The sequence below is a fragment of the Cervus canadensis genome, chromosome 2 (assembly GCF_019320065.1).
Source record: "Cervus canadensis isolate Bull #8, Minnesota chromosome 2, ASM1932006v1, whole genome shotgun sequence".
NCBI lineage: Eukaryota > Metazoa > Chordata > Mammalia > Artiodactyla > Cervidae > Cervus > Cervus canadensis.
In genome coordinates, this window is record NC_057387.1 from 90191092 (window position 1) to 90263180 (window position 72089).

The following is a 72089-nucleotide window of genomic DNA, read 5'->3' on the forward strand; positions in this document are numbered from 1 at the left end:
ACTTCCAGGACAATGCTGAATAGCAGTGGTAAGAGGGTACATCCTTTCTTTGTTCTGTATCGCAATGGAAAATCTTACCAATCTTGGAATCTCCCCACCCAGTAAATGCTACTGTAGGTTTTTTGTAGTATTCTTTATACTATCAAGAAAGTTCCCCTCTAGTTCTAGTTTGCTGAGAGTATTTATCATGTATGAGTGTTGGGTTTTTTTTTCTTTCGAGTGTTGGATTTTTATCAAATAGTTTTTCTATCTCTATTGATATGATCATGTGATTTTTCTTCTTTAGACTGTTAAGATTGTAATGTAATGGATTACATTAATTTATTTTTATTAATTGGGTCTTCCATCATTCTTTTTTTAAATTTAATTTTATTTTTGGTTGCATCAGGTCTTTGTTGCTGTACACGGGCTTTTTCTAGTTGCCATGAGCAGGGGCTACTCTTCATTGCAATACACCAGCTTCTCAATTGCGGTGGCTTCTCTTTTTGCAGAGCACAGGCTCTAGGCATGCAGGCTTCAGTAGTTGAGGCACTCAGGTTCAGTAGTTGTGACTCATGGGACCTAGAGCTTGGGGCTTCAGTAGGTTTGGTACATCAATAGTTGTGGTTTGTGGGTTCTAGAGCGTGGGCTCTGTAGTTGTGGCACACAGGCTTAATTGCCCTGCAGGCTGCAGAATTTTCCTGGACCAGGAATTGAATCTGTGCCTCCTTCATGGGCAGGCAGATTCTTATCCACTATACCACCAGGGAAGTCCACATTAATTGATTTTCAACTGTTGAATTAGCCTTGCATATGCGATAAATGTCACTTGGTATATAATTTTTCTTTGTACATTGTTATGTTCTATTTACTAGTATTTCTTTTTTTTTTTTAAAGATTCAGAGGAAAGCGCGAATGCAGTCCCCCACTACCACAAATTATGCAGTCGAGTTTCCCACATTTGGGGAAATCGCAGGGGTCAGCACATCCGGAGTGCAATGGATAAGCCTCGCCCTGGGAAAACCACCTTCGTGATCATGGTATCTCCCCTGCCAGGTAAGTATATTTACTAGTATTTCATTGAGGAGTTTTTCTAAATTCATGAGAGCTATTAGTCAGGTTTTTTTTTTTTTGATAATGTCTTTCTCTGGTCTCAGTAATGAGAGTGAGGCTGGCCTCATAGGATGAGTTAGCATCTACTCCTACTGCTCTTCTGAAAAAGACTGAGAGAACTGGCATAATTTCTTTCTTAAACGTTTATAAGAATTCAACAGTAAACCCATCTGAGCCTAGTGCTTTCTGTTTTGGAAGGTTATTAATTATTGATTAAATTTCTTTAATAGATATAGACCTATTCATATTGTCTATTTATTTTTGTCTGAGTTTTGGCAGATTGCTTTTTTCAAGGAATTGGTTCATTTCATCCAGGTTATTAAATATGTGGGCATAGAGTTATTCATATTATTCTTTAATTATCCTGTTAATGTCAGTGAGCTCTGTAGTGATGTCCCTTCTTTCATTTCTTATGTTACTAATTTGTGTCCTCTCTTTTCGTCTTTGTTAACCTGGCTTAGAGGTTTATTGATTTTATTGGTTTTTTTCAAAGAAACAGTTTTGGTTTCCCTGATTTTCTTTATTGACCTCCTGTTTTCAATTTCATTGATTTCTGCTCTTATTTTTATTATTTCTTTTCTTTATTAACTTTGGGTTTAATTTTCTCTTCTTTTTCTAGTTTCCTAATGTGGAAACTTAGGTGACTGATTTTAGATCTTTTTTCTTTCTTAATAGATGCATTCAATGCTGTAAATTTCCTTTGAAATAGTGCTTTTGCTGCATCCCACAAATTTTGATAAGTTTGGTTTTCATTTTCATTTAGTTAAGAATATTGTTTAATTTATCTTGAGATTATTTAGGAGTGTGTTGTTTAATCAAAAAGTTCTTAGGGATTTTCTGTTATTGGTTTCTAGTTTAATTCCACTGTGGTCTGAGAGCAAATATTGTATGATTTCTTTCAAAATTTGTTGAGGTGTTTTCTAGCCCAGAATGTGGTTTATCTTGGTGAATGTTTCACGTGAACTTGAATAGAATGTATATTCTGCTGGTTGTTGGATAAAGTAGTCTATAGATACACAGTATACCCGTTTGATTGATGGTGTTGTTGAGTTCAAATATGTGCTTACAAATTTTCTGCTAGATGCCTTCATTTCTGACAAAGTGCAGCCAAATATTAAAGAGATATTGCAAAAATATAGAAGGTTTTTCTTGGAAATATAGTTATTTTTCAATAAAATATGTTACTTATATTAACATGTAATGGAATTAAAATTGTGATTTAAAGGGATTAAATACATATTTTATATTTCTCAGTTTTATTTTCTAACATGACAGACATGCTAGACATAATTTATATAAACAAAAGCTCAATGAGGTCCTTAATAATTTTAAAAAGCATACAGTGGTCCTAAGATTAAAAGTTTGAAAACTGCTATTCTAAATCTTCCCCACTCAAGTGTGTTCCATGGATTGCACTACCTAACTCACTTGGGAGCTTCTTAAAAATGCCAACTCAAAAAAAAAAAAAAAGGAAAAAAAGAAATGCAAACTTTCAGGCCCCACACAAGACTGAATAAATAAGAATGTACATTTCCATGATCCATTGATGATTTAGATGCCCATTAAAGTTTGAGAAACGCTGGTCTAGGGGTGTTAAAAAAAATCTTCCTGACACTTGAGTTTTATAGAATGATTAGGAGAAGCTGGGGAGGACTGATGACCAAGAACTCAAGCAGAGAGGAGAACATGGATGAAATAATAGTAGAGAGAAATGTTATGACATGCTGGGAAACTGCAAACAGAATATATCTAGACTTTTGATAACATTCTTTTTCAGTTTTTAAAAATTGTGCTAAAATACACGCAACATAAAATTTACCACCTTAACCATTTTTTGTGTGTGTAGTTCAAAGGTTTTAAACACCACAATCCATTCCCATACCTTTTTTTATCCTGTAAAAATGAAACCCTATACCTACTAAACAATAATTCTCCAGTTATTACCATGAACAAGGGTTCCAATTTCTCCACATCCTTGCCAATGTTAGTTGTTGTCTGTTTTTCTGATAGAAGCCATCCTAATGAGTGTGAGGTCAAAACTCATTATAGTTTTTATTTACATTTTCCTAATGGTCAGTGATGCTGAGCATCTTTTCATGTGCTTCTTGGCTATTTGTATATCTTCTTAATAGAAATATCTATTTATGTACTTTGCCTATTTTTGAATCAGGTTGCTTTTTTATTGTTGAGCTTTAAAAGTTCTCTATATACTTTGTATATTAATGCCTTAAAGATAAATAATTTGCCAATACAGTCTCCTATTCTGTTGTTTTCCTTTTTACTCTGTTATAGTGCCTTTTGATGCATACAATTTTAAAATTTTCATGCAGTACGATTTGTCTAATTTTTCTTTTGTCACTTATGTCCTTAGTGTCATAGACAGAAAATCATTTCCAAGTTCAATGTCATGAAGCTTTTGTCCTATTTTCTCCTAAGAGTTTATTGTTTTTGATCTTACATTTAGGCCCTTGATCCATGAGGAATTTTTTTTTATATGATGTTAGCTGAAGGTCTAACTCCATTATTTTGCATATGTATGTCCATTTTCCCCAGAATCATTTGTTGAACAGCTTGTTCTTTCCCCATTGAATGGTCTAGAGACTTTTGTCAAAATTCACTTGACCATATATGTTATAGTTTATTTCCGGGCTCTATATTCTATTCCATTGATCTTTATGTCTGTATTTATGCCAGTACCGCACTATTTTGATTACTGTAACTTTGTAGTAAGTTTTGAAATCAAGAAGTGTGAGTCTTCCAGTTTTGTTCTTTTTCAAAATTGTTTTGACTTCATGGGGTCCCTTGAGATGCCATGTGAATTTTAGTATGCTTTTTCATATTTTTGCAAAAAAAATGTAGTTGCTATTTTGGTAGGGAGCACATTGAATCTGTAAATTGTTTTGGGCAATATTGTCATTTTTTTAACAATATTAAATTTTCCATTCTATAAATATGAGGTGTTTCCATTTATTTATGTCTCATTTAATTTCTTTCAGCAATGTTTTGTAGTTTTCATTGCACTTAACATCCTAAGTTAATTCCTAAGTATTTTATTCTTTTTGATGCTATTGTAAGAGGATTGTTTTTATAATTTCCTTTTCAAATTGCTCATTCTTAGTGTATAGAAATGCAACTGACTTTTGTGTTGCCTTTGTGTCCTGATTTTTTTGCTGAATTAATTAATTAGTGCTAACAGACTTTTTTGTGGAATCTTTAGGATTTTCTACATATAAGATTATACCATCTGCAAATAGAGATATTTTTATTTCATCCTTTCCAATCTGGATGTTTCCATTTCTTTTTCTTCCCTACTTGCTCTGGCTACAACTTCCAGTACTATGTTGAATAGAAGTGGTGAAAGTGGGTCTCCAAACTTACCTTGTTCCTGATCTTAGTGGAAAAATTTTCAGTCTCTTCCATGGCTGTGGCCTCCATCATGCCCTCAGTGGCCCCACATTCCTCCCATGGCCAGGGCCATCATGGCTATGGTGCTCATGAGGGGCTGGCCCTCAATGGTTGTGGCCTCAATAACCAGGAACATCATGAGGTCTGTCCCCCATGTCCAAAGCCTTCATGGGGCCAGTGTCTACCACCAGCATCCATTCCTCCACCAGGGCCTCTGTGGGGGCAATGTCCACTGCCTTCACCCCCATGCCACTGCCAGGGCCTTTGCGGAGATGATGCCCACCATCTCCAACCACACCCCCACCAGGGTCCCCTCCTCCATTTGAGATTCCTCCTTCAGAGCGACCTTTTCTGGCCCCTCAGAATGGAGAAAGAGAGGGTTCATTTCCTCCTTGGCCACCATGGCCTCTATGGTAGGGCCCAGGACCTGAGGCTGATCCCCCCACACCAGGTCACCCTGCATGGTGTCACATGGGCCATCCCAGAAGGGATCACCACCCCCGACCTGGAAGAGGGTGGGGGACACAGCGGACGTGGACCCTGTGGGCTACCAGGACACCCAGGTCCTCCATGGGGACCCGGCATAGGTTTCCCAGGTTCAGGGAGGAAGTGCGGCAATGCCTTGGTCCCCTCAGGGCCTTCCAGTAAGAAACCACTGGCTATTGCACCAGGCCTGAATCCAGGTGGCACCAGCATCTGCTTGATCTTGTCTGAATAGTCTGGTTGCTTTGGCCTTCCTGTGAGGGCCAACTGTTAGGTCTACTCGTGATGGAGGAGAGGCTCTCCTGCACATTGATGCCTCCTGCTCTAGGGTCCTGGGGACTCTTCCCGGCACCTGTGCTTCCAATAAAATTGGCCATAATAGGAGGCAGCTTCAAACTGCCTTCCCCATCAGGTGAACCACAGGCTTCTTAGGCTCCAGGGTCTCATCCATGGAACGGAACAATCCACATCTAGGGTGATGAGTTTGGGGGGAGGGGAATAGGCTCCTAAGGCTCAGGATCAGGCTCATGAGGACTTCCCTTGTTTGGGAAGAGCTCCTGAAAGATCCCCTTCTCCTCCTCAGCCTGGATGTACCTCCTGTTGCTTCCAGGGATAACGAGAGGCAAAAGCAGCACCAGCGGCCTGGTGCGCATCCAGGGCACCTTCTCCTCCGCGGTGCTGTGGCTCAGACGCCAGCCTATCTCAAACATGTGTTCGCTCTGATGGTATCTCTCACTTAGCTGACTTGCCAAAGTCCTTAATCTTATTCACATTTACTCATTCAATTTCATCCAGTTCAAAACAGAAATACTCTCTCAGTTTTGCCCTCCTCTGGCCTCATCACAGCTTTCCTCTTCCTGCCTTTCCGAGTCAGCTGACTAGGACCTCTGGTACTCTCAATTGGCTTTGCATTCAGAGTTCCTGGCTCCAAAGTGGTGGTATCCATGAGCTCTAGGACTTCAGCAGGGGAAACTGGGGGCTCTGGACATTCTGTGTCCATAACCTCAGAAGGAGGTGCAGACTGGCTCTGGGGAAGAAGTTTCAGCTGTGCTTGGTTCTGGGCTTATTTTCCCTTCAAATGGGCTTGACTTGGCAGCTGTGGGTGACAGCACCTTCTTCTTCTTGATTTGGATGCCTGGAACAGAAGATGAATTGAGCACATCCAGAAAGCCCAGGCTTTCCATTGGCTGTGGCAGGATGATCTTCACTTAGATCTCTTTGGTGGCACTGGGTGTTGTGTTGACACTTGAGGGGAACGGGTTTAAGGTTGTGCTTGTCAGAAACCACCACTGCACTGGTATTCTTCTTCACAGTCACCAAAGACGGGGTCTCCCGCTCTAGTCCAGTGGAACTCGGCGTGAGACTGGGCACTGGGGTTATAAGAGACTTAGACTTCTCCCTCTTCTTCCCTGGGGCCTCCTGAGCCTGAGTCTCAGCCTTTACTTCTATCACCGGTTGCTCAGGAGGGGTGGTTTAACTCTTTCTCTCTTCTTTCTGTTTCTTTTATCTTTCTCAGCAGGCTGGGTAGTGTACTGCTCTGGGAGCGGATGACGGTCATCTAGTCGCTGATAAGGACTGAGGCCAATTTCCAGAGCTCTTCATTCTCACTTGACTTGCTCAGTTGCTTCACCTGTTTGGCTGTGTTCCTCTGCTTGAGATGGTCTGCAGTGAGTGGAGATGCTGCAGGGTCAGTAGGATTTGCTCCAAGAGGGGAATGTTGGTTGTTTTTTAATTTTTCAGCGAATTGTTAAGAAACTTGTAACTACCAGCATCAATAAACTTGACCAAAATTTCTGGTGAATGAGTCTGTAGCAGAATGTTCAAATAAGTGCGGTGACTCACCATCTTTCATGCTTCCTTCATCAGACTGAATATCTTTGAAATCTCATCCATACTCTTGAGTTCCCTATCTCAGTTAAGGAAGCTATCCAGCAAACTTAAGTTTAAGGACTCTCTTTGAGGCCTATGGGACCCAAAGCCATGATCAAGGTTTTATCAGGCTCAGGTGGGGAGGAGGTTAAACTTTTGGAGGAAAAAAATAAACAAAACAACCAATCAGAACCCAAAGTTCAATTATTTTTTTGGGGGGGCGCCTCATTGGATCAAAAAGTCTCTTAAAAAAAATAAAGGCCAACTCAGCATGCATCCTCCCCTCCCCAACTCCATTTAGAGAGGGGGCTCATAGAAAAAAAGTTCTGAGTGGATTAAAAAAAGTAAGTGCTGAATGAGTGAATTTGGGTGGGTTTTAGAAGGAAGGGTGGTTAATTATTTTTGAAGTTACGTGGTAATGGTCCCTTAGCCACAGATTTCAAGTACCAGGCAGTGTGGGCTGGTAGGGTGGATGAGATAGGTGGGAAGGGGCAGAAGACACAAGTGGTTGGGCCGGTGGCTGCTGTTTTCCCTTCCCCCTTTCTCTCAGGATCTTTTCAAGGGTTCAGATGTTGCTGTGGCTTGTTTTTTTTTTTCCTCATGGCTGACTTGAGAAAATTTCAAACCCCTAAATAAATCCTAGAATTGAGCCTTCTATTTCTCTCTTCAATTCCATCAGAGAAAAAGAGAGGGAGAATAGGAGTGCCAGCCCTTTAAATCCCCTGGAATTTTGCGGTATGGGTAGAGGGGCTTGCAACAGAGTGGGAGGTACAGCGACCATTGCCTGCCTCTTTATCTGCACTTCTGTCATCAGAAGCAATTCTTCCACTGGAAGTTGCCAGCAAGTCTTCAATAGGTTCCAGAGTTGCAAATAGTCACATGAGGCAGATTCTGCTAGTGCAGTTGTTGCCAGGTAGGGAGATAGAATCCTGGTGCTTTCTACTTTGCTATCTTCCTAGAATTGTCTCTTGCTAACATTTTGCCCTCTGACATGTGAATTGTGGTGATTATAACCTTCAGGAAAAACCAGGAGCTAAAACTGCTAGTAGTCCTCTTTCAGAGTTTTATGCTAAAGGAAACTTTTAATAAAAAATAAATATGTATTTCACTGATAGGCAATCTCAGAAACAATGATCTAAATGTTTGAATTTGGTGTCAGTATTAAGTAATTGTGTATCTACTCCAAGAGGCATTTTCTAAAACGGTCACTCCCTACCACATTGTTCTCTGTTCCTTTGCCTTGCTTTAATTTGCTTTATAGCACCTGACATTTTACTATATATGCATTGTTGGTTGTATGTCTCTTTAACTAGAATTAAATCCACAGGATAAGGTCTTTGGCATATTCGTTACTGAATCCTTGTCATCTAAAATAGAGCCTGGCAAGTTATAAGAACTATGTAAAATTTGTTGGATATATGCATGAATGAAACATGAAATTTGGGGAGTCCAATACTATTCAGTAAAAAGCACAGAAAATAAAATGAAATGTATTCTTTCATTAAAAGAATGACAAAATGACATGCATGAGGACAGAGTTTGGAATTTAGGAACTTGGAGACAATGTCACCCAGGTTATATGGAGAAATGAAAACAGTCATTATGATAGGAGACAGGGTTGTCCGCAACGTTTTCTCTCCCTCTTTCTTTTTATTTCTGGTATTAGTGTTTCAAAACGATTTAGGCACTGAAAAAAAAATAAACTTAAAAAACCCCATCATTTTCCTGAGTCAGATGAAAGTATGGATAGAGCATTATGCTTGCCAAACTTATTTCTGACAAATGGGGCTCTATATTCCATATAGGAAGGAACAGTCTCTGGAGCTTTCAGAGAGAAAAATAAAGACAGAAGGAGGAAGATTTGCTTAGTGTTTGAACAGTAAATCACAGAATGTTATAATTAAAGGATGTGGGGAGAAGGGGACAGAAACTAACTTCCCTGGTCTGTGGCCAGAGGCTGTGTTCTGAATTTAACAACAGAACACCAATAACCAGGCGGGGCCAGAACATAGAGTCACACATTTTGTTCCTGTCACAAAGGTGCCTGAGGCAGGAAACAAATGGCAGCTGAAATTCAGACCCTGCTCTACTCTCCAAGCCACTGAAACCTAGTGTAGGGCTGTATCTACCCAGAGGATGTACTTTTTTCTAATTTTCACATAGGCATTGCAGGGGATGGGTACTGGAATAGGTCTTTGACTTAGCATGTTGGAGTCTGATGCCAAGTAAAATAACCTCTTCGTTGAACCATATCAATCTCTACTCCAGTAAGGATTAAGGTTGGGCTTAATATGTAGTCTTCAGATAATCATATGAAGAGGCATGAATAACATTTATGACACACAATCCATTACCCAGACTTGCACTCTTGCTGGAAAACAGAAGTTTAAATGCTACTGGATGTAAATATAGAACATTAAATAGTCTTATCTTCCTCTAATCCTATTGCTGCGATTTAATGAAGAAATGGGGTGGCAGGGTTGCAAATAGAAACAAAGAAAAGCTTTGGAGTCACAACTCTTAGAATCTATAGGAAAAACATTAGGTTGAAATGAAGTCTCCGATCCCCTTCTCCCTGTACCTTTCTGACTACCTCAGGAAAAAACACTAAAATAATTTCAGGTTTCTGCTACTCACATTATCCACCTCAATCATGTGAACCCCTCATGGTTTCCCAAACATTCCATGTTCTCTCACCCCACCTCTTCTCAGCCCATGCCTAGAAAGTCTTTCACTGTCTTGTCTTCTTAGGGAATTCTCTTTAGCTTTTAAAACTCAGTTCTAATAAAAAGGAATGCATTTGAGTCAGTTCTAATGAGGTGGGTGAACCTGGAACCTATTATACAGAGTGAAGTTAAGTCAGAAAGAGAAAGACAAACACTGTATATTAATGCATATATATGGAATTTAGAAAGATGATACCAACGATCCTACATGGAGGACCGGAAAGGAGACATAGATGTAAAGAACAACTTTTGGACTCAGTAGAAGGCAAGGGTGGGATGATCTGAGAGAATACCATTGAAACATATTCATTACCATATGTAAAACAGATGACTAGTGCAAGTTTAGTGCATAAAGCAGGGCACCCAAAGCCAGTGCTCTGGGATAACCCAGAGGGATAGGGTGGAAAGGGAGGTGGGAGGGGGGTTCAGGATGAGGGGGACACATGCATACCTGTGACTGATTCATGTTGATGTATGGCAACAACCATCGCTATATTGTAAAGTAATTATTCTCCAATTAAAATAAATTAATTAAAAAATAAAATGCTTGGGCAAAATAATGAAAAAGGAAATTCAGTTTAGGCACTCACTCATGTCTGACTCTTCGTAATCCCATGGACTACAGCAAGCCAGGCTTCACTGTCCATCACCAACTCCCGTAGCTTGCTCAAACTCATGTCCCTCAAGTCGGTGATGCCATCCAACTATCTCATCCTCTGTCATCCCCTTCTCCTGCCTCCAATCTTTCCCAGCATCAGGGTCTTTTAAAACGAGTCAGTTCTTTGCAATAGGTGACCAAATTATTGGAGCTTTAGCTTCAGCATCAGTCCTTCCAATGAATATTTAGGACTAATTTCCTTTAGGATGGACAGGTTGGACTCCCTGCAGTCCAAGGGACTCTCAAGAGTCTTCTCCAACACCACAGTTCAAAAGCATCAATTCTTCAGCACTCAGCCTTCTTTATAGTCCAACTCTCACATGCATACATGACTACTGGAAAAACCATAGCTTTGACTAGATGGACCTTTGTCGGTAAAGTAATGTCCTTGCTTTTTAATATGCTGTCTAGTTTGGTCATAGCTTTTCTTCCAAGGAGCAAGCATCTTTTAATTTCAAGGCTGCAATCACCATCTGCAGTGATTTTGGAGCCCCCAAAAATAAAGTCTGTCACTGTTTCCACTGTTTCCCCATCTATTTGCCATGAAGTGATGGGACCAGATGCCATGATCTTCATTTTCTGAATGTTGAGTTTTAAGCCAATTTTTTCACTCTCCTCTTTCACTTTCATCAAGAGGCTCTTTAGTTCTTCATCGCTTTCTGCCAAAAACGTGGTGTCATCTGCAATTCTGAGGTTATTGATATTTCTCCCAGAAATCCTGAGTCCAGCTTGTGCTTCATCCAGTCTGGCATTTCACATGATGTACTCTTCATGGAAGTTAAATAAGCAGAATGACAATACACAGCCTTGACATACTCCTTTCCTGATTTGGAACCAGTCTGTTGTTCCATGTTCAGTTCTAACTGTTACTTCTTGACCTGCATAGATTTCTCAGGAGGCAGGTAATGTGGTCTGGTATTCCCATCTCTTTCAGAATTTTCCACAGTTTGTTGCAATCCACACAGTCAAAGGTTTTAGCATAATCAGTGAAGCGGAAGTAGATGTTTTTCTGGAACTCTCTTGCTTTTTCAATGATCCAACGGATGTTGGCAATTTGATCTCTGGTTCCTCTGCCTTTTCTTTTTTTCATTTATTTTTATTAGTTGGAGGCTAATTACTTTACAATATTGAAGTGGGTTTTGTCATAAAAATATGGAACGCTTCACGAATTTGCGTGTCATCCTTGAGCAGGGGCCATGCTAATCTTCTCTATATCGTTCCATTTTTAGTATATGTGCTGCCGAAGCGAGCACTCCTCTGCCTTTTCTAAAACCAGTTTGAACATATGGAAGTTCACAGTTCATGTATTGTTGAAACCTGGCTTGGAGAATTGTGAGCATTACTTTACAAGCGTGTGAGATGAGTGCAATTTTGCCGTAGTTTGAACATTCTTTGGCATAGCCTTTCTTTGGGATTGGAATAAAAACTGACCTTTTCCAGTCCTGTGGCCACTGCTGAGTTTTCCAAATTTGCTGGCATATGGAGTTCAGCACTTTCACAGCATCACCTTTTGGGATTTTAAATAGCTCAACTGGAATTCCATCACCTCCACTAGCTTTGTTTGTAGTGATGCTTCCTAACGTCCACTTGACTTCACATTTCAGGATGTCTGGCTGTAGGTGAGTGATCACACCATCGTGATTATCTGGGTCATGAAGATCTTTTTTGTACAGTTCTTCTGTGTATTCTTGCCATCTCTTCTTATATCTTCTGCTTCTGTTCGGTCCGTACCAGTTCTGTCCTTTATTGAGCCCATTTTTGCATGAAATGTTCCTTGGTATCTCTGTTGTTTTCCTCTATTTCTTTGCATTGATCACTGAGGAAGGCTTTTTCATCTCTCCTTGCTATTCTTTGGAACTCTGCATTTTAATGGGTATATATTCTTGCCTTGAGAACCCCATGAACAGTATGAAAATGCATAAAGAGAGGACACTGAAAGATGAACTCCCCACGTCAGTTCAGTTCAGTTCAGTCGCTCAGTTGTGTCTGACTCTTTGTGACCCCATGAACTGCAGCACACCAGGCCTCCCTGTCCATGACCAACTGCCAGAATCTACCCAAACCCATGTCCATTGAGTCAGTGATACCATCCAACCATCTCATCCTCTGTTGTCCCCTTCTCCTCCTGCCCTCAATCTTTCCCAGCATCAGGGTCTTTTCAAAATGAGTCAGCTCTTCACATGAGGTGGCCAAAGTATTGGAGTTCCAGCTTTCGCATCAGTCCTTCCAATGAACACCCAGGGACTGATCTCCTTTAGAATGGACTGGTTGGATCTCCTTGCAGTCCAAGGGATTCTCAAGAGTCTTCTCCAACACCACAGTTCAAAAGCATCAATTCTTCGGCGCTCAGCTTTCTTTATAGTCCAACTCTCACATCCATACATGACTAATGGAAAAACGATAGTCTTGACTAGATGGACCTTTATTGACAAAGTAATGTCTCTGCTTCTTAATATGCTGTCTATGTTGGTCATAACTTTCCTTCCAAGGAGTAAGCGTCTTTTAATTTCATTGCTGCAGTCACCATCTGCAGTGGTTTGGGAGCCCAAAAAATAAAGTCAGCCACTGTTTCCACTGTTTCCACATCTGTTTGCCATGAAGTGATGGAACCAGATTCCGTGATCAGTAGGTGCCCAATAAGCTACTGGAGATCAGTGGAGAAATAATTCCAGAAAGAATGAAGAGAGGGAGCCAAAGCAAAAACAACACCCAGCTGTGGATATGATTGGTGATGGAAGTAAAGTCTGATGCTTTAAAGAACAATATTACGTAGGAACCTGCAATGTTAAGTCCATCAATCAAGGTAAACTGGAAGTGGTCAACCAGGAGATGGCAAGAGTGAACACTGACATTTTAGGAATCGATGAAGTAAAATGGGCTGGAATGGGTGAATTTAACTCAGATGACCATTATATCTGCTACTGTGGGCACGAATCCCTTAGAAGAAATGGAGTAGCCATCACAGTCAACAAAAGAGTCCAAAATGCAGTACTTGGATGCAATCTCAAAAACAACAGAATGATCTCTGTTCATTTCCAAGGCAAACCATTCAGTATCACAGTAATCCAAGTCTATGCCCCAACCAATATTGCTGAAGAAGCTGAAGTTGAATGGTTTCTATGAAGACCTACAAGACCTTTTAGAACTAACACCCCAAAAAGATGTCTTTTTCATTATAGGGGACTGTAATGCAAAAATAGGAAGTCAAGAGATACCTGGAGTAACAGGCAAATTTGGCTTTGGAGTACAGAATGAAGCAGGTCATAACTTTCCTTCCAAGGAGTATGCGTCTTTTAATTTCATGGCTGCAATCAACATCTGCAGTGATTTTGGATCCCCTAAAAATAAAGTCAGCCACTGTTTCCACTGTTTCCACATCTATTTGCCATGAAGTGATGGGACCGGATTCCATGATCGTAGGTGCCCAATATGCTGCTGGAGATCAGTGGAGAAATAATTTCAGAAAGAATGAAGAGAGGCTAACAGAGTTTTGCCAAGAGAACACACTGGTCAAAGCAAACACCCTCTTCCAACAACACAAGGGAAGACTCTACGCATCGACATCATCAGATGACCAATACTGAAATCAGATTGATTATATTCTTTGCAGCCAAAGATGGAGAAGCTATCTATACAGTAAGCAAAAACAAGACCGGGAGCTGACTGTGGCTCAGATCATGAACTCCTTATTGCCAAATTCAGTCTTAAATTGAAGAAAGTAGGGAAAACTACTAGATCATTCAGATATGACCTAAGTCAAATCCCTTATGATTATATAGTGAAAGTGACAAATAGATTCAGGGGATTAGATCTGATAGACAGAGTGCCTGAAGAACTATGGATGGAGGTTCGTGACATTGTACAGGAGGCAGAGATCAAGACCATAACCAATAAAAAGAAATGCAAAAGGGCAAAATGGTTGTCTGAGGAGGCTTTAGAAAAAAAGAAGACTTTAAAATAAAACAAAACAAAACTCAGCTCTAAAGTCACTTCTCTAGGAGGCCTGCTGATACTCCCTCTACCCCACTGTAGATATTTCCTCCCTGTTCGGTGTTCCCTCAGCATTTGGCATAACTCTCTAACAGCATCTGGCTTCCCTGGTGGCTGGGATGGGAAATAACCTGCAGGAGACCCAGATTCTTCCCTGGAGAAGAGAATGGCAACCCACTCCAGTATCCTTGCCTGGAGAATTCCATGAACAGAAGAGCTTGGCAGGCTACAGTCCATGAGGTCTCAAAGAGTCGGACAAATGACTGAGCAACTAAAAATTTCATTCTCTAATAGCATCTAGCATTATTTGTTAACATATCTACTGATCTCTTTAGACTATGGGCTGTTCTAGAATACAGTTTATACCTTTTCAATGTTTACATCCTGTCTCAGCATCTAATATGGTATCTAATAGACAGGGACATTTCAGAAATGCTTGCTGAATCATGAATGAATGAATGAATGAATGAGTGCTATGACTCATGCATGCATCCGCAGGCAGAAGATCTGGATTCAACTCTTTGTTTTGCTGTTAACTTTCTTTATGTGGCAGATTAAATATGACCACAAATTCTTTGATGCTCCCTCTATTGAGATGATGTTCATATCCTTTTGCTTTGTATCTGAGCAGACTCTGTAACTGCTTTCAGTCAGTTCAGTTCAGTTCAGTTCAGTCGCTCAGTCATGTCTGACTCTTTGAGACCTCATGGACTGCAGCATGCCAGGCCTCCGTGTCCATCACCAACTCCTGCAGTTTACTCAAACTCATGTCCATTGAGTCGGTGATGCCATCCAGCCATCTCATCCTCTGTCGTCCCCTTCTCCTCCTGCCCCCAATCCCTCCCTGCATCAGGGTCTTTTCCAACGAGTCAACTCTTAGCAAGAGGTGCCCAAAGTACTGGAGTTTCAGCTTCAGCATCAGTCCTTCCAATGAACACCCAGGACTGATCTCCTTTAGCATGGACTGGTTGGATCTCGTTGCAGTCCAAGGGACTCTCAAGAGTCTTCTCCAACACCACCGTTCAAAACCGTCAATTCTTCGGTGCTCAGTTTTCTTTATAGTCCAACTCTCACATCCATACATGACTAATGGAAAAACCATAGCCTTGACTAGACGGACCTTTGTTGGCAAAGTAATGTCTCTGCTTTTTAATATGCTGTCTAGGTTGGTCATAACTTTTCTTTCAAGGAGTAAGCGTCTTTTAATTTCATGGCTGCAGTCACCATCTGCAGTGGTTTGGGAGCCCAAAAAATAAAGTCAGCCACTGTTTCCACTGTTTCCCCATCTATTTGCCATGAAATGATGGGACCGGATGCCATGATCTTAGTTTTCTGAATGTTGAGCTTTAAGCCAACTTTTTCACTCTTTTCTTTCACTTTCATCAAGAGTCTTCGTCTTCGCTTTCTGCCATAAGGCTGGTGTCATCTGCATGTCTGAAGTTGTTGATATTTCTCCTGGCAATCTTGAGTCCAGCTTGTGCTTCCTCCAGCCCAGCATTTCTCATAATGTACTCTTCATGGAAGTTAAATAAGCAGGGTGACAATATACAGCCTTGCCATACTCCTTTCCTGATTTGGAACCAATCTATTGTTGCATGTCCAGTTCTAACTGTTGGTTCCTGATCTTCATACAGATTTCTCAAGAGGCAGGTCAGGTGGTCTGGTATTCCCATCTCTTTCAGAATTTTCCACAGGTTATTGTGATCCACACAGTCAAAGGCTTTGGCATAGTCAATAAAGTAAAAATAGATGTTTTTCTGGAACTCTCTTGCTTTTTCTATGATCCAGCGGATGTTGGCAATTTGATCTCTGGTTCCTCTGCCTTTTCTAAAACCAGCTTGAACACATGGAAGTTCATGGTTCATGTATTGTTGAAACCTGGCTTGGAGAATTTTGAGCATTACTTTACTAGTGTGTGAGATGAGTGCAATTTTGTGGTAGTTTGAGCATTCTTTGGCATTCCCTTTCTCTAGCTAATAAGTAAAATATGGCAGAAATTGACAGTTTCCAAGCCCAGGACTAAAAAACTAGAAACTTCCACTTCCTTTTTCTTGGAAAACTGACTCTTGAATTTCTTGGGTGTCATATAAGATGTTTGACAACCCTTCTGGACATGCTTCGTGAACAGGCTTTGAGACTACATGCAGAAGAGAAGGGCCTGAATGAGCCCAGCCTTCAAGAGAGGGACAAAGAGAAGGCTTTCAAGAGAAGGATAGTCTAGCCTTGATAATGTCTCAGTCATGTAAGTGAAGCTATCTTGGATCCTTCAGATCAGCTCAACTGCCAGCTGAATACCATCAGCTGACTCCAGTTTATTTCATATGGGGCTGAAGAACTGGTCATTCAAGCCTTACCTCAAATATTGACACACAAAATTGAGAAAGAAAATGATTTTTTTTAAAAGTTACTAAGCTTTGGGACAGTTTGTTAGGGAACAACTGGTAACCACAATAGAAGTTGATAACTGGTAATTGGGCACTTCTGTAACCCAAGCCCCAAATATGTGACATTAATTTTGAGACTGGGAAATGGGTAGGGACTTGAAGGACCTTGAGGAGTCTGTTAGTGAAAGCTAGAAAGATCTGAAGGAGGTGTTGGAGATCACTTTCAGAACAGTCAAGAAATTGTTATTGGAAGCCAGAGGAAGGTTTGACAAGAAGGTTACCTATGGTAACGTGGAAAATAGAAAGGTACCTAATGAACTGAGGATCTAGTTGGGGAGTTTCTAAACAGAAAGTCCAAAGTGTCAACTGGCTTCTTGTAGCTATTTATAATTAAATATGAGAAGAGAGAAGTAAACTAAAGAAGAACCCAGGATAGTATTTCCAAACAGCACAAGACTCTCAAAAGTAAAGAATGGCCTCATGGTAAAGATCAAACTAAGGTATTGCCGACAAAATGACATCATCAGGTAAAAACAAGTCAAAGATGCAACTGTAAGATCTTTTGTTAAGACTTCAGAAAGATATGTTTTAATTGAGGTAACATTGGTTTATAACAGCCATGTGTCCAATATTATATTTCAGCTTCTATATACACTACAGCATGCTTATCAAAAGTTTAGTTTCCATTTATCACCATACAGTTGATCCCTTTTACTCATTTCACCCTCCCCACCCCACTTCCTCTCTGGAAACCACTTCTTTGGTCTCTGTACATATATGTTTGTTTTTGTTTAATTTTATTTTTTTATACTCCACATATGAATGAAATCGTTAAGTATTTGTCTTTCTCTAACTTATTTCACTTGGCCTAATACCCTCAAGATTCACCCATGTTATGGCAAATGGCAGGTTTCGTCTTTTTATGGCTGAGTAGTATTTCTATGTGTGTGTTCATCTGTGTGTGTGCAAGTCTGTGTGTATGTATACACATACATACCACATCTTCTTTGCCCATTCATCAGTTGATGGGCACTTAGATTGTTTCCATATCTTAGCTCTTGTATATAATGCTATGGTGAACATAGGGGTATGTATATCTTTTCTAATTACTGTTATCACATTCTTTGGATATATACCCAGAAGTAGACTAGCTGGATCATATTATAGTTCTATTCTTATTTTTTTGAGGGAACTCAATACTGTTTTCCATATGGCAGCACCAATTTACATTCTCACCAACAGTGTAGGTCAGAAAGATTTAAGGCAGTGTCTCATAGATGCTTTCAAAGTTATTCTTAGTGGAAACAAATTTTTTCTGAGGATCTCAATGCTGTGCCTTATGGATACCCTGTGTTAAACAGTAGGGTTTCTAAGAGTCTTAAGGGTGTCATTCCACAGCAGGTTCACAGGGGGACCAAGGTCGAGAAATACTATCTGAAAGATTTGTGTGTGTGTGTTTTGGATAATGGAGTAGAGTATAATTCGATACACAGGAAATCCCCCAAATTTTAAAAGGATTACGTTAGCTTGGCCTGAAACTGACAGAGACAGTATGAAATGAAAAGAGGTCTTTGGACTCCCAGTCTACTATAGGCAGAGAGCAGGCTGAAAAAACTATTCAACTATAAAAATGGGCTATTTCTTGTGGAAAAAGAAGGGTGACTCAGAGGGCAGAACCAAAAGTCACAGAGACTCATTCCCAGGGAGCAGAAGTAGGCCTTAATTAAAGAACTGGCATCAAGTGTTTGGCTAGATTTCAGAATTTCTAAGCACCAGTGACTGCTTTGTACTTCTATTCCTTCTACTGCCGCAACCACCACCCTCTTTTGAACAGAGTGTCTACAGCAGTTACTTTATGCCTGCTCACCATTGTAATCAATAGTTGGGTGTATATGGGGAAGGTAACTTTTCGTTCAGAGATCTTCAATGGAAAAGAACAATGCTAAAGAAACTACACCCTAGGAACTACATCTGAGGATATTCATCCACGCCTGGAACTTATTCAGATGATGAGATCATGGACGTTGACCCTGAGTCTGATGCTATAATAGGCTGAGTTTGGAGGGGCAGGTCCTTTGAGGAGGTGAATGTATTGTGCTGTGGGAAGAATGTAAATAATTTGTGGCCAGAGGGCAGATGGTAACAGATTAAAGATGGCTGTAAATTCTTTGATCCTCCTCCCAGTGACAGATGGGGTCTGTGTGTCCTCCCCTGGAGTTTGGATGGGCTGTATGATTGTTTTGAACAAGAGGATACTGCGGAGGTGACACTGTGCTAGTTTCCAAGCCCAAGTCTTAAGAGGCTGGTAATTCCCACTTCTTGTCTTCTGGGAACATTTTCTCTTTAAGCCCTAAGATTCCATGTACTCTGACTGAAGTGACTTAGCATGTACAAGATGCCTTTATTATTTGGGCTTCCCTGTTGGCTCAGTGGTAAAGAATCTGTCTGCAATGCAGGAGCCGCAGGAGACTCCGTTTCGATCCCTGGATAGGAAGATCCCCTGGAGAAGGGAATGGCAACCTACTCCAGTATTTTTGCCTAGAGAAGCCCCTGGACAGAGGAGACCATTGGGCTACAGTCCACAGGGTCTCAAAGAGTCAAACACAACTGAAGTGACTTAGCATGTACTCTAGCAAAGAGATCACATTGAAACTATCTGAAAGGGAAAGTGAAAGTGAATGTCTGACTCTGTAACCCCATGGAATTCTCCGGGCCAGAATACTGGAGTGGGTAGCCTTTCCCTTCTTCAGGGGAATCTTCCCAACCCAGGGATTGAACCCAGGTCTACCGCAATGCAGGCAAATTCTTTACCAGCTGAACCACCAAACAAGCTCAAGCATACTGGAGTGGGTAGCCTCTCTCTTCTCCAGGGGATCTTCCTGACCCAGGAATCGAACCGGAGTGTTCTGCTTTGCAAGCAGATTCTTTCCAGCTAAGCTACCAGGGAAGCCTTTCTGGAAGGGAAGAGGGGGCCAAATGAAGCCAAGGTTCAAGGCATTGAGTGAAGCCTAAAGAATATCACTGCGTGATCTCACTTGACTCCATGTGGAGAAGAATAAGCAACTATCCTAGCTCTGACTGGATTCCTGACTCACAAAATTATGAGAAATAATAAAATGGTTGTTATCTAAGCTGCTGAACTCTGGGATAATTACTGTTACACGGCAGTAAATAACTGAGATCTCCATGACCTTGAGTCAGTCTCTTCTCTCTAGAACTACTTCTTCAGTTTGGGCAGTGTTGGGTTAGGTTAGGTGAACTCTAAGAGTCTCAATAGCTCTGATTTTCAGTTTGGATGCAGTTGAAGGCAGTTGGACTACACCAAATGGCATTTAGACATCTGTAGAATGACCAGAGGAACACAGAACATATATTGTTAGGTACTCAATAAATATTTCAATGAGTTTTGAAGGATGAAGAATTAGGTAAGCAGAAGGGCAGGGAAGGACACTTCAGGCAGAATGAACAGCATGTACAAAAATGCAAAAACCTGGACAAACCTGAAATGCAAGCATTTTAGAATCATTGAAGTAGCAAGTACAAGGAAGAGTGGAAAGGTGAACAAAGGCCAGAAGGTGGAAAGACTTGTGTGCCTAGCTGAAAGTTTTAGGCTTTGTCTACAGACCCTGGAACCTCTGAAGGAAAATTACCATTGAATCCTCTGTCTGATAAATGATGTTTTTCTTCTTTTTATACACATAGAAACTGAGGTTTTGTCATTTGCCCAAGATCACATTGGGCTTCCCAGGTGGCTCGGTGGGTAAAGGACCCACCTGCAATGCAGGAGACATGAGTTCAATCCCTGGGTCAGGAAGATTCCCCTGGAGAAGAGCATGGAAACCCACCCCTGTATTCTTGCCTGGAGAATCCCATGGACAGAGGAGCCTGGCGGGCTACAGTCCATAGGGTCGGAAAGAGTTGGACACAACTGAAGCGACTGAGCACACACACAAGATCACATTATTAGTAAGGTGGCTGATCCAGGATATGAAACCATATCTAACAGCTTTGAAACAATATTTTAAAAAACTTGAGAAGTTAATATTACTTTATTTTAAAAATCATTTTGAATATATTCTATATGACTGATATTATATAAAATAGAAGAAACATGAAAGTAAATGCCACAGGCAATATGCATTGCTTATGATTAATTTTCCTTAGGGGAAATTGAAGAAATGATCAATTTTCCTTGGATAAATGAATAAAGTTTCTTAGAAAAGAGGACGTTTAATTTTATTAATTATTCATTTATTATTATTTTAGACTGGAGCTAACATTCATTGAGCTCAAACTATGTATCTGCCATTGTTCTAGGTGTTTTACATGTGCTATTGATATCTCACCCTGTGAAGCAGGTACTATTATTTTTCACTTTTATTTCTAAAGCAAAGAGAGCTTAGGTAGCTTGTTCAAGTCACACATTTAGTAATGCTGGGTTAGATCCTGGTGAATCAGACATCGTGCTCTTAACCATAAGTAGAGACATTTGAACTAGGCCTTAAGATAAGAGGATTCCTATGCCAAAGGACATTTAAGAGAGGAAAAACACATGCCAATACTTGATGGCATGAAAGTTCACCATGTTCTAAGAATAGGATTTCAGAGTTTAGGGAAATTTAGAGAAAGAATATTGTGCATGTGTGTGTGTGGTAGGAAGTAGAGGGAGATGATGAAAGAAGAATGATAGAAGAGGGTGCTAGAAATGTAGTTTGTGGCCAGGTAATAGAAGGTCTGGAAGCTAGACAGAAGAGTTTTGACTTGATCTTGTAGGCTATGGGGAGGCATTAAAGTTGCTTTTCTTTCTTGTTCTCTTTTTTAATCAAAGGAATGCCATGGTTAGGTCTGTGTTTCAGAAAGAGTTAATCTGGTGCCAAGGAGAAATGGACTGAATGGAAGAGGCTGGAGGCAAAGAGAAGGGAGTCAGGAATCAGGTACCATGTCTGATATCAACACCTCAACTGGGATGATTATAGTGAGGATGGAGGAAAGGGAACCAAGGAACATGTGGACTAGTGCTTATTCTTATAGCTAATGTCTATTTACCGACAGGCATAATATTTTGAAAGATGATTAAATGCTGCCAGTTTTGCTTGGAGAGGTTTGGATGAAAGCATATTTGGAAAGTCAGAAACTCTGCTTACAATTCAGTGGTCTTCTACACAGGGCAGATCGGACACAGAGACCGTAAGAGGATATATGTACCAAAAAACTTCGAACACTTTAGTGTTTTCCTGGCCTTCCTATTTATGACACTGTGCCACCTATAGCTATGTGCCTTCTTTCTACCTCAAAGACAGGACATCAGCTGGATTTTAAAAGCAGGTACCTTTCTGAGATTTGAAAATGTCCACAGAATGCCTCTAAACTTGACCTGACCCAAATAAAACTGAACAAAATTGAGAAAGTCCAGATTCTACACATCCTATCTTCTAGCCTTAACAGACATGACAAAGGAAATTTGCTGGTACCTCCAACTCTTTTCACATCAATTCCATTTGCCTGAACAGCTCTCCCTTCCCTTTTCCTCCTCTGTGAAGCAGCTCAGATACACCTCTCCCAAGGCAAAGCTAGCAATGCACTCCTTTCTTCTCCCATAATGCCCTCCATATTTCTCTATTATAGCACTTTTCATCTATTTAATAGCTACTTGGTTATTTATCTTTTCCCTCACCTGTGCTCTGAGCTATTTCTTTAAGGGTAAAGCTTTTATTCTGCTTATTTATTTCTCTTCAGTGCCCGGCAAGACACCAAACACATAGGTAAATATTTGTTAAGTAACTTGCAGTCAGCATATAAACACATGATAAAAAAAAAAAAAAAGGAATTTCAACTTATACTGATTCTTTTTGATTTATCAGCTTTAGGCACTTTCTTTCAAATCCTTACTGTGGAAGATGAGTATTCATCTCTTCTATCACCCTAGACACCTATTTTCCTCTCCCTTATATAGTTAATATATAACTTTTGACTAAATCAAAATTCACTTTTTGAATTATTGTTAAGTATTGGCTACTGCTAAGCCAAGTGAAAGTGAATTTGCTCAGTCGTGTCCAACTCTTTGTGACCCCATGGACTGTAGCCTACCAGGCTCCTCCATCCATGGGATTTTCCAGGCAAGAATACTGGGGTGGGTTGCCATTTCCTTCTCCAGGAGATTGTCCCGACTCAGGGATTGAACCCGGGTCTCCCGCATTGTAGGCAGACGCTTTTACCGTCTGAGCCACCAGGGACGTCCTACTGCTAAGCTAAGTGTACTATATTTCCTGTCTTGTACATATTTTTCTTACTGGAGATATTAATAGTTTTTTCATCTGTTTAGTTCTCTGTATCACTAGTTTCTACATTATCAAGTATATCAGATAGTTTATCTGTTCCATTTATTTTCCTGAAGACATAAGTTCTGGAGCCCTTCATTCTCTTTTAATTTTTGTACATGCTAAACTGGTCATCCTATGATCCCCCACTTTTTTATTGGAATATAATTGCTTTATAATGTTGTGTTAGTTTCTGCTATACAACATCATGAATATGATGTACATATATTATCAAGGAAACAAGGGAACCAAGGGAATAATATAATACCAAGGGAACATACTTATAATACCAAGCATTTCATGCAAAGATGAGCACAATAAAGGACAGAAATGGTATGGACCTAACAGAAGCAGAAGATATTAAGAAGTGGCAAGAAAACATAGAAGAACTATACAAAAAAGATCTTCATGACCCAGATAACCATGATGGTGTGATCACTCACCTTCATCCTGGAATGTGAAGTCAAGTGGGCGTTAGGAAGCATCACTACAAACAAAGCTAGTGAAGGTGACAGAATTTCAGCTAAGCTATTTTAAATCCTAAAAGATGATGTTGTTAAAATGCTGTACTCCATATGCCAACAAACTTGGAAAACTCAGTAATGGCCACAGGACTGGAAAAGGTCATTTTTCATTCCAATCCCAAAGAAAGGCAACGCCAGAGAATGTTCAAACTACCACACAATTGCACTCATATCACAAGGCTAGCAAAGTAACGCTCAAAATTCTCCAAGCCAGGCTTCAACAGTACGTGAGCTGTGAACTTCCAGGTGTTCAAGCTGGTTTTAGAAAAGGCAGAGGAACCAGAGATCAAATTGCCAACATCTGTTGGATCATTGAAAAAGCAAAAGAGTTTCAGAAAAACATCTACTTCTGCTTTATTGACTACTTCAAAGCCTTTGGCTGTGTGGATCACAACAAATTGTGGAAAACTCTTAAAGAGATGGGAATACCAGACCACCTTACATGTCTCCTGAGAAATCTGTATGCAGGTCAAGAAGCAACAGTTAGAACTGGACATGGAAAAATAGACTGGTTTCAAATGGGGAAAGGAATACATCAAGGCTATATATTGCCACCCTGCTTATTTAACTTATATGCAGAAACACTGGGCTGAATGAGGCACAAGCTGGAATCAAGATTGCCAGGAGAAATATCAATAACCTCAGATATGCAGATGACACCACCCTTATGGCAGAAAATGAAGAAGAACTAAAGAGCCTCTAGATGAAAGTGAAAGAGGAGAGTGAAAAATTTGGCATAAAACTCAACATTCAGGAAACGAAGATCATGGCATCTGGTCCCATCACTTCATGGCAAATAGATGGGGAAACAATGATAATGGTGGCAGACTTTATTTTTTTGGGTTTCAAAATTACTGCAGATGGTGACTGCAGCCATGAAATTAAAAGACGCTTGCTCCTTGGAAGAAAAGTTACGACCAACCTAGACAGTATATTAAAAAGCAGAGACATTACCTTGCCGACAAAGGTCCATCTAGTCAAAGGTATAGTTTTTCCAGTAGTCATGTATGGATGTGAGAGTTGGACTATAAAGAAGGCTGAGTGTTGAAGAATTGATGCTTTTGAACTGTGGTGCTGGAGAAGACTTTGAGAATCCCTTATACTGCAAGGAGATCCAGCCAGCCCATCCTAAAGGAGATCAGTCCTGAGTGTTCATTGGAAGGACTGATGCTGAAGCTGAAACTCCAGTACTTTGGCCACCTCATGCGAAGAGTTGACTCATTGGAAATGACCCTGATGCTGGGAAAGATTGAAGGCAGGAGGAGAAAGGGACGACAGAAGATGAGATGGTTGGATGGCATCATAGACTCAATGGGCATGAGTTTGAGCAAGCTACGGGAGTTGGTGATAGATAGAGAAGCCTGGCATTCTGCAGTCCATGGGGTTGTGAAGAGTCAGACACGACTGAGCGACTGAACTAACTAACTATATATATATTTGGACTTCCCAGGTGGCACAGTGGTAAAGAATCTGCCTGCCAATGCAGGTGATGCAAAAGATGTGGGTTCGATCCCTGGGTCAGGAAGATCCTCTGGAGAAGGAAATGGCGACCACTCCAGTAATCTTGCCTGGGAAATCCCATGGTCAGAGGAATCCCTGGCAGACTATAGTGCATGGGCTTGAAAAGAGCTGGACACAACTAAGCACAGCATAGCACAGACGTATGTTCTCCTCCCTCTTGAGGCTCTCTCCCACTCCCTCTTCCCACCCCTCTAGGTCATCACAGAGAACTGAGCTCTGCGCTACGCAGTAGCTTCCTTTCAGCTATTTTACATATGGCTTCTCAGATGGCACTAGTGGTAAAGAATTTTCCTGCCAAGGCAGGAGACACAAGTTTGATCTCTGGGTTGGGAAGATCCCCTGGAGTAGTAAATGGCAACCCTCTTCAGTATTCCTGCATGGGAAATTCCTTGGACAGAGGAGCTTGGTGGGCCACAGTCTATGGGGTCACAAAGAAGCAGATATGACTGAGCATGCACGCATGTACCTATGTCAATGTTACTCTCTCAGTTCTATGATTCCTTTTTATAATCATCATGGGGATTCTCTTTGCCTCTCTCCTTTGTTCTGTCTCCTATTTTACCAATCCCATGTTTCTCTCTCTCTTTTTTAACTCCCTCATTTTGGTGGCGTATATCCTGTACTAGCCTCCTGGAAAAGAGGTATGGGAAGTAATTTTTTAAAAAGATTTTGCAAGTCTCAATATGACTTAATTTTACCTTCACAATTGATTGGTAGTTCTCTGGATAAACAATTCTTGGTTGAAAATAATTTTCTCACAGGAGTTTTAAGGCATTGCTATTTCATATTCTAGTTTCTAGTATTTGTTGTTGAGAAATTTAATGTTATTTCAATACTCTCTCAATCCCTTATATGATACCATTATTTTCCCCTGGGAGACTGAGCATACTTATTTTTAATCTCCTAGTGTTCTGAAGTTTCTTAATTATGCCCCTTGACATAGTTTTTGTTTTTTAAATCTACTGTGCTCCACCCTTGATAAGCCTTTATAAACTGGAAATGTGTATTCTTTAGTCTGGAATTTTTTTTTTTTGTATTCTTTCTTTAATAATTTTTCTTTCTTTTGTATTTTTGCATTCTCTTTTTGAAACTCACATTGTTTGGATGTTAGATCTCCTGAATGGTTTTTTTCAGTGTCCTTATCTCTTCTGTTGTCAAACTCTTTTTGTTCTATTTCTTTAATTTCCAAACATTTTGTTGATTCTTTCTGCTATCATGTGTTTAATTTTCATGAGTTCTTCATCTTTTATTATTCCCTTTTTAAAAAAGAAAGCATCCTAGTCTTATTTCATGAATGCAATGTCTGTTTTTATCTAAGTATCAATTCAGTTCAGTTCTGTTCAGTCGCTCAGTCATGTCCGACTCTTTGCGATCCCATGGACTGCAGCACTCCAGGCCTCCCTGTTCATCACCAACTCCTGGAGTTTATTCAAACTCACGTCCATTGAGTCGGTGATGCCATCCAACCATCTCATCCTCTGTCGTCCCCTTCTCATATTAATGATCATTTCAAAATTTTCTTCTGTTTCCTAATTTATTTTCTGTGAGTTTAATTTTGTTTGTTTCTTTTGTCATCTCTCATTGTGGAATCTCTTTTCAAATATTTGGTGAAATCTTGCAGCTCTTCATATTTAACACTAAGTTACTAAAAAGTCAATTGGAAGCTCTGTGTAAATAGATGGAATTTGTTGATTGGTGGCTTCACTGTAGAGTAATAGGGAGGTTACTTGACTGGTTTGCTGGGGATCCCAAAATATCAGTATTTGTAGTTCTTTTCTCTGAAGCTGGTCAGATTCTCCAGTCCCTTCTCTTGGGTAAGAGAGGCAAATGTGACTGCCTGACTATCCAAGTACTCTAAGCTGAACAAGACATGGGGGCCAAAGGTCTCACCCTTCAGTAAGTAGACATTCACTTAACTTTCCTGTTTTCACTTGGCCTTTCTCTCCAGGTACCACTGGACCTAAATCTGTGCTTTGGCCTCTAGGGCTCAATTTTTCTTTTGATCAAATGTCTGGTCTCCTGCCAGGGTATGGAGATACACCAGGTTGTTTTATTCATTTGGGGAAGAGAACTGCAAGTCTAACTTCTCTCTTCACAGACTTTCAATCAATTTCCATACCTCATCCCTGCCTTCGATGGTTCTCTGTGCTTCAAATTACTGAGGCTTTATCAAGAGGCAGTACAATGTGTAGTCAAGGGAATAAACTTTGAACCTAGAAAGCTTGGGCTTGAAATTTGGCTATGTGACCCTGCACAAATTATTTGACCTCATACTTCATTTTCTTCTATTGTAAATGGTAAAAATAATATTATCTACCTCAAAGGATGTTGTGAGAATTAAATGATTTTATACATATATATATATAAAATGCTTAGAACAATGCCTGATATTTAAGAAGATATGTTGTAAGATATTACTATTAATATTATTCATTTCTATAGATTCCCACTGGATTCACCGCTCAGCATATTTCAAATTTCTCAACTCTGCTGCCTTTCTCCACTTTTAAAAACGTGCCCACTGACAACTTCGCTTGCATTTTTTTAAACTATGAGTTGATACCTTTAAAAAAAATCATTTTTTCTCTTTTTATTGATGTTGTGGGAAAGAAGAAGAGATAAAGACAAATATAGATTATAATACACACATATATAAAACATGTGTTACATATATATTACATATATAATATATTACTTATATGTTATTATGTTAGAACTGGCTCTATTAGCCAAACTTGAAAGCATTGAAATTATAATATCGATGCTGATAAGATTATGGTAAAATAGAGAACTCATACATTATTGTTATCAACATAAATCAAGAAAATTCCTTTGGAATACATAAATATATAGTGAGTCATAAAAACACTTTGACCTTTAACTGATTATCTTATGAAATTTTTTAGAGGGAAAAATTTAATAAACAAAAAAGTTATACATTTTAATGAAAAATTAGAAGCAACAAAAATTTCCAACAGTCTCAAGATGTTAAAATTCAGTAGATGTCCAGTTTATTGAGTTGATAATATTATATAGTAATTATTTTCCAACATGAATTATATTAACATTAAACATTACAATATAACACTAACTGCAAAGGAAAGGACACAAACGTATGTTCACTGTGGGTAAGCAATATAAACTTTATATGCTATAAAAGGAATATACAAAAATAAAACCAGTGGTTTTAGCATGGTAGAATTAGGAAGGTTTTGTTTTTCTTTTTAAAAAAATCCTTTTATGTTACCATAAAAATGTTTTTATAATTAAAAAAAAAGAACCCTCAAGCCTAAAGCTGACAAAAATCATAGTGATTGTGTCTACCAGGCCCCTTAGATGAAGATGAAAACTAAACCATTCCGCCAAACATCTGAAAGTTTCAGAACAGCCAGGTCTTTGATGTTGGGTAGACTAAACAACCAGATGTTTGACTGAAGTTTTCCGTTTTCATCTGAAGGCTGACATCATGTAACTATAGCCTGAGCGCATTACTGATGTCAGTCACCATAAAGTTCAATGAGTTGTTAACATGGCCCCATGCAGCTCCCCTGGCCTTCCTCATTTGGTACTCACAAACATCATCTTTAACTTGCTCTTTGCTTTAAGGTGTTATATAACTCTTTGATTATTCTTCATTATCTAAAGAATAAAGGCTTAACCCTTCATAATGTGGCCCCAACAGGCATAACAGCCCCACCTCTCACCATCTGCATCCTTCACAAGGTCTATACATTCTAGATGCTAAAAATATAGTCCCTTATCCTCAAGATACTCATAGTTGTACTATTATTATTGTCATACACTAGACAATATTACTGTTATCACTCATTGAGCTACTTTGTTCCAGAGTGCTAGGGCTTAGTATACAGTATTGAATTTAATCTTCACCATAACTTTCTCTGGCATTATTATTTCCACTTTAGCAGTAGAGAAAGAGAAGCTACAGAAGTTAAATATCTTTTTTCCCCCCAAATTTTATAACCAGCAAGTTACAGAGCCAGGACTCAGTATATTGGATTCCAAAACTATGCTCTTAATTACAACACCACAGATATGTTGACTAACACAGTTACTAAGGTATCATAGTGACTATGTGGTAGCATGGAGAGAATGAGGTTTATTGAATGGCAGTGAGTAAAAGTAGAAATAGGCAAAGGCTCAGTCCAAGTACCAATAATAGAGTGCCTAGTATGTTCTGGACCCTATCCTAAATAATAGGGACACAAAAGAGTCAATATCATCTTTAACAAAGGTGTCAGGCACCCAAAATTAGGTGGACAGTGCAGGTGTTCCAAGAGTGGAGCCCAAAGGAGTGATGGTGTCAGATATGCCCAGGGCTTGGCTGGGGTACAGAGTCATGGGATAAAAGCTTCAGGAAGATGACAAAAGGAATAGAAAGACTCCCAGATACCAAGGGACTTAGAAAGAGTGCCCAGAGAAATCTCTGTCTCCCCACAGGAATATCTGAAGAGTGCAGACGAGGAGAAACTCTATCCATCAGAATCAAGAAAGCATTGAAACATGTGACAGGCACAACTGTTCAAAACAATCACGACGGTTCCTTTATTTTACTCGTTCCTACTGTGTGCCTCTCCTGGGCACCATGGATTTGGATTCAAGTCATACGGTCCCTCCCAGCAGTGGTCACTGGGGCTGGATCATTCTTTCCACAAATAAGTATGGAGAAGCTACCATGTTCGAGGCATTGCTCTAAGGCACTACGGATACAACCTTAAACAAGACAGACATGCTGTCATGGAGCTTACGTTCTATTAGGGAGTGATGGACAAATAAGTATGTGAAATATATAGAGTTTTAGAAGGTGTTAAAAGTCAGGAAGAAAAATAAAGAAAGGAAGGAGGGCAGGAAGAATCAGTGAGATAGCAAGATCAGGAAAGGCCTCTCCGGGAAGGTGACCTTTGAGCAAAGACCTTGCATTTTCACAAAAAGGAGATCATGCTAGATAGAGAAAAGAGCAAGTACAAAGGCTCTGAGGCTGGAGTGTGTTTGGTGTGAGCCAGGAACAACAAAAAGGCTAGTGAAACTGGGGCAGACTAATTACTATAAGAATTCTGACTCTTATTCTGAGAGATATGGGTAGCAGTTGGATGGCTTCTGAACCAAGAAGCGATATGATCTACTTTATGATGTCACATTTTCATTCTGGTTCCTGTGTTGATAAGAGATGGGAGGAGGATAAGGGTGGAGGTTGGGAGGCTGATAGGTGGTATTGTAGGGGAGAAATGATGGTGCCTAGGATCAGGATGATAGCAGCAGAGGCACAAGTGGTCTGATTCTGAATATACTGTATTTTAAAAGTAGAGCTTACAAAGTTTGCTAATGGATCAGATTGAGACGTGGAAGAGTGGAGTCATGGATGACATTTACTTTGGTGAATAAGACTGGGAAGAAGCAGGTTTTAAGGGAAAAGATCTGGAGCTAAGCTTGGACATGCCAAGCCTTATGTGCATTTAAATATTCAGGTGGAGATGATGAATAAGCAACTGGATATATGGATCTGGAGTTCAGGCAAGAGGCTCAGGCTAGAGATAAAAATTTAGGATTCATTGGCATGTAGATGATTATTTGAAGCTACATGAAGTCAGCAACGAAGTGAGTATATACAAGAAAAAGGTCCAAGGACTGAGCTCTGGGCTAAGGTCAGGACATAAGAAACCAGAAAAGAAGCTGAGGAAGAATTATTAAAATTAGAAAGAAAACCAGGAGAGGGTAGATTTTAAGAATCAAATGAAAGCAATGTTTCTAGGAAAATAGAGTGATCAACTCAATTATGTGCTGCTGAGAATTGACTGTTGAACTTAACAAGAGAAATTCTGATGGAATGTCTGGCTCTGATGGGGCAGAGCCAGACTGTAAAAGTTTAAGTGAGATTTAGAGGAAAGGAAGTGGCACAGTGAGATTAGATAAGATATTTGAGGACTTCTACAATAAAATAGCAACAGGGTTGAAGTTGGAAGGGGAGTTTGGGGATTTAATATGAGAGAAATATCAGAATTTATGTGTGTATGCTTATAGGAATGATCTAGTTTAGAGTTTCCCAACTTTGGCACTACTGGCATTTTGGGCTGAATAATTTTTTGTTGTGGAGGGCTGTCTTTTGCATTATAGAATTCTGAACATAATATCCCTGGCAGTCTATCCACTCTATGCATTCCCCAATCTCCCCAGCTGTGATAGCCATAAGGGACTCCAGACATTGCCAAGTGTTACCTGAGAGATGAGGCAGGGGAATGAGCAAAAATAGCCCATGGTTGAGAACCACTGACTTAGTAGGAAAAAATATTGGTGATGCCAGACAGAAAATGGGAGAATTGCTGGAGCAATATCCTTGAGTAAGTGAGAAGGGATTTGGATCTATGGCATAAGAAGAGGAATGGGTCCATTTGTTTAATAGACTGTGAATGCACATTAACAGAGAAAGCAGAGGTTATCGGCACAGATGCAGCTGGATGGCTAGATGTGGTGTTAGGAATCTAAGGAAGTTCTCTTCTAGTCACCTTTGTTTTCTCAATAAAATAAGAAGCAGAGTAGGCAATTAAATTTGGCACATGAAAGGAGATGTTGTGGATTTCCCTGGTGGCCCAGTGGCTAAGACTCCAGGCTCCCAATGCAGAGTGCTTGGGTTCAATCCCTGGTCAGGGAACTAGATCCACATGCTGCAACTGAGTCTACATGCCACAGCTAAGACCCAACACAGCCAAATAAATAAATAATAAATATTTAAAAAAAAAAAAAGAAAAGAAAGGAGATGTTGTAGGTTTTCAGAGATGGAGGCTCACCTAGGAGAATGAAAGGCAAAATAGACTAATGAAATGTATTGTGATTGTTGAGCAGCTTTATGGTTCAGCAGTAAAAATCTATTAAGAGTAAAGTAAGACTAATAGTTAAGTAAAACTCAGCATTCAAAAAACTAAGATCATGGCATCCAGTCCCATCACTTCACAGCAAGTAGATGGGGAAACAATGGAAACAGTGACTGACTTTATTTTCTTGGGCTCCAAAATCACTTAAGATGGTGACTGCAGCCATGAAATTAAAAGACACTTACTCCTTGGAAGAAAAGCTATGACCAAACTAGACAGCATATTAAAAAGCAGAGACATTACTTTGTCAACAAAGGTCCATCTAGTCAAAGGTGTGGCTTTTCCAGTAGTCACATGTGGATGTGAGAGTTGGACCATAAAGAAGGCTGAGCATCGAAGAATTGATGCTTTTGAACTATGGTGTTGGAGAAGACACTTGAGAGTCCCTTGGACTGCAAGGAGATCAAACCAGTCAATCCTAAAGGAAATCAGTCCTGAATATTCATTGGAAGGACTGATGTTGAAGCTGAAGCTCCAATATTTTGGCCACCTGATGCGAAGAACTGACCCATTGGAAAAGACCCTGATGCTGGGAAAGATTGGAGGCGGGAGGAGAAGGGGATGACCGAGGATGAGATAGTTGGATGGCATCACAGACTTGATGGACTTGAGTTTGAGCAAGCTCTGGGAGTTGGTGATGGACAGGGAAGCCTGATGTGTTGCGGTTCGTGGGTCGCAAAGAGTCAGACATGACTAAGCAACTGAACTGAACTGAAAGACTAAGATACAATGTCATGTGTTTTTTTCCAGCCACACACAAAGGTCTTGGTGCACAGAATAAGCTGAGTAGGGTATGGGTAGAGTTGTAACCTTACCCAAAAAGTATCATGAAATGAAGTGGGGCAAGGGTGTTGATAGTATATGCAAGGGAGTGATCATAATCATGGACCATGAAATTTAAGTTGGGTAGGAAGAGAAATGAGATATTAAGTGGGTGACAGATGGTGAAAAGGTGGTAGGAACATTGGTGGAATATGTCAATTGTTAGTGGAATATGAGTGGGGCTGAAAGATTGCCGGAGTTGCAGTATTAAAGAAAGTGAGCTGGAAATACAGTAGGAGAGTAAGATGTTTCAAAGTGAAATTATGGAGGGGTATATTTATTGGTAAGGATATGGTCTAGGATATGACCATGTTGGTAAGTTTTGGGCTGGGGTGGAAAATGGAGTCACAAAGGCAGATGCACAGAGCCATAGAATCTCAGAGTTCAGGGGATGAGGGGGTGACAGCAAGACTTTACTATAGTAATTAACATAAACATTTACCAGTTTCCACCCTGCCTTGGATGATTAACTTAAACTCTGTGATAACATTATTCCCCTTGCCAGTGACTGATGTAGAGGTGGCTGAGAAGGTGAGGGAAAGTCTTCACGGGAGTTTCTGGAATATGTTTTCCTTATTCCAAAGAAATAGAAGTTTCCTCTTCTTTCTCTGGATTATATGATGCCTAAAACTTTTCAGCCATCCTGTTAGCAGCCTGAAGGTGAAGCTAAACACTGAAGATGTCAGAGAGAGGGAAAGAAGATGAGCTCTTTTTTTTTTATTTTATTTTTTTTTTTCATTTATTTTTATTAGTTGGAGGCTAATTACTTTACAATATTGTAGTGGGTTTTGTCATTACATTGATATGAATCAGCCATGGATTTACATGTGTTCCCCATCCCGATCCCCCTCCCTGCTTCCCTCTCCATCCCATCCCTCTGGGTCTTCCCAGTGCCCAGCCCTGAGCACTTGTCTCTCATGCATCCAACCTGGGCTGGTGATCTGTTTCACCCTTGATAGTATACTTTGTTTTTCAATGCTATTCTCTCAGAACATCCCACCCTCGCCTTCTCCCACAGAGTCCAAAAGTCTGTTCTGTACATCTGTGTCTCTTTTCCGTTTTGCATATAGGGTTATCGTTACCCATCTTTTTTAAATTCCTATATATGCGTTAGTATAACTGTATTGGTCTTTATCTCTTCTGGCTTACTTCACTCTGTATAATGGGCTCCAGTTCAATCCATCTCATTAGAACTGATTCAAATGAATTCTTTTTAATGGCTGAGTAATATTCCATGGTGTATATGTACCATAGCTTCTTTATCCATTCGTCTTGCTGATGGGCATCTAGGTTGCTTCCATGTCCTGGCTATTATAAACAGTGCTGCGATGAACATTGGGGTGCACGTGTCTCTTTCAGATCTGGTTTCCTCGGTATGTATGCCCAGAAGTGGGATTGCTGGGTCATATGGCAGTTCTATTTCCAAGTTTTTTTAAGAAATCTCCACACTGTTCTCCATAGTGGCTGTACTAGTTTGCATTCCCACCAACAGTGTAAGAGGGTTCCCTTTTCTCCACACCCTCTCCAGCATTTATTGCTTGTAGATTTTGGATAGCAGCCATCCTGACTGGCGTGTAATGGTACCTCATTGTGGTTTTGATTTGCATTTCTCTGATAATGAGTGATGTTGAGCATCTTTTCATGTGTTTGTTAGCCATCTGTATGTCTTCTTTGGAGAAATGTCTGTGTAGTTCTTTGGCCCATTTTTTGATTGGGTCATTTATTTTTCTGGAATTGAGCTGCAGGAGTTGCTTGTATATTTTGAGATTAATCCTTTGTTGTTGCTTCAATTTGCTATTATTTTCTCCCATTCTGAAGGCTGTCTTTTCACCTTGCTTATAGTTTCCTTTGTTGTGCAAAAGCTTTTAAGTTTAATTAGGTCCTATTTGTTTATTTTTGCTTTTATTTCCAATATTCTGGGAGGTGGGTCATAGAGGATCCTGCTGTGATTTATGTCGGAGAGTGTGAAGATGAGCTCTTGATGATACTGTTGAACCACTATATCAACCAATCCTGGAGCCTGCCCTACCCAAACACTTAACATTTTGATAAATAATAAATTCTCTTATTGCTTAAGTCAGTTTGCATTAGGTTTCTGTTATTTGCAGTCAAAGCATCTGATAACATTATCCTCAAGGAGAACCCTGCCTGTGGGAGAGCCAGATATGGAAACAAATACATCTCAGTATGTCAACTGCTGCCCTGGAGGAAAACCAGGGGACCACGAGAGCCTTGTGTCAGTGCATAACCAGATGGAGAGTCAGAAAAGCCTTTTCAGGGAAGAGTAGTTCTTCAAGGTCTATAAGAGTTTCCTGGGTGAAAAGGGGTATCTGGGGAGAGAGAGCTGAATATGTGATGGAGCAATGGTAAAAGCTCAGGTCTGTTTGTAGTTTTACAGCCAGAAGAAATTTCAGATAAATTCAATAAAAATTCCAGCAATAGTTGATACATATTTGCCAATCAAAAAGGTGACACGTTAGAGGTTCATCAGTTGCCTATCCAGCACCAACCTTCCCCCTTCCCTTCCTTTGTCGTTGTTCAGTCACTAAGTCATGTCCCACTTTTGCAACCTGATGGACTACAGCACACCAGGCTCCTCTGACCTCCACTGTCTTCCGGAGGTTGCTCAAATTCTTATCGATTGAGTCAGTGATGCTATCTAATCTTTAGTTCCTCTTCACTTTCTGCTATTCTCCCTTTATTACCACACTCATATTTTCCTCTGGGCGCTACTCCTTTTCCCTTGTGTCCTTGACTCCAATCCCAGTTCTAGAGGGGCTCTAACCGACAGAAGCCAAGTAATATTAAGCCCCCTGACACAACGATTCACTCTGGTAGATCACGCATAAATCAGTCAAATCTGGCAGTTTCTGGCTACAGAAAGCAGTTCAGTGGGGATTTAGTCAAGTCTGGAACTTTCACTCACTATTAATAGTTTTAAGAAGCAATGCTGTCTTCCTTTGTATGTGAGCAAGAAAGCACATAATCTTTCTGCTAGCTTCTAATCTGCGTCCACTACAGAAGCCAGTGCAAGGATTACAGGCTATGTACATAGCAGGTGGAGATGAAACAGCTGAAGAGCAATTGAGGAAAAGCCCCGACTGAACCACCCTGAACTCTGCCCTATTGCTTGGCTTTCGGTTACATTTGACAATAAATCCTTTCACTAGGTTAAACCAATTTTAATTGGATTTTCTATTTATTGAAACTGTGGATTTCAACTTGAAACACATATATACAGGATCAGTATGTTCATTAATAACTTACATTATAGCTGGTACATGAGTGATTCATGCCAAGATAAAATATTTTGTATTTTTTATTTCTTGGACAGATAGATGAAATATAGACTGTCCAGATCCTCACCAGACATCTGCAGACTCTAATGGCTTGGAATGGGATACGTGGATATAACTCTGGAGAAGAGGAGAGGGGACAGTATTTTATCCTAAAAGTAATGGAAAGTCAAGAGTAAACTAAAGGTAATAATCATGGCTTTGAAGCCTCTTCAAAAAGGAAATTCTTTTTCTTTGCTTGTCATTAAAATTCTCATTGATCTCAAGATCAACCCATTCATTCAATAGCTATTTATTAAGCACTTGTTATGTGCCAGTCGTTATTTGTAGGAACTTCAGATAAAACACTGAACAAAACAGGAAGATAATCCTGCCATCATGGCGCTTATGTCCTTTTCAGGCCAAATGGCATCCTCTCCAAGGTGTCCTTCAGAATTTTCTCAATCATAATTAATAATTCCTTCTGCTTTTATGGCATGTAGTACCACTGGAATTACATGTAAGTTCTACTACAAGGTAGAGGCACTGCTTCAGATGTCAAATATCTCCTTCACTAGACCACGGGAATCTTGGGTTCAGGGTCGATGTTACAATAGGTCTCTGAAGCACAGAGCTGGCTTGGAGCAAGTGCCAGTAGGTGTTTATTAAATGAGTGCATGACTCTGTCTACAGTCCAACAGGGGAAGCCCACATGGTGAATCCCTTACTGCGGTCTCTGCCAGGTATTCATTCAGAGCTGTTGGGAGCCAACCTGTTATGGACTTAGGCGATCTGGAAGTTGTATAGAAATGACACTCCTAATAAGCGATTATTACTGATAAGTGGCAATAATAAAGTTCATTTGTGTGACTATGGGCATAATAGGAAATTGAAGTCTGAATAATTTTATTATGAGATTCAAGTAGCTGTTCAGCTTAATGAGTGTATATGGCTTTTTGATGAAGAAATGGAACAATGCCAGTGAAAATGGTGACTGTGAGTATGAAAATATTTATTTGGTTAAAATGTAAATGACCCAATAATTGGGTCATAAATGCACTCGATTGCTTTATAAGTTACATAATTTAGGGGCAAAGACCTCTGATTTTCCTAAAAGCAAAAAAAAAAAAGAAATACTGTAAAGATCCAAATTGTTTCTTCTGGATGTGGAATGGTTGCTGTTTTATTGCTACGCAGTCAACAGAGGGAGCCCATGTTACAAAACCTAATAATTTCCTTACAGTGTGTTGTATGTTGCTAGAAAGTCAACAGAATAGAGAGAAAAAGAAGAAATAGAATAAAAGAGTTAAGGTATTGGACAATTTGGTTTTAAGTGGTAGTGGGAATCTGGGATCTCACTTATGAAATTGGGTTTGGGGAATGCTGTTAATTACATGTATTTCAAGATAGCCTACATGTAGTGGCTTTTTAAAAAAGCACTTTATTTACTGCCAGAGTGACCCTTTGTTGTTGTTTTTTAGTTGTAATGACTCTTTCATTTATTTATTTTTAATCGTTTTTTTTTTTTTTTGGCACAGCATGAAGAATTTTAGTTTTCCGACCAGGGATTGCACCCATGCCCTCTGCAATGGAAACGTGGTTCTAACCACTGGACTGTTAGGGAATTCCCTAGAGTGATTCTTTACCTTTAAAGTACACAATCACATTACTCTCCTGCTTAAAACCCTCCAATGGCATCTTTATCATTCCTATGACAAATCCAACCTTATGGGGTTGTGAAGATGAAAGAAGATGATAAATAGCACAGTGCCTGGCTCAATAAATTCTCAGTAAATTTTTAGTGTTATTTTTCACTATTGTGTCTTTTATTGTAGTGATCCTTCAGACTAGAATGTTTTCTAAACTGCCTTATTCTTACTTTGGATTTTATCTTGTTAACTCCCTTCTTACCCAATAGGTTCCAGGATCGCAGAAGTCTTGCCTCATTCACAGTCTCAATGCTCTTCTGTTACTTATCACACCATATTGCAGTAATCTGTTCACAAGGATGTCTCCCAGCCACTGGACCACCAGGGAAGTTCCATGAATATATATTTCATTGTGGATAAATTTTCAAACATCTCTACAATGATCATATGATTTTTATAGCCAGCAAACACTGCCTACAAAATACCGGCATTTTTGTTGATGGGGTAGTGGGTATACTTTAAATAATTATTTTTCAGAAAACTGTTACCTTTGCATGAAGTTGTTGCTGAAAATTAGGTAACAGATTACATGTTTCCTCTAGTACAGTGCTTCTCAAACTTTAATGTAGGTCTGGGATGGGCCTGTGATTCTGCATTTTTAAATAAGTTATCTATTTCTAATTGGAGAATATTTCCTTTACAATATTGTGTTGGTTTCTGAATCATCAATCAGCCATAGGTATACACATGTCCCCTCTCTCTTGAACCTCCCTCCCACCTCCCACCCCATTCCACTCCTCTAGGTAGATTTTGCATTTCTAACAAACTTCCAGATGATGTAAGTGCTTCTGGCCTGTGAACAACATTTTGAGTAGTAGCTCTAGTGTACATGAGTTCTTATCTACATTCAACCATAAACTATTATTATTATTATTTTTTACCATCTGTGCCTTTGTTAGTGCTTCCAAAAACGACACACTGGAGTAAATATAGAAGGCTTCTCATAATTCAAGTTTCTGAGAACTGGGGGAATCAATACCTTGGGGACATCTGTGACATTTCTGAAGTACAGTATAGAGGTTGGGAGTTCTAGCCTTAGAGTTAGTCGTCTTTGGTAAACAAGAAGTCAAATGCAACAAAACATATCAGATCAACCAAAATGCCAGAGCACTATGTTGATAGATGTTAGACTACTCAAAATAGATTAACTGCCTCCTCCTCTATGCCCGTCATGGAGTACAGTTGTGTTTGAAGGCCGGAATGAACTTAATTATATAATAATAACAACTAACATTTGCATACTTTCTGTAGGTTTAAAGCACTGATTCTCAAGTTTCAGTGTGTGTGAGACTTATCTGGAGAAGTAGCTGAAATGTAGATTCCTGAACTATACCCTCAGAAATTCTGATTCTTGGCAGTGGAGTTCAAGAATCTGAATTTTAAACAGGTATTCAAATGATTCTAATGTAGATGTCTCTGGACCATATATGTTAAGCAACACTGGTTTCAAACGTAAGAAAAAAAATACTACAACCTTTAGTAATACACTTTATACACTTTATAGCATGATCCAATTCACACACACATTTGTGTGTGTGTTTGTGTATATATATATATATATATGAGTTTCACGTACATATATGTGAATATGTATATATGACAGAGTTTCATAAAATAATACTAACCCTTACTATGTGTTATATAGTGTGATATTTTCTACTTTACTCAATTTCATCACAAAAACATTGCTCATGATCACATTGATTTCACATCATTTATCTCATTTGAGCTTCATATCCATGCTGCAAGGTAAGCACATTTAACTGCATCTTTTTTCACTTGGAAGTTCAGTCTTGGAGAGGATTAATGTTCCCAGTGTTACACATCGAGTATGTGGCAGAGGTAGAATTCAAATTCAGAATGCGTGCCCTTAAATTGCCCTGACCTGCTCTCACCTTCACACTGACATCCTGAAAAAGCCCAGCAACCCTCCAATTTGGGAGTACATTCAGACAACCTCTGGTTTTCCCAATTGAATTCTATCAACTTTGAATACCAATTTGAAATTTCTAAGAGAAAAAGAATTTGACTCAAGTTGGACCAGGTGTGAACTCTGATCTGTTCTGCAGTAGTCAAAAGGATGCTAAGGAAGGGCCACCTAATGGCAGCCATGGCCAGCAAATCCCTATAGCAAGGGCTGAAACTGGCAGAGATTTCAAAGAGACAAAGGGCTCAGCAGGCATGTGGAAATATATTTACATACCTGCATTTTTCCTCCTTTGAGAAGGAGGATTTACTGTCTCCATCTCCAGAAAGGTCCTCACTTTAGCATCATACCAGAAGAAACTAGAACAATATAATCCATGTCTCCGCAGTCTCACAACCTCCTGCCAAATGTCTGCCCTCTTCACCTCCCCAAGTATAGGGCAGGGATAATCCTGAAAGATCTCACCTGAGGCAAAGGAGAATGTCAAAATGAAAAGGGTATCTCCTTCAGTCTTTTGACTGAGGACAGCGATTGACTTTCTGGGTCAATAAAGATCTTAGGAGATTCAAAGGTAGCTGGTTCCTCTCCATGTCTAAGGTTATCGCTGTTGTCCCTGTCATAGCTGGGCCCCAGAAGCAGGTTTTTGCCTAAGGTTCTGAAAACTTGATACTATTGATTACATAATTCAAACTTTGCATTCAAGACAGTATTTTAATCTTTTGAAAAGTTGCAAAATTTATCTCAAAAGTTCTTGAATGAAGAAAAAAAGCATTATCAGACCTCTTAAAAAGTATTCAAAATGGAAAATTAATGTGGCAGTTCTTTACCACATGTTCCTTTCTTCTATTAATGTAGACACACACCTCTTATGAAGACCAGCTATGGAAGTTTGAACTATGCCAAGAAACATAAGACTAAATAAATCAAAAGGTTATAAAAGCATATGGAATTTTTAAATGCCTAAATCCTTTTTGGACAAATCAAAGAGTGCTTTCATCTCAATCCTTTGTTTTCTTCCCACCCCTGAGGAAGATCGACAGTTTCTTTGATTAAAAGAATAGTTTGATTGAAGTGTTTTTTAAAAGAATATTTTTAAGAGTTTACTTTCTGTTATTTTCAATATTGTTAAAAGTTTTAAAATATTTTCTCTCTTTAACATGACAAAATAAAGACTGACCTTTAACTGGTTTTTTAGACTGCTAATATGCTTATTTCTAATTAAACTTGCAAATTTTTTTAGAAATAAAAACAATCTCTAAATCCTAACTCAGTAAGTATTTTCCTTTTCTTCTCATCTTTTCAAGTCTTTATATGCTATAATTTTGTATAACAATAATCATGGTTAATATAAAATGTTGGGTTGTACTTTTTCCCCTTGATGACACAACAATAGTAACAACAGTGGTGCTTTCTTTTGCAGAAGTTTATCTGCTTGTGCTCAATCATTATAATATTACTTCTAAGTGTTTCAGGTATTGCTATCATGTCTCATACTCTTTCATCTGGAAGTATTTTGATTTTTTAAAGGCATTTTGGTTTGTAATATTTAAGATGAGTATTATTTTAACAAATATTCTTTGTTCATCATTATTCATATTGACCTGAGTGAAGATAGCATCTACATCCCGCCAAAGTAATGCCAAGAGTTTTAACCCAATGAGCATCTGAAAAGCAATAATACATTTCTAGTTCCAGCAGATAAACATTTTAAACAGTATTGCTATTACTTTAATAAATAAAAATTGGCATTTCTCTTCAGAAAAGAAATTCCTCAGGAAGTAAATGTTTCACACACAAAAAATCAACAAATTAAATGAAACTCTTTTAGGAAGAAAGAAGGAAACACTTAAATCCTATCTTAATAATAGATGGGGAGACAGAATAATTGTATTTAAAATTAGGCCTAAGCCAAAAACTGAATGTACTCAAAATTACCCTTTAAAATGCTAAGTCATGTACTATCTACATCACTCATATATAATGCTGTAGAATATAACATACAAGACACATATCAAACATGAAGAGTATAATTCCAAGAGAACCTGGAAACTAAATAATTTAAGTACTTCATTGTTTGGAGGACTGCAAATTGGTGAAGATTCCAACTTATTATTCTACCTATGCCTGATTTTATTGGTTCTTCTTTTCATCATCCAGGAAAGAATCCAACTTATTTTCTATGCAACTGCATATGCTACTATTTGATTTTTTTTTTAATTTTTTATTTATTTATTTTTCATTTATTTTTATTAGTTGGAGGCTAATTATTTTACAATATTGTAGTGGTTTTTGCCATACATTGACATGAATCAGCCATGGATTTACATGTGTTCCCCATCCCGATCCCCCCTCCTGCCTCCCTCCCCATCCCATCCCTCTGGGTCTTCCCAGTGCTCCAGCCCTGAGCACTTGTCTCATGCATCCAACCTGGGCTGGTGATCTTTTTCACCCTTGATAATATACATGTTTCGATGCTGTTCTCTCAGAACATCCCACACTCGCCTTCTCCCACAGAGTCCAAAACTCTGTTCTGTACATCTGTGTCTCTTTTTCTATTTTGCATATAGGGTTATTGTTACCATCTTTTTAAATTCCATGTATATGCGTTAGTATACTGTATTGGTCTTTATCTTTCTGGCTTACTTCACTCTGTATAATGGGCTCCAGTTTCATCCATCTCATTAGAACTGGTTCAAATGAATTCTTTTTAATGGCTGAGTAATATTCATGGTGTATATGTACCACAGCTTCCTTATCCATTCATCTGCTGATGGGCATCTAGGTTGCTTCCATGTCCTGGCTATTATAAACAGTGCTGTGATGAACATTGGGGTGCACGTGTCTCTTTCAGATCTGGTTTCCTTGGTGTGTATGCCCAGAAGTGGGATTGCTGGGTCATATGGCAGTTCTATTTCCAGTTTTTTAAGAAATCTCCACACTGTTCTCCATAGTGGCTGTACTAGTTTGCATTCCCACCAACAGTGTAAGAGGGTTCCCTTTTCTCCACACCCTCTCCAGCATTTATTGCTTGTAGACTTTTGGATAGCAGCCATCCTGACTGGCGTGTAATGGTACCTCATTGTGGTTTTGATTTGCATTTCTCTGATGATGAGTGATGTTGAGCATCTTTTCATGTGTTTGTTAGCCATCTGAATGTCTTCTTTTGGAGAAATGTCTGTGTAGTTCTTTGCCCATGTTTTGATTGGGTCATTTATTTTTCTGGAATTGAGCTGCAGGAGTTGCTTGTATATTTTTGAGATTAATCCTTTGTCTGTTGCTTCATTTGCTATTATTTTCTCCCATTCTGAAGGCTGTCTTTTCACCTTGCTTATAGTTTCCTTTGTTGTGCAAAAGCTTTTAAGTTTAATTAGGTCCTATTTGTTTATTTTTGCTTTTATTTCCAATATTCTGGGAGGTGGGTCATAGAGATCCTGCTGTGATTTATGTCAGAGAGTGTTTTGCCTATGTTCTCCTCTAGGAGTTTTATAGTTTCTGGTCTTACATTTAGATCTTTAATCCATTTTGAGTTTATTTTTGTGTATGGTGTTAGAAAGTGTTCTAGTTTCATTCTTTTACAAGTGGTTGACCAGTTTTCCCAGCACCACTTGTTAAAGAGGTTGTCTTTTTTCCATTGTATATCCTTGCCTCCTTTGTCAAAGATAAGGTGCCCGTAGGTGTGTGGATTTTTCTCTGGGCTTTCTGTTTTGTTCCATTGATCTATAAAAAATATGGGACGCTTCACGAATTTGCGTGTCATCCTCGCGCAGGGGCCATGCTAATCTTTTCTGTATCGTTCCAATTTTAGTATATGTGCTGCCGAAGCGAGCAGTACTATTTGATTTCTATGAAAAAAAATATGTTTTATTACAATTCAAAATCTCTTGTCTGATTTAGTAAATTAAAATGCCACTTTCATTGTATTTTTGTTGATTTAGCCTTTGTAGGTATGTGTGTAAGAATAACACCAGCAAAGAGAAAAGCATGTTGGAAAAATTTTAATAAAAATAACATTGCCAAAACTGGAACAAAGACTCTTTTGTGGTTTTGAATGGAAGAGTTAAAAAACAAGAATCTAAGACAATAATTATTATCCCTCTGAACTCAAAAACACTGCAAATGAAACATAAGTCTAAAAATGCAGGAGTTACAAAAATAACCAAGCTTAAGACTCAAAAATACATCCTTAGCAGATTCAACTAAAGGTACAAAATATTTATATTTGATATACCTATCTGAAGAGACACAAACCGGATGGCAAGTTTAGATCTCCTCAGGAATATTAGTTTCCTGGAATTTTCTTTGTAACTTTGTTTTGTTAAAGCATACACTGTCATTTATGACATCCAAATTTAGGAAAATGAAAACTTTATCTTGAATTCTGAAAATTTCAATTTTGACCTTGGGTATTGAGCATTTCAATACCCAAGCAATTCTTTTATAATTTTCATTCCAAAACATCTTTCTCTTCTTAAAAATATTTTATGTCACCTATTGCCTTTAGAACATTAGCTGAGCATTCAAAACTCCCCACAATGTGGCTGCAATTTATTTTTCTAGTCTTATCTCACATCATTCTCTCCCTTACCACACTCTGGCTCAAGCTGCATTAGACTACAATTTCCTCTTCAACCAAACGCCCTGCTCTGCTTGCTGTGTAATGTTGACTATTCTGCCTGTGTTGCTCTTCTCCTACTTCTCTGCCAAGTAAAACATTGGTAATAGATCAAGATTCAGCTCAGATTGCTTCTAGTATAACAGAGCAAGTTCTTAAATAATTTCCCTGCAGTCCATCTTGCATATCACTTCTAAACCAATCTTATTGAAACTATTATTTTATCCTTTTATTGGGCATCTGGACTGATCCTTAGCAACTGAAAAACAACAAATCCTTTTATTATCAGTTACCGACTGGGGCTTCTAGTTCAAAATACTAAATTAAACAATTATGTTATGAAAGTGAAAGTCTCTCAGTTGTGTCTGACTCTTTGCAACCCAATGACTGTAGCTCACCAGGCTCCTCTGTCCAAGAAATTCTCCAGGCAAGAATACTAGCATGGATAGCCATTCCCTCCTCCAGGGGATCGTCCCGACCCAGAGATAGAACCCAGGTCTCCTACATTGCAAGTGAAATTATGTTATAAATGTGGGAAATACAGCATTCCTAAACACTTCAACATGTGACTTTGAAGCATGAGGACATTCTCACAATATAATTATCACACATGAAATTGAACATTGATACAATATTATTATCTTACAGTTTATATTCAAATTTCCCCAACTGTCCTGATAATATTCTTTATAGTGCTGTGTATGTGTTGATGTGTGTGTGTGTGTGCAGGGGGAGATCCAGGATCCAACCAAGTACCACATGTTAGTTGACATGTTTCTTTAGTCTTAATTATTATTATTCTTTTGGCCACACTGCATGACATGTGGGATCTCAGTTTCTTGACCAGGGGTTGAAGCCATGCCCCCTGCATTGGGGGCATGGAGTTTTAACTACTGGACCACCAGGGAAGCGAAGCTCCTAGTCTCATTTAATAAAGAAAAAAAAAAAAGAAAGAAAAATTCCCTAACCTTTCATTAGTCTTTCAAGACATTGGCATTCTTTTTTTTGTTAAATTGGATGATAATTGCCTAACCATATTGTTTTGGTTTCTTCCATACAACAACGTGAATCAGCTATAAGTGATATTGGCATTCTTGAAGAATCCAGGTCAGTTGTATTACAGACTATCCTTTAATTTACATTTATTTTATTGGTTTCTAATGCTTGCAATGCAGGAGACCTGGGTTTGATCCCTGGGTTGGGAAGATTCCCTGTAGGAGGGAATGGCTACCCACTCCAGGATTCTGGCCTTGAGAATTTCATGGACTATGTAGTTCATGGGGTCAGATGGAGTCAGACACAACTGATTCCATGATTACATGCAGATTAATTTGGGGGCTGGAAGTCAGGAATACTACATAGGAATTGCTGTGTCCTTCTCTGCACAAACATATCAGCAGGCAAACAATGGTAACTGGTCCCATTTTGGGTGATACAATTTTGATCACTTTCATCATTTTTAGATTTTTTTCATTGCAAAAGTACTTTTTCTTTTTATACATAATGTGTGGATGATTCTTTGAGACTGTGAATATCATATTCTCAACAATCTTAAACCTAGTATTTAGTATACGTTGACTTGTACAATTGTTAGTTATTGCTAAAGAGGTTGCAAAATGGTGATGTCCTAATTTTATCATTCTTTCTGTATTTACTACTTGCTTTCTGTCATAATCTCCTTTAAAATTTTTAAAAACGTTATCAATATGGACTCATAGATTCTTTTTTATTCAATACATTATAGCTTATTATTATTCATTTTTATTTCAAAATTTCCTACATTTGACCAGTGGGAGCCCCTTCAAGCTGGCTCAGATGTCCTTTTGGCCTGGTCCCATCAATTTATGAGCACTTCCTTACTTTACGCACAAGAAAATGTTCGAGGTTCATTTTGTACTTTTCTTGCCCTAGAATTAGCCATTTCTTCAAGGAACACTGTTTCCCTTGAGTGGGGAATAGTTTTTAGAAACCAAGATCTGAGCATTAACTGTGCTTACTGCCACTGGAATGAGATATCAGTATTAACATATATAGGATGAACATATATAATATGAATATGTTAATACTAGTAACAGGATTAGAGGTATCAGTGGAAATAAATATACAAACACACAATACATATACATATATATGGATACCTGTAACTCCAAACTAGTACCACATTACATGGTTTTTTTAATTCTGTGGTCTTTTTCTGCATGAAGATCAGCTAAGGTCTCTCTAGGGAAGTGATATTTGAGATGAAATCAGAATAATATTTAGAAGCCAGCCATGTGAAACTCTGGAAGCAGATTATTAAAAGCAGAGGGAACAACGCAAGGACCCAAAGCGGAAATATGTGATATGTTTGAGAAGCAGAATGACTCTGGTGGTTGGAACACACCGAGCTACTGAAACGTGGTTTGAAATGAAGTCAGTGAGGTAGGGAGGAGTTGCCTCATAAAAAGCTGGACAGGACATGGTAAGGAGTTAGGAATTAATTTCAGCACAAAAGAAAGGCACTGAAAGTTTTTGAGAAGGGGATCATGATAATCTGATTTATTTTTCCAAATACTACTCGATGTTGTGTAGAGAACGAATTGTTCAAGGCCAAGAAAAAAGAGCAGGCAGATAGTTATAAGACTTGAAGTAACGTAGGCAAGGTAAAATAATGACTTAGAGTAGCAGCAGATGATATAGACAATAATATACTTGTGATATATTTTGGAGGTAGAAGCTAATTGGATTGATTCTGAATTCTCAAATGGTTATTATGCGTCTACTATGTGCTATGCATTATGTCAATTCCTGGGGATAGAAACACTAAAAAGAGACAAGCCCTACTTTTAAGAAGCTCATAATTTAGCAGTAGGGACAGATATACAAATAATTTTTTTAATATGTGGTAACAGATCAATTTTAGTTCTAGAATCTGAAGCCATACAAGTGTACACTTTACAAATGTCATGGGACTGTTGTACACATTCAGTAAAGTAACAACTATACAATACCACTTAGTATCTCAAATCAGGAACATAAGTCTTTAATTCATTCCAGTTTGAGTATATTTTGTATATGGAATCAGATAATTTTTAAAAATTTATTTATTTATTTGGCTGCATTGGGTCTCAGTTGTGGAACATGGGATCTTTCGTTGTGACTTGTGGGCTCTCTGGTTGTGGCATGGACTTAGCGGCCCTGTAGAATGTGGGATCTTAGTTCCTTGACCAGGGATCAAACCTGCATCCCCTGCATTGGAATGCAGATTCTTAACCACTGGACCACCAGGGAAGTGAAGTGAAGTGAGACACTCGGTCATGTCCGACTCTTTGCGACCCCCATGGAACTGTAGCCTGCCAGGCTCCTCTGTTGATGGAATTCTCCAGGCAAGAATACTGGAGTGGGTAGCCATTCCCTTCCCCAGGGGATCTTCCCAATCCAGGGACTGAACCCAGGTCTCCCACATTGCAGGCGGAGCCTTTACCGTCTGAGCCACCAGGGAAGCCCACACCAGGGAAGTCCCTATCAGATGATTTTTGAAGCATCATTAGTGTTTCCTTTCATCTGTCTACATTCAGCCTTATCTTTGCTGACATCTCCATGGTGTGTTACTATAAGTTGTGAGCCAACTGCTGTTCTTCCTGCGTTACCTGAGTTTGATGATCCAAGTCTGATTTATTGCAATTAAAATCACTGAAACTCATTCTTTACTCTGAGAGCCTGTCCTTTAAGCTGACAGATACTTTCAAAACTGCCTCTATCCATGACTGAAAAGAGCAATAGGAAACCCTCACCAGTTCTCAGGAACCGTTATAGCTCAGGACTTCTTCTCCCATCGTAACCAGAATATCTAGCTGGGCTGCTCTGTCATTTATCACATATACACAAAGCAGATGGTTGGTTCACAATCCATTACAAAAAGAGTACTGGGTGGTGAACACCAACATGCCCAAGTCACCCCCACCGACCACCATCAACAACTGGTATTTCTGGCCAGAGCAGTTAGGTCAGTGGGCCAGGACCATGGAGATGCGTACAGTCCAGCCTGGCCACAGGTATCCAGGGGCTGGTGGCAATGCAGAGCCCCTGGGAGTGGCCAGTCCAGCCCAACAGGTAGAAGACAGGGCCAGGAATATCAGGTGCCCGGGTCTCACTCCTCTAGTTCTCTCTGTCGTGTGCTAAGTCGCTTCAGTCATATCTGACTCTTTGCGACCTGCCAGGCTCCCCTGTCCATGGGGAGTCTCCAGGCAAGAATACTGGAGTAGGTTGCCATTTCCTCCTCCACCTCTCTGTAGCACCTGCCCACAATTAATTTTAATATATGTGTGTGTGATGAACAGATGGTAGTAGTAACAGATAGTAATAATAATAACAATTGAATTTAGTACTAGATAATATGTCAGTACAAATGAAGAAGGAATTAACTGTGCCAGATCTCCTGAGAGTCCTTTGGACTGCAAGGAGATCAAACCAGTCAATCTTAAAGGAAATCAGTCCTGAATATTCATTGGAAGGACTGATGCTAAAGCTGAAACTCCAATACTTTGGCCACTTGATGTGAAGAACTGACTCGTTGGAAAAGACCCTGATGCTTGGAAAGATTGAAGGCAGGAGGAGAACGGGATGACAGAGGATGAGAGGCTCGATGGCATCACTGACTCGATAGACATAAATTTGAGCAAACTCTGGGAAACAGTGATGGACAGGGAAGCCTGGCGTGTAGCAGTCCATGGGGTCGCAAAGAGTTGGACACGACTGAGTGGCTGAGCTAAACTGAGATGCAAGGAGTGGTTAAAAAAGTCCTTATAAAGGATTCGGAGAGCTGTCCTTGTTTTTCCCCATTGAGATATAATTGACGTATTACATTGTGTAATATTAAGGTGTAAACATGCTGATGTGATACACTTCTATGTCACAAAAAGAATACCACCATGGCATTAGCTAATAACTGTATCATCTCACATACTAATATTTCTTTTTTATGGTAAGAATGCTGAAGATCTCTCTTAGCAACTTCAAGTATATAATGCAATATTATTCACTATAATCACCATGCTGTACAATAGATATCCCAAACTTATTCTGCTTGTAACTGGAAGTTTTACCCTCTGACCACAGAGAGCTATCTTTTAAAGGCTAAAGGAGTGGGGAGTAAAATAAGAATAGGTACATGAGACAGCCTGATGAATTCCAGGACTGCTTAGGGATGACGGGAACCTAGAGTTTAAGGGCCGGATTAGTGACAGGTGGAAGCAATTGAGGGGCTTTACATGAGGAGAGATGATATTAGATTTGCATTTATAAAATATCACTCTGACTTTATAAGGAAGAAGATAGATTTGAGGAATGCAAAACCAAAGTTAGGTGGGACTTACACTTCTAGCTATGAGGTAGTAATAGGGACTAGACTTATCTTTCCACATAAAGAGAAAACCAGATAAACTAAGTGAAACATGTTTTAGACATTGAACAGGGCTTGAAGGACTGTGAAAACCCTGAGAACTGGGAAATAAAGAAGCCAATCCTTTGATTTCCTCAACTTACCCCCTGGAGGAAGTCTCTACAGTGCAGTGCAGAGCAGGGAAATTCAGATTCTGGTGGTCTGGAGTTGAGGAGATAGATACTGGAGTTTTTGGAGGCGAAGACAGCTATAATTAGGCAGAATGCACAAAGAGAAAACTTGGGAGATCTACTGAGGGTGCCCCCTGTGTCCTTGGGTGAGCATTAAGTTGTGAAAGCAAATGAGGCAAACTACCTGAGGCTGAGGAAGGTCTTAGAAAGCAGTAGGCCAAACAATTTCCACATTCACCCAGGGCTGGGAATATTTTTGTGTGCAAAGCCAGAGTGGGGAGACATCATATTATACAAGGCATCACATGGTGTTCTCAGAATAGGAATGCCTTAGGAGTGGAGCTTTACTTATTAGGCCTAGACTACAGGCTCATCTGGATGCCACCTAACAAATCACTTTTTTTTTTGTCTTTGAGAAAACATCAATATTTTTTTACTTTGGGAATTTACACATGACTTTTTATTATAATTTTATGGTAATTTTCTCTATTTTAAAATACAAAAACAAGCACACCAGATAATACTGTTTTTCCCAAAGAACACAAAGTTGTTATCTTTTTATTTTTTAAATCTTTGGGGTGCTTATGAAGATATTATCATAATATTCAAGAGCATTTGACAGTTTCTTGAAGCCATAGAATTTAATGAAACAACTTTGGGACATGTTTTGTTTCTAGCTGTATTGAATTGAACATATTGTATATAATATATACATCATATGCATGTATTAGATATCATTCAAACATAATTGATTATAATAATATAATTATTGAATACTATTATCAAATATAATTATTGAATATAATTTTACTATTATAATATTGTATATAGTTAAGGTATACATGATGATGTGATGTGTTAACACACTGTGAAATATTTACCACAATTAATTTAATCAACATGTCCTTCACCTTAACAGCTACACTTTTTTGAGTGTGTATGGTGAGAAATCTTAAAATCCACTCTTATAAAATTTCAGCATGTAATACAGAATTATTAACTACAGTCACTATCTGTACACCAGATCTTTAGAGCTTATTCATCTTATGGCTGAAAGTCTGTACCCTTTGACCAACATCTCTCCATTTCCCCAATCCATGGCAAATGCAATTCTACTTTCTTTCTATAAATGTGACATTTTTTTTCTTTAGATTCCATGTATAAGTGATACTACATAGAAACTGGCTTTCTCTACTTGGCTTATTTCACTTAGCATAATGCCCACCAGGGTCATCCATGTTGTGGCAAATGGAAAGATGTTCTTATTTTTTGTGGCTGAATAATATTCCATTATTATGTGTATATGTATATATACACACACACCATATTTTCTTTCTCCACTCATTCATCAATGGGTACTTAGGTTGTTTCTATAGCTTGGTTTAACTAATGCTGCAGTGAACATAGAGGTGAGATATCTCTTCGAGATACTCATTTTCAGATATGTATTCAGAATTGGGTTTGTTGACATGTATAAATTCTATTTTCAATTTTTTGAGGAAACTACATACATAGTGGCTGAAATAATTTACATTCCACAAACGGTGCACAGGGTTCTCTACTCTCCATATCTTCACCAACATTTGTTTTGTATTCTCTCTTTGATAATAGCCATTTTGATGGGAGTATTTCACTGTGGTTTTGACTTGCATTTTCCTGATGATTAGAGATGCTGAGCATCTTTTCATGTACCATTGGCCATTTCTGTGTCTTATTTGGAAAAATGCCTATTCGGATCCTTTGCTAATTTTAAAATTTTGAGTATTTGTGTTTTGCATTGAGATATATGAGCTCCTTATATGTTTTAGATATTAATATCCATTTGGTAGGTGGTTTGCAAAAATTTCCTTCCATTCCACTGGCTGCCTTTTCATTCTGTTAACAGTTTCCTCTGCTGTGCAAAATCCTTTTAAACTGATATAGTCTCACTTGTTTACTTTTACTTTTGTTGCTTGCGCTTTTTGTGTCAAATATAGAATGCCATTGCCAAGACCAACATCAAGCAGTTTTCCCCCTATGTGTTCTTCTAGGAGTTTTTTACATTTTCCAGTCTTACATTAAGTTTTTAATCTTTGTGAGTGACGTAAGATAGAGGTCCAGTTTCATTCTTTTGCGTGTGAATATCCAGTTTTCCTAACACTATTAAAGAGACTAGCCTTTCCCCATTGTGTGTTCTTTGAGCCCTTGTCAAAGATTAGTTGTATTTGCATGATTTATTTGTGGCTTCTCTACTTCATTCCATTGTTCTAAGGGTTTGCTTTTATGCCAGTACCACAGTGTTTGATTATTATAGCTTTGTAAAATAATTTGACATCAGGAAGTGTTACGGCTCCAGCTTTGTTTTTCTAAGATTGCTTTGGCTCTTTAGGATCTTCTGTGGCTCCATATATATTTTTGGATTTTTTCCCCCCCATGTCTGTGAAAAATGCCACTGGAATTTTAATAAAGATTGCATTGGATTTTGTAGATCATTTTATGGAGTATGGATGTTTTATTGATATTCTTTCAATCCATTTGTGTCTTGTTCAGTTTTTTTCATCTGTAGCTTATAGTTTGCAGTGTACAAGTCTTTCACCTCCTTCATTATGTTTATTCCTAAATATTTTATTGCTTTTAATGTGACGGTAAGTAGGACTGCTTTCTTAATGTCTCTTGCAGACAGTTTATTTTTAGCATATCAAAGTGCGAGTGATTTTTCTATGTTTTGTATTTTGCAACTTTACTGAATCTGTTTATTAGTTCTAACAGGTTTTTTTTTTTTTGGTAACTATTAGTTTTAACAATTGTTTTGATTTTTTAGGGTTTTCTATGTACGATATCTTTTTTTTTTTGCCTAATTTGTCTGGCCAGGACTTCTAGTCCTGTGTTAAATAAAAATGGTGAGAGTGGGCATCCTTGTGTTATTCCTGATCAAACAGTAAAAAATTTCAGTTTTTCACCACTGAGTATGATGTAAGCTGTGTACTTGTCATATATGGCCTTTATTATGTTGAGGTACATTCACTCAGTACTCACTTTGATGACAGTTTTTATCATGAATGGATGTTGAATTTTATCAAATGCTTTTTCTGCATCTATTGAGGTGATCATATGACTTTTAGTGTTCATTTTGCTAATATGATATATCATACTTACTGATTTGTGAATACTGAAACATCTTTGCATCCCCAGAATAAATCCCACTTGATTATGATTTATGATTATTCTAATGTATTGTTGAATTTGGTTGGCTAATACTTTGCTGAGGATTTTTGCATCTATGTGCATCAGGGATGTTGGTCTGTAACTTTTTTTTCTTGTAGTATTCTTGTCTGGCTTTGGTATAAGGGTGATGCTGGCCTTGCAGGTGGAGTTTTGAAGTGTTCCATCTACTTAAATTTTTTGGAAGAGTTTGAGAAGGACTGGCATTAATTCTTCTGTAAATGGTTGGTACAATTCACCAGGTACACCATCTAGTCCTGGACTTTTCTATTTTGGAAAGATTTTTGATTACTAATTTTATCTTTTTACCAGTTTTAGGTCTATTCATACTTTCTATTTTTTCATGAGTCAGTTTTTTTAAAAATTAAATAAAATTTTATTTCATTTAAAAATTTTTTATTGAGGTACAAGTTGATTTATAATACTATTATACTAGTTTCAGATGTACAACATAGTGATTCACAATTTTTATCTCTTCAGAGTTGGCAGGTTATCTTTCTAGGAATTTATCTGTTTCTGTTAGGTTGTCCAATTTATTGGCATAAAATTGTTCATAATGATCTCTTATGGTCCTTTGTATTTCTGCAGTATCAGTTGTAATGCCTTCTCTTTCATTTCTGATTTGTTTGAGTCTCTTTTTCCTTAGTCATACTGAAAGCTTGTCAATTTTGTTTGTTTTTTCTTAAAAACAGCTCTTAGTTTCATTGATTTTTTCTTTCTCTCTCTTTTTTTTTTTTTTGGTCTGTACCCTTTTTCTACTCTGATCCTTGTTATTTTCTTTTTTCTGCTAAATTTGACCTTTGTTTGTTGTTCTTTTCTAGTTCCTTGAGGTATAAAATTATATAGCTGGAATAAACTGTATATTCCTGTGATGAGGGATGAATAATTGCAAATGACTTTTCTTTGAATTCACAGATTTTTTTCCTTCTGCTTGATTATGTATATTGTTCATGCTATCACAATTTTTATTTTATTCATTGTAGTTTTAGCTGCAGAATTTTAAAAAATAATTTATTTTGTTTGTTGAACCATTTTCATGTACTGTTTTCCTGATTTCATTGTCTGTCTTCTCTTGCAGCTCACTGTGTCTTTAAAACGACTATTTTGAGGGACCTCCCTGGCGGTCCAGTGGTTAAGACTGTGGTTTCACTGCAGGGGGCACAAGTTTGATCCTTGGCTGGGAATTCAGTTTCCACATGCCATGCAGTGTGGCCAAAAGTAATACTAATAAGAATTTTGAATTCTTTGCTAGGCAATCTGTTGATCTCCATTTCTTTGGGATTGGTTACTAGAAAATTATTGTGTTCCTTTGATGGTGATTCACAATATTTCTTTGATTTTTTTTTTTTTATTATTTCTTAAAATCTTGCATTGCTGTATTCACAGTTGAAGAAGTCATCTCTTCCGTTATTTACTGACTGACTTCAGCAGAGAGTACCTTCATCTGTTAGTACAGCTAAGAAATTCTGAGATTTTTAATTCTATGGATATGCTCAATCTATACTTTGCACTTCCTCTTAAGGAGGAATTCTAAAAATTGTATGCCTTTTCTTAATCCTGCAAAGACAGACTGGACTGGGTGCTGAGAGCCCCCTGCCTCCCTCCCCTTAGCACTACCCTGAAACACTGAAGTTTATGAACCCTTTTCCCAGTCCCACAGAGTTGGGATGACTTTCTGTGCTTGTTTACTAGCCATCTGCAAGGGCTAGCTCTCACTGTCCATAGAAGCTCATGCTGGGAGCCAGCCTGGGGAGGTTGTAGGTATGGCGGAGATGCACAGAGAGTTGAGAGTTCTCATGATCCAGCTAGGGTAAGGCATTCCCAGTGTCTCATGATGGGCCTTTTTGATAGAATCCACAGATCAGCTGGTAGGAAGAACAGTGAAGCTGTTAGTTGTGTCCCTTTGATATAAGCACATCAAAGGGACACAATGGTGTCCCTGTGCTCCCAGCCTCCCCCAGTTGCACAGTCTTGCAGATCACTTCAGTAAACTGAGTTGGATGAGAAAGGAAAGCATCTTGTGGTCAGCATCCTGCACGGCTGGGAGAAGCAGGTACTCATTCACATGCTCTCTTCTTCTCCTGTGGGCAAAATCACAGGCTGTGGGGTTCTCCTCACACCAAGCCCTGCTACCTTGAGGGAGAGGTGATATGGGCAAAGTGAAACTCTTTATCTTGCCATTTTCAAAATATTTATTCTCAGATTTTTCTTTGGTGGTATTTTGGAACTTCTACACTGGATTCCTGGACTTCCACAAAAGTGCCTTCATCTATTCAGTTCAGTTCCAGTTCAGTTCAGTTGCTCAGTCGTGTCCGACTCTTTGCAACCCCATGAATCGCAGCACGCCAGGCCTCCCTGTCCATCACCAACTCCTGGAGTTTACTCAAACTCATATCCATCGAGTCAGTGATGCCATCCAGCCATCTTATCCTCTGTCGTCCCCTTCTCCTCCTGCCCCCAATTCCTCCCAGCATCAGGGTCTTTTCCAATGAGTCAACTCTTCACATTAGGTGGCCAAAGTATTGGAGTTTCAGCTTCAGCATCAGTCCTTCCAATGAACACCCAGGACTGATTTTCTTTAAGATTGACTGGTTTGATCTCCTTGCAGTCCAAGGGACTTGCAAGAATCTTCTCCAACACCACATCTATTGGTGACTGCTAAAATGGATGTGGAACACCAAATCTGCATATAAATGCCCCAGCAATTCGGGGCTCAATATTCTTAAAATTTTATTTTATTTAAAATTTTTCCAGTTTTATTGAGATGTAATTGACAATATTAGTTTAAGGTATACAACACAATGATTTCAGTGCAAAATGGTTGCCACAAGTATAATTAAAGTTCATCACCAAAGTGCTGCAATTTTTTTCTTGTGATGAGAACTTTATTCTCTTAGCAACACTCAAATGTGTAATACAGTATTGTTAACTAAAAACACCATGGTGTATATTATATCCCAGAACTTATCTGTCTTATGAACGGAAATTTGTACCTTTTGACCATCTCCACCCCTTACTCCAAGTCTCTGGCAACCACTCATCTGTCCTCTGTTTCTTTGAGTTTTGTTTTTTGAAATTCCACATATAAGTAAGACTATACAATATTTGTTTTTCTCTGATTTCTCTTAGCATGATGCCCATCAAGTCCATCAATGTCACAAACGGCAAGATGTTCACTACATAGTCCTATACATTATTCCATTGTCTATATATGCCACATTTTCCTTATCCATTCCTCTACTGATGAAACTTGTTTCTGTGTCTTAGATATTGTAATTAATGCTACAATGAACATGAAGATACAAATGCCTCTTTGAGATAGCTTTTCATTTCCTTTGGATATGATCCAGAATTGCTGGACCATATGGTAGTTCTATTTTAAATTCTTTGAGGAATCTCCATACTGTTCTCCATAATGGCTGCACCAATTTACATTCCCTCCAACAGTGCACAAGTGTTCCTTTTTCTCCACATCCTTGCTAACACTTATTATGTTTGTCTTGATAACAACCATTCTAATAGGTGTGATGTAACATCTCATTGTGGTTTTGATTTGAATTTCTCTGATGATTAGTGATGCTGAGCAACTTTCCATGTGCTTGTTGGCCATCTGTATGTCTTTGGGAAAATGTATCTTTGGTCCTCTGCCATGTAACATGAATTGTTACATAGGTGATAATCCAAGGTGTCCAGGGACAAAACAAGAGCTGAAAGAGCCAAGCAGACACTTCAGCTGTTGTCTACCACAGTGCAGATAGATTTAACCTATAAAAGCTAACTTGATTTGAATGAGACAAAAAGCTCTAGCTAGATAAATAGCTTGAATCTCTACAATATAGAGTTGTGGTTCCTCAACTACATCCCAGATTTAAGCTTTTTCTCAGACCCAGAGCCCTTCGGATAAAAGATGGTTTTGAGGAAGGACCCCGCTGCTCTGCTGAAAATTCACACTGTGAATCTTTCTCCTAGGCTTCCCCCAAATAAGTACTACCATTTGCCAGTGTGATGGTGCACTGGGCTAAGGGAAATAACCAAATTTTTAAAATGGAAACAGCAGTTGTGAATTGATACTAATTACTGGAGTTTTAAAATGTCACAGTAGTTCACTAGTCAAATAGGGGTTTACGGAGGTCAGGTCACTAATGTAGTTATGGTTTGGGTCCATCTCAACAGGTCCAGTGAATTCCAAACCCAATCCATGGTTTTCTCTCCAGTTGCAGAAAGCATAATTGGAATAGACATACTTAACAAATGACAAAATCTCCATGTAGGCTCTCTAACCTATGGAATGAGAGTTATTATGGTAGCAAAAACCAAATGCAAGGCACTGTGTTTCTCCCTACCAAAATAAGAAACCAAAAGCAAAACCACATAGAAAGATGAGAAAGATTAATGTTGCTTGAAGGATGCAGGGATGGTGATTCTTATCTTCCTTTAGCTTGCTTCTCTGGCTTGTGCAGAAGACAAATAGCTTCTAGAAGATGAAAGAGGATTGTTCCAAATGATTTATTCAGATAGACCTCTAATTGAAGCTGTTGTTCATGTGTTGCTTCATTGCTGGAAAAAAATCAATACTTTCCCTGTATCTGCTATTCCTCTGACAAATACTCCCCCGCCTTTATTCCTGTTAGTATGAACCACAAGATGCAGTTTTATTTCATTTGGAAGGATCAGCACTATACCCTCACTGTTCCACCCAAGGGTTATATTGTTTTTCTAACTCTCTGTCATAATCTAGTCCAAATTGGTCTTGATCTTCTTTGTTACACATGAATGGACACCACAGGATATTTGTGGTATCATGCTGATTGTCCATGGTGAATAAGAATTAGTAACTATTCTAGATATTTGATAAGATATATGCATATCAGAAGGTGGAAATAAATTCCACAAAATACAAGGGCTTGTTGTCTCAGTAAATTCTAAGCATCCAGTGGTCTGGAGCATGTCCAGATGGAAATGGACAAGATGCTTCAAGTTGGAAAAATAGTTGCTGCATCTGACTTCTCCAAGCACTAAGAGGTACAATGGATACCAGAGGCAACTCTGACTCACTGAGTTAACTTGAAAGAGTTCCAGTTCTGAGTATTGCCCCAAAGAATAGAAGGCTCTGCAACAGGTCCAGGTTACCAAGTTAGTTGTTCTGCCCCTTGGGCCATATGGCCCAGCAGATCTATGCTATTTGAAGCATCTATCAGATAGGAAGCTGTATGGAGATTTCAGCAGGCAAATAAGGTTAATCAGGGTTTACAGGATTCCAAACAAAGCTATGTTATTGCCTGCCAATAAATATTTGCCTTTTAGAAACAACACCTATCTTGCCATTAGACTAGTAGAGACTTAATATGTGACCATGGCCACCAAGCTTGAACTGGTTCACCTTGAACTGGTGAAATGAGCTGCTCACCATGAACTGGATGTTGTCTGGTTCACTAACAGATAAAGTTAGCCATACAGATCTGTGGTAGATCTAAAATGGCATTAAGACATGTAAAACTGAATTTGAGTAGATTCTGAAGGCACAAAGAAATTGTATGAGGAAATGGTTAATATTCTTGGGGCTCTGATTTCTGCTACGTGGTCTTCTCTCAACTTTTGTATCTATGAGATCAAGTGGAGTTCAGTTCAGTTCAGTTCAGTCGCTCAGTTGTGTCCAACTCTTTGCGACCTCATGGATTGCAGCACGCCAGGCCTCCCTGTCCATCACCAACTCCCGGAGTTTACTCAAACTCATGTCCATTGAGTCGGTAATGCCATCCAGCCATCTCATCCTCTGTCATCCCCTTCCCCTCCTGTCTCTAATTCCTCCCAGCATCAGGGTCTTTTCCAATGAGTTAACTCTTCGCACGAGGTGGCCAAAGTATTGGAGTTTCAGCTTCAGCATCAGTCCTTCCAGTGAACACCCAGGACTGTCACCAATTGACTGAGGAGGGAAATGCTTGACCCTGGTTCACAGATACTTCTGCATGATGAGCCAGCATAAGACAAAAATTCAGAGTTGGAGTACCATAGCCCCGCTCATGTATGACTCTGATGGTCAGGAGTGAAAGACAGTCTCAGTAGGCATAACTCTGAGCACTGACCTATTTTTATAGACTGGAAGAACTATACGTTCAGACGTATAGATTTTCACTGACTCATTGGCAGTGGCTAATGATCTGGGGGGATGGCTGGGAACTTGTAAGGAGTACAATTAGAAAATCACCAATAAGGAGTCAAGGAAGATACTTGTAGGTAAATTTCTCTGAATGGGCACAAAATGTGAAGATAATTGGAGGCCCTTGTAAATGCTTCCCAAAGGGCAATATCAGAAGATGCTAATAATCAAGTGGACAAGATGATCTGTTCCATGGATGTCAGTCAGCCTCTTCCAACAGTTACCCTTGTCTTTGCCCAATAGACTCATGGAGAAAATGGCCATGTTGAAAGGGATGAAAGTTACTTATGGGTTTAGGAATATGGACTTCCACTCACTAAGGCTGACATGACTACAGCCACTTCTGAGAGCCCCGCTTGCAAAAAGCTGAGACTAACACTGGTTCCCCATTTCCTGGGAGGAGCATGTATCAGCCATCTAGTAACAAGTTAATTATACCAGACTACTTCTACCATGAGAAAATTATTACCTGTGTTCTCACTTGAATTTCACTTTGGATGTGGATTTGCCTTTCCAGACCACAGAGCTTCTTCCATTACCACTATCCCTGGACTTCAGGGTACCTGATTCACCATCATGGTATCTGAAAAGATTGCTTCTGACCAGAAAACAATTTTACTTAACATCAAATGAGGTGTGTCAGTAGGGTTGTGCTCATGGAATTAACTTTTCTTACCATTTTCCCTTTTACCCAAAGCATGAATCTGATAGAATCGTATGGGGATTGGGGAGGGGACTTTTTGAAGACCCAGTTTTAGTGGCAACACTTTTCATGGCCCAGATAGATGTGTTCCACACCAAGATATAGTGAGATCTCTCTATCTCTTGGCCGGGATTCTCAGGTCCAAGAGAGAAAGGGTGTAAAAAGAGTGGCTCTTCTATTACTCCTGGTAATCCAGTGGCGAATATTTTATTTTGTCTCAGCAATGATCATGTGACAAATTACAAAAACGATGGCAGTGGTTACAGGCATTTCACTCTTACCTTGAAATGAATATATACTAGTTCTTTTTCTTTTCTTCCTCTATATTATTCCCCTAAGAACACATGTGAATGGTGGCTAACCTTATATTTCATTATTTAGATTACAGAATTTCATTGCAGATCTGTCTCGCTAAAAGAGAAACATCACTCAAAAATGGACAAACTGACATGTGGGACTCTATCCTCCACTGGGGAGAGTCTAGGTGCATTGTTTGTTATAGGGAGTATCTTGCATCGTCTGATCTTGGAACATGAGAACACAATTGCTACTTCTTTATGCAGAAGTTTTAAATATTGTTAAAGTGTGTGTGCATGCATGCGAAATTACCTCAGTTGTGTCCGACTCTTTGGGACTCTAGCAAATGAATGCCAAATTGATGAGTGGACTGAGATAGTTTATACTCTCTTAACGCCTTACGCTATATTATGTTTCCCTGCATCCTTTCCCCTGTATACTTCTGGGTTAGAGTTGGCCAAGAAAGTAGTCTGTGCACTGTTCGGAGGGCAGACTTCAAGCAGAAGCCATTATTCCGTGAAGGCCACCATGTTTACATGTGGTATCAGCAGAGAGGACAGCAGGCTCCAAATTGTCCTCACTCTCATCTGCTGTGTTTCCAGTTCATTCCCCCAGTGTACAGCTTTTTTCCCTAACTGTTGACCCTGTTGACAAACAATGGCCCCAGGGTCACCACCAGATGGTTGACAAAATACTGTCAAGGCACTTGCTACTCAGAGGCACATCTTCCTCTAGGCATTCTCACAAGCCTGCCTTCTCCCTTCCCCAGGCTCCCTGTGGCAGCTGGACAAGGTGGCTTCTCAGATTATGTAACTGGTGACTTCTCTGATCCTCCAACTTCTCTCCTAAACCTTCACTTCCGCAGCTTCTTCTACAACTATTTAAGATACAGATCTTAAAAATCTCCTTTCTCATACATGATAGTGGTTCACTTTTCCCTCATCAAAACTTGACTGGTGAAAACAGAAATAGTCCTGATGGACTTTGAGCCTGTTCCATCTGTTCTTGAGACCCAAGAAGAGATGTTCTTGTGGTTTCTGTATTTAGTCGCTTAACCATTATTTGAATTCTATTTACAAATAAAAATATTTTTCCTAAGCTAACCTATGTCGGTTTCCAGGTATTTGTGATTTAAAAATAAACTGTAACCAATACCCTATGGCAATGTTAATAACAGATCTCTTGTATTTCTGCATGCCTGTGAGCAGACACACAGAATGCCAAACTCTTTTCACCAGTGTATATGGAGCAAAACACTCTTAGAATATATTGTGGCTTCCTATGGTACAAAGGGCAGGCATGCTTATTGCTCATTATAAAACACTTGCTTCCATTAATTCAGTGTTCTTTCCTGTTATGCAATCCACTGTGCAGTCATTATTTGGGCCTCTTTTCACTGCCTTGTGGGAACTGGGGCTCAAGAAATGAGGCAAAAATAATGATACTTTGGCTATTGCTCTGAACAATAAACTGTCCTTTGTCACTGACCTAAAACATATGTGGGCTTCCCTGGTGGCTCAGATGGTAAAGAATCTGCCTGTAATGTAGGAGACCTGGGTTCGATCCCTGGGTTGGGAAGATCCCCTGGAGAAGGGAACGGCTACCTACTCCAGTATTCTGGCCTGGAAAATTCCATGGACTGTATAGTCCATAGGGTTGCAAAGAATTGGACACGACTGAGGAACTTTCACTTTAAAAGACATGCTGTAATTTCATATATACTGCTCATTACACTTTTCAAAGAGAACAAGGTATATACCTATGATACAAAGTAACACTTTAATAAACAAGCAAATGAATTAGGTTCTGAAGATATAAACTCAGTTTTTTCTATCACAACAGTGTGATAAGTGCTTTAAATGTATGGTTCTCTTTATTTCTCATTTGTAATGACAAGCATTTGGTTAGGATGCTTTGGTTACAGTAACAGAAACAAAACTCTACTTAATGCAAAAAGGATAATTTATTAAAGAATTATAAGGGTACCTCACCAAAGCTTAAAAAAAAAACAGTTAAAAACAGGCCTCAGTGATTGTGGCTATTAACAGAAATCAAATCTGCTAGCTTAAGCAAAAAGGGGAATTTATAATTAAGATATCAGGGTGCCTTACTAAGCCAAGGGCAGGATGCAAGAAGGGCTGGAATAAGGGAATGGAGCACTGTTAGAAAGCCAGGGATCACATTCTTCTGATCTCTCATCTCTGTTCTTCACTTTACAAATACTTCACTGCTCTCTTACTGCAGATTTGCTGTCCTTTTCTTCCTAAACCACAGAATGGGACATGGCAACCCACAGCTCCCCAATTTATGTCTCCTCTATTCCAGAGACTAGTCAGAACAAGGCTAGAATCTGTTGTCTCTAACCCCAAATTTCTAGGAAAGCTTTAGAATCTTACCAAAATTAGAGATGACTTTCTTCTCTGGGATAGGCAGTAAGGTAAAAGTTGGTAGAAAACCAAGAAATAGAGACGAATTTTTTTTTAACCATTTTTTACAAACCTCTAACTGAAATGGCTTATTTTGATTCAGGAATGGGTGTAGAAAGATATATAGAGATATTTTCACAATCTAATCAACAGATACGATCAGATGCTTCAAAAGAGAGAGGTGTTCTAATCTTTTTAAATATCCTTTCTAGGAGAGAAGTGATGGGCCTGTATAAAGCTACTACCATATTTGAGACAAGTTTTCTTTCATTTATGGTAATAGACATGATTTATCTCTTGGGAAGATATGCACAGGTCCCAGTATGAGTGTTTTAAGCACAAAAAGTAATGATATATTTCATTGTTTTTCCCAAGAGAAAGAAAAATTAGGGCCTAATTACATGAAGAGCATTTATGAGAAAGAAAGAAAAAAAGATTAATTGTGGGGTAGGTGTCAAAAATCCCTCGGAGCCATAAATTGAAATTTGACCAAGGGTTTCTCAGACTAGAGAGAAATTCTGGTTCATCCTAGCTTGAGTCAGGTGCTTATGAACATAACTGCTTATATCTTCATCATAGTGGGGAAAGGGTCAGAGGTTCATTCAGAGAAACAGATACAGGATAGGGCAAAGAAAATTATTTTCTGTATTCTTCAGTGTTCCAGGCTTCCCTAGAGGAACAAAGCTATATTGCTTATGAAAATCATGGCATAATAAGATTTAAATGGTGATTGATGTATTTAAAAATCAGAATAGCTGATGGAAGTATTCTGCCCAGTCTTAACCACACTGAAATAAAACTGAAAATGTCAGAAGTATAAAGAAATGTTGCAAATGTTTTATTTAAAATGTATTTGTGCTGAGGATTTCTTAAAGTATTTCTCCTATGTGTTAAAATACATTTGTATTATTTATTATATCCTTTGATGAGATACAAGGAGTTAAACTTAATGTTTATGATATCACTCTACTTCTTCCTGTAATTTTGTTTCTACAAATAATTGGAAAGGGAAGTACGACCACTCTATAGTAAAGAACAAAAGAAATAATATTAGCATGGACATGTTAAGAGACTCAGAAGCTGGTAATTCAGTTTTAACTTTACATGATTTCAGGGTACACAAAGTTTCAAAAGAAAAAAGTCATTCAGTATTATGTTGAAGGTTTTGTATTTCAACCTCTGTATTTCTTCGCGTAAATATTTCCTTAAGGTTATCATCTTTTTGATCATCACAAAGTGTCATATTTAGTACATTTTCAGTACATTGTTCTAATGGAATGGTTGTCAAGTATGAAAATACTTTTTCCATTAGAGGCTCCTCGAGAAAAGGCATCGGAGGGCTCTTTTTCATTTGAGAATCATCAGAATACCAGTCATCAGCTATTTCTACACTTTGGCTGTAATAAAAATCAGATGGTAATGTTGATAAGCTTAAGGTAACACTGCTGGGATTTGTTGCCGAGCTAGACTCTGAGGGGTCACAAATGACTTTTTTTGTTGCAAGGCAGAAATCATCTTTAGAATAACCATTATTTGCTGTAAAAAAAAAAAAACAAAAAAAACAGATTTACTATGAATATTACATATTCATGAGCCAAATCTTAATATAAGGATAATGTTACTTTCGAAAATTCAAACTCTTTTTAGGGTTTTTAGGAACAGAATAATGCAACAGTGAAAATTCTAAGTTGCTATCAACATCTACACAATGTTAAATATATAATGGGGAATCAGTAATGTTTTCATGATAAACCAGAGTAGAAAATTCTATTCTAAATAAAATCAACCTGTCTTAACAAGAGAAGATTCTAAACAGGCTAGAAAGCTCAGTTCTGGAATGTCCCTTAAAATCAGAAATGGCAGATAGTTTAACTATTTAGGGCTAAATTTTATAAACTTTGGCTCAGGAAACTCAAACAGAGGCTTTGTATCAACTATAGGGGTGGGATGCGAAGGGAGATGGGAGGGAGGTTCAAAAGGGAGGGGATGTATGTATACCTATGGCTGATTCATGTTGAGGTTTGACAGAAAACAAAATTCTGTAAAACAATTATCTTTCAATTAAAAAAAAAGTAAGAGAAAAAAATAATAAATTTAAAAATGTTTCCTTAAGCAGATATATTGGGGCTTCCCTGGCTCAGATGGTAAAGAATCTGCCTGCAATATGGGAGACTCGGGTTTGATCCCTGGGTGGGGAAGATCCCCTGGAGAAGGGAATGGCTATCCACTTCAGTATTCTTGCCTGGAGAATTCCATGGACAGAGGAGCTTGGAAGCCTACAATTCATGGGGTCAAAGCAGCTAAATTACAAAATGTTTGTCCACCATGGGATCAAACTGGCTTTATACCAATTAAAGTAAGAACTAAATCAGCATTCATATATAATGCCTTAGAATTTACACAGCAGTTTGATATACTTCCAAATCTCATTTATCCTTTCAATTATTACTAAAGGTAGTTATCAGCCCTACTTCACAAAAGATATTACTGAGACTGAGACTTAGAGAAATGAGTCACCAAAATCAGATACAAAACGGACTTTGTTCTAGATCTCTGTTACTCTAAATCCCACGCTTCTCCCATTACATTATTTATGCTGTACAGTTGCAAATAAAAATGTTAAGTTTTAGAAAACATCACATTTACAAAATATCCTAAACTATCTTTTATGATATTTTACAAAATTTTGATGTGAATATGTAACATTAATTTTAAAGCTGTTTTAAATACCTTATTACATTCTATATTCAGCATTTCTAAAATTATGTAGGAGAGTAAGGCTTTGAGGTACTAAGTCAATATCTAAAGGGTTACAAAATGCTCATGCCTTTTGACTCTCCATCATGTCTCTATGGCATTGACTCTGATACCTTTGGGTATAAATAAGAGGCAAAAAAAAAAAAAAATTAAAAATTCACATTTTAAGATAGGACACTGCAAATTTTGTTTTCTAAAAAATGCTTATTAATATACTAATAAATAGATATTTCCCTTGAGTTTTCATGATTTTAAAAATATTTAGATATTTAGTATATATTTAAGATAGCCTCTTGATTCTTTAAAATGTGAATTGCTAAAAGTTGATTATGATTTATTCTAATAAACTGTTGAGAAAAAGTACCTTTTATACATGCTGTTTCCTTTTTTCTTTGCTCCTCCTACATAAAAAATATTATTTGTATTTTAAAAATTAATAGTTTTTAAAAATTACTTGATATATACTTATGTGATAATATATGTTAACATCATAATAAAATTTTGATAGAATCATGTTTTTTCCATGATATGAATTTATCTCACCAAACTATATTGACAGGAAAGAAAATGTGTTGAGGTATCATCTGAAAAGAATGTGAATTGGCTCAAGAAGGCAGTCTCCAGGATAGAGAATGAAGGGTGAAATAGAGTTCAACAGGATTATTTCTCTCTACTCTCACTAACATAGAGTTGCTTGGTTAGAACTAGTGATGACAAAAAAAGTAATTACAATTCCTAGACTTACTCATCCTATTAACTAATAACAACAAAAAAGTAAATTCTGGCTGAAAGCTTTCATAAAAATGTGACTATTTTGAAGTCAATAAAACATCTGATCAAAAATGCATTTCAGATATGTTCTGGAAAGTGTAGTGGTGTAGTAATTCTCAAACTGAGGGCATCAGAATCACCCAGTATGTTTATTAAAAATGCAGTTTCTTCAGATCACCAGCCCAGGTGGGATGCATGAGACAAGTGCTCGGGCCTGGTGCACTGGGAAGACCCAGAGGAATCGGGTGGAGAGGGAGGTGGGAGGGGGGATCGGGATGGGGAATACGTGTAAATCTATGGCTGATTCATATCAATGTATGACAAAAAATAAATAAATAAATAAATTTTAAAAAAATGCAGTTTCTTAGACATAATATCAGGCCACTAAAACAGATTATCAGGCAGTAGGGCTTACTAGTATCTATTGTAAACCACTCCATAAGTGATCTGATTCAGTTTTTCCTTAGACTACTAGATAAACGATGAGCTAATGCATAGAGTGTTTGGTATGCAGTGGGTGAAGATAGAGAGACAACACTGTCTCCTGTTACAGGGAACAGTGTTGGTACTCTGTGCTGACCTTCATTGTCCTGTTTGCCAAAAAGGCTTGATTAGGAGATACACACACACACACACACACACATATATATATGGAATATACATTTAGATAGGATAACACATAAGCACATTTTTGGGAATCTACTTTACTTTTTGATCATTTCACTTTTTATTAATACAAATGTCAGTACAGGCTCCTGACTTACCTTGCCTGGATCTAGGATCAAGTCAATATTTCCACATGGGCCTGCAGTTTAATCTAAGAAGTTCTGGAATCAAGTTCTGGACTATTCTATGCTCATGCCTACACACGGGCTTCCCTGGTGGCTCAGTGGTAAAGAACCCATCTGCTAACGCAGGAGATGCGGGTTTGATCCCTGGGTGGAGAAGATCCCCTGGAGAAGGAAATGGCAACCCACTCCAGTGTTCTTGTCTGGAGAGTTCCATGGAGAGAGGAGCCTGGTGGGTTACAGTCCATGGGGTTGCAAAGAGTTGGAGATGACTGAGAGACTGAACAACATATAAATTATATCTGAAACTGCTTTTCAGACTTTCATGTGCCTATGTATCACCTGGGGGAACTTGTTAAAATATAGATTCTAACTCAACAGGTCTGGGGTGTGGTCTGAGATTCTGCGTTTCTAACAGGTTCCCAGGTAGTGCTGACATTCTTGGTATGGGAACCATAGAGTAAGGTCCCCAATGTATTAAAATTCTACCCAAACTAGGGAACGACAAAATAGGCATTCTTATATGCTATATATATAAATATATAAACCACTAGACCATTCAGGTCTGACCTAAATCAAATCCCTTACGATTATACTGTGGAAGTGACAAATAGACTCAAGGGATCAGATCTGACAGAGTGCCTGAAGAACTATGGATGAAGGTTTGTGACACTGTGCAGGAGGCAGGGCTCAAGATCATCCCCCAGAAAAAGAAATGCAAAAAGGCAAATTTGTTGTCTGAGGGGGCCTTACAAATAGCTGAGAAAAGAAGAGAAGCGAAAGGCAAAGGATAAAAAGAAAAGTACACACAGTTGAATGCAGAGTTCCAAAGAATAGCATGGAGAGATAAAAAACAATAGAATGGGAAGGACTAGAGATACCTTTAAAAAAATTAGTGATACCAAGGGAACATTTCATGCAAAGATGGGCTCAATAAAGGATAGAAATGGTGTGGACCTAACAGAAGCAGAAGATATTAAGAAGAGGTGGCAAGAATACATAGAAAAACTGTACAAAAAAGATCTTCATGACCCAGAAAATCACAATGCTGTGATCACTCACCTAGAGCCAGACATCCTGGAATGCGAAGTCAAGTGGGCATTAGGAAGCATCACTATGAACAAAGCTAGTGGAGGTGATAGAATTTCAGTTGAGCTATTTCAAATCCTAAAAGATGATGCTGTGAAAGTGCTGCACTCAATATGCCAGCAAATTTGGAAAACTCAGCAGTGGCCACGGGACTGGAAAAGGTCAGTTTTCATTTCAATACCAAAGAAAGACAGTGCTAAAGAAAGTTTAAACTACAGCACAATTGTACTCATCTCACACTCTAGTAAAGTAATGCTCAAAATTCTCCAAGCCAGGCTTCAACAATACATGAACCATGAACTTCCAGATGTTCAAGCTAGATTTAGAAAAGGCAGAGGAACCAGAGATCAAATTGCCAACATCCACTGGATCACTGAAAAAGCAAGAGAGTTCCAGAAAAACATCTACTTCTTCTTTATTGACTATGCCAAAACCTTTGACTGTGTGGATCACAATAAACTGTGGAAAATTCTGAAAGAGATGGGAATACCAGACCACCTTACCTGTCTCCTGAGAAATCAGTATACAGGTCAAGAAGCAACAGTTAGAACTGGACATGGAACAACAGACTGGTTCCAAATAGGGAAAGGACTACATCAAGGCTGTATATTGTCATCCTGCTTATTTAACTTCTGTGCAGAGTACATCATGCGAAATGCCAGGCTGGATGAAGCACAAGCTGGGATCAAGATTGCCAGGAGAGATATCAATAACCTCACATATGCAGATGACACCACCCTTAAGGCAGAAAGTGAAGAAGAACTAAACAGCCTCTTGATGAAAGTGAAAGAGGAGAGTGAAAAAGTTGGCTTAAAGCTCAACATTCAGAAAAGTAGGATCATGGCATCTGGTCCCATCACTTCATGGCAAATAGATGGGGAATTAGTGGAAACAGTGGTGGACTTTATTTTTTGGGGGTTCCAAAATCACTGCAGCTATGAAATTAAAAGACGCTTGCTCCTTGGAAGAAAAGTTATGACCAACCTAGACAGTATATTAAAAAGCAGAGACATTACTTTGCCAACAAAGGTCTGTCTAGTCAAAGCTATGGTTTTTCCAGTAGTTATGTATAAATGTGAGATTTGGATGATAAGTAAAGCTGAGCACTGAAGAACTGATGCTCTTGAACTGTGGTGTTGGAGAAGACTCTCGAGAGTCCCTTGAACTGCAAGGAGATCCAACCATTCCATCCTAAAGGGAATCAGTCCTGAATAGTCATTGGAAGGACTGATGATGAAGCTGAAACTCCAATACTTTGGCCACCTCATGCGAAGAACTGACTCATTGGAAAAGACCCTGATGCTGGGAAAGATTGAAAGCAGAACGAGAAGGGGACCACAGAGGATGAGATGGTTGGATGGCATCACTGACTCGATGGTCAAGAGTTTAAGCAAGCTCCAGGAGCTGGTGATGCACAGGGTAGCCTGGTGCACTGCTGTCCGTGGGGTTGCAAAGAGTCAGATACGACTGAGCGACTGAACTGACTGATATAAATAGGTACAATTTTTTCTAGAGGGCAATTTAACAAATCCACTTCTAGAAAATTATTATGTCAGGTAAATAATTTTGGATTTATGTTAACACCCAGTTACCAGAATGTTCATCACAACACAGTTTAGCATTTTTAAAGTCTACAATGTAAAATTTTAAGAGTAAGGAAATATTTAAATATATAAGGATATATAGATATTAGTAAAATGAGTATTCTTTCAAAAATGATACTATAGATCAGAAGTAAGTAAAACTCTAAAAATGATCGGGATATATAAAAAAGACAGAGGAATAACCTTGAACAAGTGGCTCACTGGTTAAGTTTAATTTGAGCAACAAATTAATAATAGTGATGGATTATAATCTGCTAAATAAAATAGAAAGCCATGAATCTATACTGATAATAAAGCAGAAATAGATGTTTTTCTAGAATTCTCTTGCTTTTTTGATGATCCAGCAGATGTTGGCAATTTGATCTCTGGTTCCTCTGCCTTTTCTAAAACCAGCTTGAACATCTAGAAGTTCACAGTTTACATATTGTTGAAGCCTGGCTTGGAGAATTTTGAGCGTGTGAGTGAATTTACTAGCATGTGAGATGACTGCAACTGTGTGGTAGTTTGAACATTCTTTGGCATTGCCTTTCTTTGGGATTGAAATGAAAACTGACCTTTTCCAGTCCTGTGGCCACTGCTGAGTTTTCCAAATTTGCTGGCATATTGACTGCAGCACTTTCACAGCATCATATTTTAGGATTTGAAATAGCTCAACTGGAATCCTATCACCTCCACTAGCTTTGTAGTGATGCTTCCTAATGCCCACTTGACTTCGCATTCCAGAATGTCTGGCTCTAGGTGAGTGATCACACTATCATGATTATCTGGGTCATGAAGATCTTTTTTGTATAGTCCTTCTGTGTATTCTTGCCACCTTTTCTTAATATCTTCTGCTTCTGTTAGGTCCATACCATTTCTGTCCTTTATCGTCCCATCTTTGCATGAAATGATCCCTTTGTATCTCTAATTTTCTTGAGGAGGTCTCTATTCATCAGGTGGCCAAATTATTGGAGTTTCAGCTTTAGCATCAGTCTTTCCAATGAACATTCAGGACTGATTTCCTTTAGGATTGACTGGTTTGATCTCCTTGCAGTCCAAGGGACAGATCAATTAGATGCACTGAAAACTGTAAAGCCTACAGCCAGATTGGTCAACAAAAAAAAAGTGGAGCAACTTTGAGGAGATGCCTCATGTCCAAGGCAAAGGAGAAGCCCCAGCAAGACAGTAGGAAGGGCGAAATTGCATTTAGAATCAAACCCCATATTTGCCAGAGATGGTCAGAGGGCTCAAACAAACCTTGTGCCCACCAGGACCCAGAGACCCCACAGAGACTGAAACAGAACTGTGTTTGAGTGTCTCCTGTGGAGGTTTGGGTCAGCAGTAGACTGCCACATAGGCAAGGGCTCTGGGTGCAGCAGACTTGGGTATGGCATAAGCCCTCTTGGCGGAAGTCGCCATTAACCCCACCATAGAGCTGCCAGAACTTAAACAGGACTGGGGAAATAGACTCTTAAAGGGCACAAACAGAACCTTGTGCACATCAGGACCCAGGATAAAGGAGCAGTGACCCCACAAGAGACTGACCCAGACTTGCCCATGAGTGTCCAGAAGTCTCCGGTGGAGGCGTGGGGCGGTGGTGGCCTGTTGCAGGGTTAGGGGCACTGAGTGTAGCAGTGCATGCATGGGACCTTTTGAAGGAAGTCGCAATTATCATCTTTATCTAAGCAAAAATGGCTATCTGAGGAGGCCTTACAAATAGCTATGAAAAGAAGAGAAGCAAAAAGCAAAGGAGAAAAGAAAAGATATACCCATTTGAATGCAGAGTTCCAAAGAATAGCAAGGAGAGATAAGAAAGACTCCCTCAGTGATCAGTGCAAAGAAATAGAGAAAAACAATAGAATGGGAAAGACTAGAGGTCTCCTCAAGAAAATTAGAGATACCAAGGGAACATTTCATGCAAAGATGGGCTCAATAAAGGACAGAAATGGTATGGACCTAACAGAAGCAGAAGATATTAAGAAGACGTGGCAAGAATACACAGAAGAGCTATATAAAAAAGATCTTCATGACCCAGATAATTACGATGGTGTGATCACTCACCTAGAGCCAGTATCCTGGAATGCGAAGTCAAGTGGGCGTTAGGAAGCATCACTATGAACAAAGCTAGTGGAGGTGATAGAATTCCAGTTGAGCTATTTCAAATCCTAAATGATGATGCTGTGAAAGTGCGGCACTCAATATGTCAGCAAATTTGGAAAAGTCAGCAGTGGCCACAGGACTGGAAAAGGTCAGTTTTCATTTCAATCCCAAAGAAAGGCAATACCAAAGAATGTTCAAACTACCACACAATTGCACTTATCTCACATGCTAGCAAAGTAATGCTCAAAATTCTCCAAGCCAGGCTTCAATAATACGTGAACCATGAACTTCTAGATGTTCAAGCTGGTTTTAGAAAAGGCAGAGGAACCAGAGATCAAATTGCCAACATCTGCTGGATCATCAAAAAAGCAAGAGAGTTTCAGAAAAACATCTACTTCTGCTTTATAGACTATGCCAAAACCTTTGGCTGTGGATCACAACAAATGGCGGAAAATTCTTAAAGAGGTGG

General features: G+C 38.8%; 1 protein-coding gene, 3 non-coding genes and 1 pseudogene across 4 annotated transcripts in view; all 5 read right to left on the reverse strand.

The window, feature by feature from the left end:
• Positions 1-879: 879 nt before the first annotated feature.
• Positions 880-1043, reverse strand: LOC122437553. The gene has a single exon (XR_006268362.1). It is a non-coding gene; the product is annotated as a U1 spliceosomal RNA (small nuclear RNA).
• A 3455-nt stretch (positions 1044-4498) lies between these two features.
• Positions 4499-8070, reverse strand: LOC122429136 (annotated as a pseudogene).
• A 3309-nt stretch (positions 8071-11379) lies between these two features.
• LOC122437440 lies at positions 11380-11486 on the reverse strand. The gene has a single exon (XR_006268267.1). It is a non-coding gene; the product is annotated as a U6 spliceosomal RNA (small nuclear RNA).
• A 31822-nt stretch (positions 11487-43308) lies between these two features.
• Positions 43309-43415, reverse strand: LOC122437450. Its single transcript, XR_006268275.1, has one exon. It is a non-coding gene; the product is annotated as a U6 spliceosomal RNA (small nuclear RNA).
• Positions 43416-63592: 20177 nt separating this feature from the next.
• Positions 63593-72089, reverse strand: part of C2H1orf185 (chromosome 2 C1orf185 homolog) — a 160766-nt gene continuing 152269 nt past the window's right edge. The window contains exons 5-6 of the mRNA XM_043461366.1: positions 65654-65690; positions 63593-64068 (exon numbers count right to left, since the gene is read on the reverse strand). Of these exons, the coding sequence (XP_043317301.1) occupies positions 63674-64068; positions 65654-65690 (432 nt within the window). The 3' untranslated portion in view covers positions 63593-63673. The remainder of the gene's footprint in view (positions 64069-65653; positions 65691-72089) is intronic.